We start from the raw sequence: 72089 nt of genomic DNA, 5'->3' as shown, positions 1-72089 counted from the left end.
TCTTGGCAAGTGTTACTCACCCTAAAAAGGGCAGCTCCACACAGGAACCTCTCCCTATTTCCACCTGAAAACACTGCCATTTCCCAGGGTTTTTAGGGGGTAATAGGAAGAGGTTCCTGTGTGGGGCCTCCCTTTTTAAGACCTCTAAAAGGTGGAAGGGAACAAAGTATGGTTCATCGCATTATTAATTCCATTCTTGGCAAGTGTTCCTCGCCCTAAAAAGGGCGGCCTCACACAGAAAACTCTCCCTATTTCCACCTAAAAACCCTGTGAAATGGCAGTGTTTGCAGGTGGAAATAGGGTGAGGTTCCTGTGTGGGGCTACCCTTTTTAGGGAAAGTAACACTTGCCAAGAAGGAAATTAATAATGCAAGAGTATGGCCTTACAGGGGAAGTTTTTATCCCCACCGGATACGATGGACCATACGTTGTTCCCTTCCACCTTTTAGAGGTCTTTGCATCACAGGTCTTGCATTTAGGTACATATATTTTATCCAAAGAAAAGTTACATTTTAGCTAATGCATATCCTGAATACTTACTTGTGGTCTGATGCCGAAGAACTTCTGTAACTGCGGAGCAGCACATTAAATATGTTTTGCACTATCCATATTTGTGAAGTGTTGGTGTATCACCATAGTCAATTTACTGATGTAATAGGAATTGGTGGGTTGAAACCTGGCTGATCCATGCCTAATTCATCTTCACAAAGGTCAGTCTCTCCACATTTTTCAAGGACAGATGAGTTCTTCTTGGAGTTATTATGGCCCCCACCGCACTAAACACCCGCTCTGATGGCACACTACTGGCCGGGCCGGACAGCTTTTCCAAAGCAAACTATGCTAGTTGCGGCTACAAATGTCTCTTGGACATGGCTACGCCGATGGATTGCTGGCAGAATGACTGACTCAAAGTAGGAGGAGCAGGAGCATCTGGAGCAACAGAAGATGGTATGACATACAGCTCCCTTCAGCTGACGTGGTGGAGCCTTGGCTGGCTGAAACAGGGAGCGGCATGCCACTGGCTGATGCAGCAGGCTGGACCACCACTTCAGAGCCACGGATTTCCCAGGCCGCTTTATGGTGATGCGGCATGTGTTGACGCAGGGCCATGGTGCAAACATTGGGACTCTCTTCACCTTCTGCCGACACATCTTTCATGTGTCCAGGTTAACACCGTTGAGTAGTTGATTTTCCCACCAACGGTCCGCACTGATTGACTGCTACTGCCGCCGACTCCAGGAACCACTGTTCCACTACTTCCCAGGAAGGTAGGCTGCTGTGAAGCAGGTGGTCTACCCCGGGCATGTTTATCAGGTCACTTTTCACTTCTGCCACCATGCTGACTGCCAACCATGCTACCACGTTGCTGGCTCAGCTGCTGCCTCACGGGCAACCTGCAACTCTCTTCTCCTGATGACGATCATTTTTAAAAAAATATTTTTTGCATGTCATAATATATACATTATATTAGTTTATAATTTGCATACATTATTATTATTATTATTCCTGTGTTGTAATGTCACTAAGTTAAGTTATCAGAAATCATCAGAAATAAGCAGACATTAGCAGATTAATCATGGCATTACCATTTACCCCCTTTTACCAGACATAGAACATCTCTGGTGATTGTATAGGAGCATGGTCTCTTGTCTTTGCTTGGGAGCCATTGAAACTATGCACTAAGCAGAAGGCATACACTGTATGCCTCGTTGTTCAGTGAACACTAGCTAGGCCAGGTGCAGGGTGCCTGATCCAGTAAATGTAGAGCATAAGTGAATACAGCACTATTGCTAACCTCTGGGCAGCAAACATTCACTTGCTAGGTGCTCAGTGAATGTGAACTGAGCAGGGAGGCATACACATGCCTTGTTGCTCAGTAAGTACAGGAGCAGGGATTCCTGTCTTACTCATCCTTGACTCCTTCACTGATTTGCCCAAAACTAATCACGAAAAATTGCATTCAGAATTTTTTTGTACAATTTTTCTAATTTGATTCGATACATTCTGAATAATTCTATAATTTTGAATTGATTCTTTTATCTCTAAAAGTTACATTTTAACTCATATTGGGGATGTTCCAAATCTTTGGTCCTTGAAATTGAAAGCATATTTTTTTAATTCCTTACCATTATTTTTTTTATAATTGGCAAGTGATTTGTTTTCAATTTGTTGGCAATATGAAGAAAGAATAAACAACTGCTGCAGGCATACCATTTTCTCTTCTATGTGTTCTTTATTAGGAGGCTTGTTTTGATGTGTACGCTGCTCCCCTCAAAGGTCAATAAATTTGTGCAGGGACCTGGTGCTGGCATTACATATGGCCCTGGTCTTCTTTTGTGGGTTATGTTTTCTGGGGCTACTTAAAATTTAAAAAATTTAATTAAATTAAATAGAACCAAATCATCATGAAGTCATCAAGTATTTCTTTTTATGTTTAATTGCTAAATATTTCACTAAAAATATTTGAAAATAAATTAATAAAATTTACATGACTGACCTCAGCAATATACCTTAAATGCAACCACTTATTTCTAGGAGTCATTTTTATTTGCCTTAAATGTGTCAATCAGTAAAAAAAATATTCTTATAGGATAGGGTCACACAGAGCACACAGTGTGTTGCAAGCCTTGAGAAATCTGGCATGCAGTGGGATATACGCTGCATGTGCACTATTGGGGAGATTTATCAAATCCTGTCCAGAGGAAAAGTTGCTGAGTTGCAAATAGCAACCAATCAGATTGCTTCTTTCATTTTTGAAGAGGCCTCTGAGAAGTGAAAGAAGTGATCTGATTGGTTGCTATGGGCAACTCAGCAACTTTTCCTTTGAACAGGTTTTGATAAATCTCCCCCTATGAGTAGACACATAGGGCTTTCCCTGCTGCAGCCCTGTGTGTGCAGTATGGTTTGGAGGTGGGATGTGTGTCTCAGTTATGTCGGTGCGCTCGGCCCATCTCCAAACCTTACTGCACACACAAGTCCTGTGTGTCTGTTGATTGTTCAGTGGTAATATACTATGTTGCTGTGTTTTCCAACCTTTAGCTCTCTAGCTGTTATAAAACTACAACTCCCATCATCATCTGACAGGTTTCAGCTGTTAGGTCACTAAAGGTTTTATAGTTTTGCAATAGCTAGAATGGCACAGGTTGGGATACATTGTGTGTACAGTCTATCCAGTAACTGGACTTAACTGAAGAAAAGGGTTAAGATGTAGCCTAAGATAAAACGAAATTGCATGAGTCTGTTAACAAGCTTTTATGGTTGGCTTTCCAGTTATCGGACTTAAAATATGATTTGTGTTATGTAAGGCTATCAGATGTTTGCCAGCACACAACTGCTGAGTTGCTAGTCTCTGTGAAATAATGCTAAATTACTATTATAAAAATATTCCTAAAAATGTAATCAAATTTGAAATGTATTTAAAATGAAACAGGCACAATAATGGGAGATGGTTTACTTGGCAGTAAAAACAGAGCAGTGATATTGCCACCTAGTGTGCAAACTGCAAACTGCTAGTGTGCAGAACAAGGGAAATACCTTTTTCTATTTTCTGAGACATGAAGCAAGTTTCTAGTTTATGCTATATAATTGTAAAAATATGTAAATATTTATGTTTTATTGTTTTCTCAAAGATGATGCTTAGAATTATAAATAAAAAAACAAGAACATAAAATTATATTTTTAATTTTTTTCTCAAATTTGCTTAAAATGATAAATAAAAAACAAGAATATATAAATATTTATGTTTCATTTTTTAATCAACTATTACGCTTAAAAGATAAATATAAACAAGTTACTTGCATGATTTAATGTGCTATATAATATAAAATACTTTTGAATGTTATTGAAGTAGCAGACAACACGCTAATCATATCTATAGGCTTTTCTAGCACAGTCTTGTGAGACATTGGCCAGTTACTTCTTAGCACTGTGCACAGGGTCATGATCAGGCGCATCACAGACAATGACCAATGCTCATTTCTATTCTGGACGTCCTGCCTTCAACATGAATGCATACAGTAATGTATGCTTCACTGCTCACTTTATATTCACCTAGTCCCATACAGAAGAGTTCCTGCTTCTGTAGGTACATTCTGTGGTACATTGCCGACAATATTCCTGGTAGTGTTGAGCGGCATAGGCCATATTCGAATTCGCGAATATTCGCGAATATATGGACGGATATTCGTCATATTCGCGAATATTCGCATATTCGTAATATTCTCGTTTTATTTTCGCATATGCGAATATTCGCGTGTGCGAAAATTAACATATGCGAAAATTTGCATATACAAAAATTTGCATAAGCGAAAATAACAGTGATCACTGTGATGTGTACTGTGAAAAAAAAATAAAAAAAACGAATATTCGTAATTACGAATATATAGCGCTATATTCGCGAATATGCGATATTCGCGAATAAAATTCGAATTGCAAATATTCGCGAGCAACACTAATTCCTGGCTGATTCATCTAATACCTTTCTAAAACATTTGTATACATTTCTGATACTTCTATGTGCAATGTGTATGTGTGTTACATAACTTGGAGGAAGTGACGCTTGTATCATGTGATCATTATTCTAGTGTTTTTTAAGACCAGTACAGGGTAATATTAACCAGATCTATGATAAAGGTCTGAGAGCCCGAAACGAGTCAGTTCCGCAGTGTTTTTGTACCCATGTGTTGGTGGACTACTGTTTTTGTGGATTTCTAAACAAATGTCAAGTTTTACCAAGACCTTCGAGCTGGATATCTCTTTTTCCTTTGCTATCTCTGTACAATGCTGCAGAAAATGTTGGTGCTATATAAACTGTACATACCTCAAAAAAGAATTGGAAGACTCTTGGCTGGCTACAAAATGCATTTACAAGCTGTGATACTTGCCAAAGGGGACAGTACAAGATAGTAACTCTGCAGGGTGCCCAAACTTTTGCAGATGCCATTTTTTTGTTTTCTGTTATTTTGAAATAGTGTTGAGCGGCATAGGCCATATTCGAATTCGCGAATATTCGCGAATATATGGACGAATATTCGTCATATATTCGCGAATATTTGCGTTTTATTTTCGCATACACAAATATTCGCATATACGAAAATTAACATATACGAAATTTTGGTTATGTAACATTCGCATATGCGAATATTAGCATGCGCAAATATTCGCATATGCGAAATTTGGCACACCAGTCTCACACAGTAGTATTAGAGCCTTCTTTACACTACACAAGCTGGAAGCAGAGAGGGATGATCACTGTGATGTGTATTGTGGAAAAAATTTTTTATAAAAATAAAAATAAAAAAAATATTCGTAATTACGAATATATAGTGCTATATTCGCGAATATTCGCGAATTCGCGAATATGCGATATTCGCGAATAAAATTCGTATTGCGAATATTCGCGAGCAACACTACTTTGAAAGTGTAAATGATGGAAATAAAATCTAACTTTTGTTGACATAATATAAGAATGTCTAATCTGTAATTTGAGGCCTTTTGGAGATTTTTCCATCTTTCCTTGGCTTCTTTATGCACATTAATACAATTTTTTTTTACCTGGGCTGCCCAAACTTTTGATCCCCACTGTACGCTGCAGTTGCCACAGGTTCTATATTGACTGTACCACTCGCCCTTTAAATGTTAGATTTCGAGAGCACATTAACTCCCTTAAAATGGGAAAAGGCTCTCCAAGGCTAATACAACATATAAGGGATGCACACCGAAGTGATCCAAAAACTATGCATTTTTTTGGTATCGAACGGGTGACTGCAACGTATGGCATGGACGTCCGGAACAGTCTCCTGAACAAAGAAGGGACCTGGATAAGAAGGACTAATGCTTTAGGTAATCAAGGCCTTAACGATAGATTGGAGATGAATGTATTTGTCTAATTTGTTTATTCAGGCTTGTGATATTGGTTTTGCTTTATTACGCTTTTAATTCACTGTTGTTTCATTGAAGTGTAATGCCCCCTTCCATGACGTGAGTGAGGAAGGTGTATTTACCTGCGCTCAGGTGGCGGAAGGGGTTCGTCAGAAGAAGCACTGTTTGATTAGTGCGAAAGCAGCTGTTCACCATCTCTGCTTGTGGGTTACTGGCGTCCTGCTCGATGATGTACACGCACCGGACCGACGTTAAAGAATAAAACACCACTTGATATCATCCCTGCGCAGTGAGTGCTCCCTCTATTCTTCTTTCTATCATATACTATACATAATAGGTACTGCCATGTCTGTAATGACATGTACTATAAAACTATAATGTAAATTATCCCGTACGGTGATGTCGTATAAAAAACAACAAAAAAGTGCAAAATTCGCCAATTTTGGCACAAATAGCGGAATAAAAAAGATCAAAAGGTAGCACGTATCGCAAAAATGATACCAATGAAATGTCCAGCTCATCCGACAAAAAATTATTCCTTACTCAATGGTGTCAGACGAAAAATTTAAAAGTTACGGCTGTTGGAAATGAATGGCATAAAAATAACTTTGCTCAGAAAAGGAAAAAATATAAAATGGGAATCACCATAATCGTACTGACCCACAGAATAAATTTAACATATTTTACCGCACAGTATACACCATAAAAAATAAAAATAAAATGCCAGAAATTTTCCAGTTTTTCACAATATTTTGGAGTTTTTCACAAAAAAATGCTGCATGTGTCAACAAAAATGCACCACTTATATAAAGTACAATATGTCACAAAAAAAACAATATCAGAATCACTCCACTCAGAAAAAGCGTTCTAAAGTTATTACCATTTAAAGAGAAACTTGTCAAATAATAAAAAAAAGAGCCTGGTCATTAAGGTAAAAAATGGGTCCGTCCTTAAGGGGTTAAGGCAAAAAACTCTGTAAGGTCTGATGCTACACATGTTTTATGTTCTGGATGGGATTGGATAACGTGGCTGCTTCTTTAGAGATGGATAGGAGGAGAACATGAGCTTTCATTAATGGATATAGTAATGGTCGGGTAGTCAGACAACTTAATCGTCTCTACAGAGGAAGGACCCACCTCAGAAAGGAGGGTTCTATCTATTAAGAATAAGTCAATGCGAGAGTACACATTATGCCCTCCTGATTTAAAAGTGTAATCACGGCCTTCGCCGTGTTGTATCCGCCACACATCATATAGATCCTCCCTCCAGAGAGACTCCGCCAAAGAGGACACATGTCGAGACTGCGGAGTGGTGGTGTCATTCATAGGGTCCACTGTGAGGTTATGGTCCCCGCATATTACTAATTTACCCTGTCAGACCTTATTGGCTTTACACATTAGCTTATAAAAAAAAAGATAGTTGGGCTGTGTTCGGTGCATATAATGATACCAATGTATACATCACATTATCACATTATTAAGTGTATAGACCAACATAAGATACAGTGCTACAGTGTTTTTCATCATTATCGCTACACCACATGCCTTTTTATGAAAATGAGATTGAAAAATATATGAAAATGCTCTGTGGGACAGTCTATGTGCTTCCTGTTGTAATAGATGTGTCTCTTGAATACAAAAGACATCACAACGTAACAGCCTAGCTTTCTTCTATATATGGGACCTATGCATTGGGCTATTTATGCTGTTGACATTAAGGCTGGCAAACGTAATTACCATTATACAGTAGTAAAAATATTATAAAATGTAACGCAAATACACATTTTGGGTATGGAGATCGGATGCCTCCCAGCGAGGGGATCTCTCTTCTAAATGTATGTGAACTGAATGGTATGTGAACTTCTCAGAGATATAGCCATGTTAAAACAAAAGTTTAACCAGAAAAACAAACAAACAAAAAATGGCTGCATGTAAAAGACCGAAAAGGATACAAGGATGAAGCAGAGTAACAATAGACCAGTGTCTGTCAAAGAACTAGGGGCAATAGTTCATGCCGTAGCTTAGAACCGCATGCAGCGGAGACCAAGGACATTGGAAAGCTCTGCACCGCAGAATGGGCAGTCAGTAGGTGTTTCCAGCTAACATCAAGCGGTGGACCAGTCCTCTCTCAGCTTCGATGAACAATCAGCGGGTGGAGAAGTAATAGGGATTTTCATTGGCGAAGCAGTCTCTGGCCTTCTTCAAGGGATCTGATGACATGCATTTCATTGTTACGCCGGATCAAGAGGCGCATCGGGAAGACCCACCGGTAGGACACTTTTGCTTGGCGGAGGGCAGTAGTTACAGGGGCTAGATTCCTGCGTAATTGCAAAGTCACCGCCGACAAGTCTGCGCATAGTTAAATGTTATGATATGGCGCAGACAAATCTCCATTGGGCCTGGACATCATCATCAGAGCCTCTTTCACTCTAAAAAAGTGGACTCTAACCAGCACATCTCGAAGCACAGATTCTGTTAAGTGCTTTGGGCACCAACTCTGTGTGCCCGGTCAATCTCGAGATCTCTAACCAGGAAGTCGGGTATAGTGATTTTAAGTAAGTCAATAACATAGGATGGTATATATCGTTAGGTGGTGCTGTCTCTGGGATCCCCCGTAATTTAATGTTATTTCACCGGCCTCTATCCTTGATGTCAGCCATTTTTGCTTTAAGGGACACCACCTCATCTTCCAGAGTGTCATGAGTGTCCATAAGGTCGTTATGGGAAGAGGCAAACTCCCCGAATTTCACTTCCACATGAGAGACCCTTTCTCCCAGGCCTTCCACCTCTGCTTTTAATGGGTTAATTAGCGCTTGCATATCCATGAGCAGGGATTTGCGCTGTAGTAATATCATGTCTTTCATGACAGAGTCTGTGAGAGTAAGTCCCGAAACAGGTATAGTGAGGAGAGCAGCTTCCCCCTCAGTAACTGTAGCCTCCGATGTGGTAGCTGGAGATGAGGGCCCAGCAAGATCGTGCACGTCTAGGCGCTGCCTCTGCTTTAATGGGCTGTAGGATGAGGAAGAAGGGGTTGAGGACAGGGCTGCACGCATGCTGGAAGCAGAGGCCGCAGTCACCTGGTGCTTCTCCGTCACATAGGAAAGAGAATAACCTGAGTCCCTGGGTCGTGAAGGTAAGTCTGCCCTCTGTGGTTCAGCCAGAGATGAGGGATCGGAGGTAGAACGCCGCAGTGGTGGAGGCGAGTGCTTAGGCACCATGTTGCAGAGAGAGCCACCGTCTCCCTGCTCGCCGCCTTCTTAGAATTCCTCGCCGGGTCAGGAAAAGTAAAATGTTGTGAGTTTTGCTTGCTGAGTAGCTTTCCTTCTTCCTCCATGCATGGTGGAGATGTTTTGCCACCGGAACCTGTTGCAAAAAGCTGCAGATAAATGCTGGAATCAGTCGCTTTAGCAGTGCTGGAGCTGAAGTCCAAGCTCACACGTCCATGCAGCTAGGCAGCCAAGCCATGCCCCATAAATAAGAAGTTATAAGGAAACCTACATAGGTTCCTCTAAAACTTGCAGTCACAAGGATGTAGAAAACTTAATAATAGTTCTGTTTTGTTTTTTATTTCCATTAAAACTCTCTGTATACAGAATAAAGAACAAAATTGATGAGGGATTTTATTATAAATCCTTCCTAGTAGGTATAATATACTGACTTAATATCAACTATAAGTCCATACTTGAAAAAAATGAAAATAATAGCGTCACTTACCCGTTCGTGGAATATTTATAGTTTATTGCAAACATACACGAACATGTGTAGTGGGGCAGAGTACATCTGAAATGTGAAAGCGATACCTTACGGAAATTATTGTTTCCTGCATCAAGGCGCATTTCCTCAGGCCGCCGACAACTGCCTTCCTGAGGAAATGCCCCTTGACACAGGAAATGGTCATTGCCATAAGATATTACTCCCATATTTTGGATATCAGCGGCCATAAGAAATGCGTCTTGACGCAGTAAATGGCCGTTGCCATAAGGTATCGCTCCAACAGTTCAGATACTGGCGGCCCGAGGAAGTGCGCCTTGATGCAGCAAATGTGCGTGTTTTGCTCTGTCCCGCAGCACATGTTCATGTACGTTTGCAATACAATTCCATGTACGGGTGAGTGACACTTTTTCATTTCTCCTTTGTATGGACTTATGGATATTCATTAAGTGTAATAGGGGGCACCCCTATGGTAAAACGGAGAGGTTTCCAAGACTATCCAAATGTGTATGAGCGCTGATGTAATATTTTGTACTGGCAGTGCTAGATTCCCATCTCTCTTGTGGACCTAATATCACCTATTCTGGTTTGTTTTTATGAATGTGCATTGAAATCAACAAATAAAATCATAGCAATAATAATCAGAGTTGATGAAAGATATAAGCTGTCAATGAAAATAGTCGCTGTGTTCACTTGTAATGAGGGCTGTGTGCATAGTCTATGAATTATGGCGTTTTTACATGACGCTGCCCGAACTAGCAAAATAGTGTCCTAGTTAATCAGTATCACCTGGGAGTTGATTATCTTATCAAGATATCTGGAATACTCTCCTCCTCCTCCACAATGGAAAACATAGTGAACCGTGCGACTAGATGATTTACTTTCATTTAATCTGCTGATTTCTCATTGTACACTAGGCTTCAAGTGTCATAGCCAAACTTTACATTCATCATGGTTTGTTAACTTCTATATTATGATGGGCTTATCAGGATAATTGTGTACAAAACCAAGATATTAAAGACTGTGAAGATTCGGCATTAGTGTTTTGTATTTGCATTCCTGATATAATTTGCATGGAGAGAGGAACTGTTTGCATACAGTAGTTCATGTTCTTTCTTTTTGGAATAAAATTTAAAAATCAGTTTATTAATTATTGTTATATTGGTAAAAAATAAAATATAAAAAATAACACTAACTATGAAATTCAGTAAAATGTAAATGTCTTCAATTCGTTATTAAAAGACAGCCCAAAGGGTCAAAAGCTCCAGGTGCATTTTTTGGCTGGAAAAAATGGATCATACTGGCCCAGATTAACCACTGAAAATGTTCCAGAATTCTGGCACAATTTCCGTAAAAATGGCTTACATGTTGTGCATCACTGTAACTTTTGACATCCTGACATTTTAGTCTTGGACCCAGGTAGCACCATGTTTTGGGCTGGCCCTGCTTCTAGGTCTTCCCCTTTTATCCCACTTCAGGATGCAGAAGCTGGTCTTTTGCTGTTAGAGGGTACCTGGTTGCTCCACATTTGCGGACCAGATAGTACCAGGGCATGGTACCAGTGCTTCAGGAATTTAAGCATAGTCATCAGGCCGGGTTGTATATAGAAGAATTTGGAGGGTACACAGGGATATAGGCAGATGGTCAAGGCAGGTGGCACAAGGTCAGGTCAACAATTTGGTTTAGTAACAGAAAAAGTCAGTACAGTATAGGTGAGGTCATGCAGAATCGGAGAAAAAAGGAAACGTGCACAGGTCAAAAGATATGAGCGGGGACACAGGTTTCATGATGTGGCACAGTGTATATGATGGCACAGTATATAATACATGGTGGCACTCACTGACACAGTATATATGTTAGCACACAGTATATAATATATGGTGACTCAGGATATATGGGAAGAGGAAAAAGACTTATTGGGTTTTTGGCAAAGCACATTCTGTATATTCGGTTTAGGTTTCGGCCCAGAATGTTTCATTTCAGTGCACCCCTAGACTATATTTATGATACCTACCATGCACAGGAAGTTACTACAGTTCTGTGTCTATGTTTGTGGCTATGTATATTTCTATACCAAATAAATCTATTAGATCATTTGTTGGCATTTGTTCACATTTGCTCCAGCATTCATGCTCTACATCTCAGCACAACCTGGGCTATATGTATCTCTTTTTAGCCATTACAATCCAGTATGTAATTGATTTATAATCCACTTTTGGTTTTCAATCAATTTTTTCTGTGTAATACCATAGACTTTGATGGAGAATGCAAATGGCATAGTAGAAAAAAATGTTTCCAATAAAAAATGTGTCCTGCATTGTCTTGATGAGATTTTTCTTTGTTTCCTGTATGGGTCACAAATGTCCTTATTTTAGTCTCAGGATCCTAATAATTGTAATCTCTATTTAGATCTCTAGTTCTATTGTGATCAATAGGCTACTAATGTTTTTGGATTCCAGATTAGGTTTTTTTTTCTCCAATTTTACAGTTATATATTTTAATTATTAGTGCAGTTTTATGAAAAGGATTAAATTACACACAAACAAAGCATATGGGGTCACATTATTTATGTATTTGTTTACTAATAAAAGGTTTATCCCATAACTAAAGACTAGAGATGAGCAGAATTTCAGAAACTGTCAATGAAAGAGTCAAGTTGTGCTGCTGTGTATAGATCGCTGCTTTACTGTAACCTCTTGCTGGGCTGAGCGCTATGTGGGGGCCCAGCAAGAAAATAATTAATTAGGGTTAGTTAACTCCTTATGGGTGGGGGGGGGGGGGTGGCAGCTTAAAGCCATCTTGGCTGCATACTGAAGAAGATTCGCTTACCCACCTCGTTCCTGCTGCAGTATAGCCCAGCCTCTAGGGATGACGTCACTAGAGTGAAAGCTACACTAGAAGATCACAGTCTGGAACAAGGTTTTTGTGTTTTTCTTCTTCGCGTTTTAGATACTTGAACACAGGGGACTACGTCAGATTTCCTGGAATACTAGGATGACCAGCATTTTTTTAATTTGAATTAAATGGTTAAAGAGGGCTCTGGGGGAGTGTTCTTTTTTAATTGGCTTTACAGGCTTAGAATTAGCCCCCAAAACAGCCAGAGCTAACCCCCAAACGTTACTCCTTAAGGACAATGGACATACATTTACGTCCATTGCGCGCTCCAGTTATATGATGCGCTCCGGAGCTGGGTGCATTTTATATCCTTGTCATCCAATTGGCGCAGCAAGGCTCCAGTCGTCATGGCAGGCCCGAGCAATGGAGCACTCATAACACTGATCAGTGCTATGCAATAGCATAGCATTAAACAGTGTATGCAATCTAATAATTGCATGGAATTGTCCCCTTTAGGAACAAAAAAATAGTAAAAAAAATCTGGAAAAGGTTATTAAATGTGAATTGACTTAATAAGTTTGAATTGCCCCATTTTTCCTATTTGTTATTTTAAAAAAATTTACAGAAAAATAAACATATGGGATGTTGCCGCATGCGTAAATGTCCAAAATATTAAAATATAACATTCATTAACCTCTTAAGGACTCAGGGCGTACCTGTACGCCCTGAGCCCGGTCCCGGTGTGAAAAACGGGGTCACGCCGTGACCCCGCATCACACCGGGTCGGTCCTGGCTGCTAACGATAGCTAACAGCATCCGGCACCGATCGTTGTGCCACGCGCTGTTAACCCTTCAGACGCGGCGATCAAAGTTGATCGCCGTGACTGAAAACGAAAATAAACGCTTTCCGGCAGCTAAGTCGGGCTGATCGGGGCATCGATGTTCCGATCAGCTGGGGCATAGGCGGAGGTCTCCTTACCTCTCTCCGCGGCGTCTGATCTGGATTTGATTGCTCCAAGCCTGAGCTACTGGATTGTGCAATCGAGCTCCTATCTCGCTGATCCGTGTAAAGCTATGGCTTTGCATGGATCAGCATAAGAGATCAGTGTGTGCAGTGCTATAGGTCCCTATGGGAGCTATAGCACTGCAAAAAAAAGTGAAAAAAAGTTAACAAAGGTCATTTAACCCCTTCCCTAATAAAAGTTTGAATCACCACCCTTTTCCCATAAAAAAAAAAACTCTGTAAATAAAAACAAAAATTAACATATGTGGTATCGCCGCGTGCGTAAATGTCCGAACTATAAAATTATATCATTAATCAAACCGCAAGGTCAATGGCGTACTCGCAAAAAAATTCCAAAGTCCAAAATAGCGTATTTTTGGTCACTTTTGGTCCAAATAGCGTATTTTTGGTCATAAAAAAAATGAATAAAAAGCGATCAAAAAGTCTGATCAACACAAAAATGGTACCTATAAAAATTCCGCGAGGAATCGCTGCTAATTCTGAGCGGAAAAAAAACTGTATTTTGGGGTGGAAATCTTCAGCGTGATTTCCGCCCCAATTCCTCAGTGGTTATTTCCACCCTTAAACTTTAAACGATTCCAAAGTCCAGAATTGTGTATTTTTGGTCACTTCAAATGTCATAACAACATTAATAAAAAGGGAACAAAAAGTCCCATCACAACAAAATGGTACCAATGAAATCTAAAGATGAGACATAAAAAATGAGCCCTCACACATCCCTGTTTACAAAGAAAAAAAAAAAAGTTACAGGGGTCAGGAGAGGATAATTTTAAGCATACTCAGTTTTGTGCAAAAAGTTATATTTTTTTTAAAGTAGTAAAATAAAACAAAACCTATACAAATGGTTTGCTGTCTGGGCATGCTGGGATTTGTAGTTTTGCCACATCTGGAGGGCCACAGTTGGGAGATCACTGTGCAGTGGTCTCTAAACGGTAGCCCTCCATATCTTGCATAACTACAGCTCCAAGCATGCCCACACAGCAAACGGCGGTCTGGGCATGCTGGGAGTTGTAGTTGTTGCATAACTTCTAGCATGCCCTTCAGCTATCAGTACATGCTGGGAGTTTTAGTTTTGCAACAGCTGGAGGCACACTGGTTGGAAAACACTGAGTTAGGTTCTGTTAACTAACTCAGTGTTTCCCAACTCGTGTGCCTCCAGTTGTTGCAAAACTACAGCTCCCAGCATGCATTGACAGATCATAGTTTTGCAACAGCTGGAGGAACACTGGTGGGGACCACTGAGTTAGTCTGTTACCTAGCTCAGTGTTTTTTCCCACCATGTGCCTCCAACTGTGGCAAAACTACAACTCACAGTCTGTCAGCATGCTGAGAGTTGTAGTTTTGCAACAGCTTGAAGTTTGCCCCCCCCCCCCCCTCCATCCTTGTAAATGTACAGTGTACAGTATATTCACATGGGCGGGGGTTTACAGTGAGTTTCCAGCTGCAAGTTTGAGCCACGGCAAATTTTCTGCTGCTGCTCAAACTCCTAGTGGGAAAGTTGCTGTGAGCCCCTGCCCGTGTGAATGTACCCTAAAAACACTACACTATACTACACTACAAAAAATAAAGAACAAAACGCTACATATACTCAAACCCTTGCACAATTCCCCCCCCCCCCCCCATAAAAATTAAAAACCTCTCGTACGGCACCGTTTCCAAAACGGAGCCTCCAGCTGTTGCAAAACAACAACTCCCAGCATTGCTGGACAGCCACTGACTGTCCAGGCATGCTTGGAGTTTTGCAACAGCTGGAGGCTTCCTGCGTGGGAAACAATGGCATAGGATATTTTTGGTGGCGGAGGCAAACACCATATTTGTATCCGGTCCACCCTTATGCAAATCACTAATTTAGGCCTCAGATGCACATGGCGCTCTCTCACTCCTGAGCCCTGTCATATTTCAAGGCAACAGTTTAGTGCCACATATGGGGTATTTCCATAATTTGGGTCTACCCCAGCATGTTAATGTAAAAAAAAAAAAATGTCTTACATGCTGGTGTTGCTCAATACTTTTTTATTTTCAGAAGAGGCAAAAGGAAAAATAGACCCCCAAAATTTGTGACCATTTTATATTATACCCCATATGTGGACATAAAGTGCTCTGTGGGCGAACAACAGAGCTTAGGAGTGAGAATGCACCATGTACATTTGAGGCCTAAATTGGTGATTTGCACAGGGGTGGCCCAAATGTGACCCCATTTTGGAAACTACACCCCTCAATGAATGTAATAAGGGGTGCAATAAGCCTTAACACTCCACATGTGTTTGACCAATTTTCATTAAAGTTGGGTATGAAAATGAAAATTTTTTTCATTTTCACAAGGGGTATTAGGAAAAAAAAAGAAAAGTTGTAACACCATTTCTTCTGAGTAGGGAAATACCTCATATGTGGATTGAAAGTGCTCTGTGGGCGCACTACAGGGCTTAAAAGAGAAAGAGCGCCATTGGGCTTCGGGAGTGAGAATTTAAGGCCATGTGCATTTACCCATCCTGCCAGAACAGTGAACCTCCTGCCACATGTGACCCCATTTTGGAAACTACACCCCTCAGGGAATGGAATAAGGGATGCAGTGAGTATTTACACCCCACAGGTGCCTGACAGGTTTTTTGAACAGTGAAAAATGCCAGTGTGTAAATGCTCACTGCACCCCTAATTACATTCCATGAGGGGTGTAGTTTCCGAAATGGGGTCACATGTGGGGGAGTCCACTGTTCTGGCAGCATGGGGGCTTTGTAAATGCACATGGCTTCCAACTTCAATTCCAACCAAATTCTCTTTCCAAAAAGCGAATGGCACTCCTCTTCTGAGACCTGTAGTGCACCCGCAGAGGCCTTTACATCCCCATATGAGGTATTTCCATACTCAGAAGAAATAGTGCTATAAATATTAACCCTTCTGAAAATTTGTGGTATCACCAGAATTAGAGATGAGTACAATTTTTAAAATTTGATTCGGCTGATTCGCCGAATAAAAAAAAAACATTTGATTAGATCATAATAAATTTGCGGCGAATCGTGTGTGTGTGTGTTTCACTTTTTCTCTCTATTTTTGTAAATTTTTTAGGTAGTACTACTACTCTTAGATTGGAACAGACAGATCGCCCTGGGTGTCACTCCTGACACTCACTGCGATCGTCCTGTATAATGTATAGATGCGGGCGGCTTTATCCTGCGCTCGCATCTCTGCTATATACTCCAGTCGACCACATCACTCATTCATATTTACCGCTGAGAGCGGTGATTGGCTGCCACCATCCGGCCAATCACCTTTCTGGGCGGAAAATATGAATGAGTGATGTGAATTCTATTCACATCACTGGCCGGCTGGGTATACTGCAGAAATGCGAGCACAGGAGAAAGCCGCTCTGCATCTCTGCAATAGATAGGACTATCGCATTGGGTGTCAGGAGTGACACACGCTGGTATCTGTCCTTAACTGCAGGTACTACTGCTCCCAACATGGAACACACTCTGCTCCATGCTTGGAACTGTAGTACCTGCATTAATAGACAGATCGCACCAGGTGTCACTTCTGACGCCTGTTGTGATCTATCTATTAATGCAGGTACTACAGCTCCCAGCATAGAGCAGAGTGTTCTCCATTTAGGGAGCAGTAATACCTGAAGGTAAGGAAAGATCACAGTGGGTGTCAATCCTGACACCCACTGCGATCGTCCTGTATAATGAATAGATGCGGATGGGCAGCTGCTCTTCTCTGGTCCCACTGTAGTTAATGCCGTATATATACAGTTATGTCAGTAAATGTTGTCACCCCTGAAATTTTCCAAGAAAATTAACTATTTCTCACAGAAAAGGATTGCAGTAACACATGTTTTGCTATACACATGTTTATTCTCTTTGTGTGTATTGGAACTAAACCAAAAAAGGGAGGAAAAAAAGCAAATTAGACATAATGTCATACCAAACTCCAAAAATGGGATGGACAAAATTATTGAAATTCAAAATTGTGGAAAAATAAGATTGTTTCAAGCATGTGGTACTCCTTTAAACTCACCTGGGGCAAGTAACAGGTGCGGGCAATGTAAAAATCACACTTTAGCGCAGATAAAAAGGAGATAAGTTAACTTAGTCTTTGAATTGTGTGTCTGCGTGTGACACACTAAGCATGAACAACAGACAGAAGAGAAGAGAACTGTCTGAGGACTTGAGAACCAAAATTGTGGAAAAATATCAACAATCTCAAGGTTGCAAGTCCATCTCCAGAGATCTAGATTTGCCTTTGTCCACAGTGTGCAACATTATCAAGAAGTTTGCAACCCATGGCACTGTAGCTAATCTCCTTGGGCGTGGACGGAAGAGAAAAAATTATGAAAGGTGCAAACGCAAGATAGTCCAGATGGTGGATAAGCAGCCCCAAACAGGTTCCAAAGATATATAAGCTGTCCTGCAGGCTAAGGGAGCATCAGTGTCAGCGCAAACTATCCGTCAACATTTAAATGAAATGAAACGCTAAGGCAGGAAACCCAGGAGGACCCCACTGGTGACACAGAGACATAAAAAAGAAAGACTACATTTTACCAAAATAAACCTGAGTAAGCCAAAATCCTTCTGGGAAAATGTCTTGTGGACCGATGAGACCAAGGTAGAGCTTTTTGATAAAGCACATCATTCTACTGTTTACCGAAAACGAAATGAGGCCTACAAAGAAAGGAACACAGTACCTACTGTGAAAAATGGTGGAGATTCACTGATGTTTTGGGGGTGTTTTGCTGCCTCTGGCACTGGGTGCCTTGAATGTGTGCAAGGCATCATGAAATCTGAGGATTACCAATGTATTTTGGGTCGCACTGTACAGCCCAGTATCAGAAAGCTGGGTTTGCGCCCGAGATCTTGGGTCTTTCAGCAGGACAATGACCCCAAACATACATCAAAAAGCACCCAGAAATGTATGGCAACAAAGTGCAGGAGAGTTCTGAAGTGGCCAGGAATGGGTCCAGATCTAAATCCCATTATACAAATGTGTATAGATCTTAAAATTGCCGTCGGGAAAAGGCGCGCTTCCAATAAGAGAGACCTGGAGCAGTTTGCATTTTTTCCTCACTTTTTTGGTTTAGCTCCAATACACACAAAGGGAATAAACATGTGTATAGCAAAACATGTGTTACTGCAATCCATTTCTGTGAGAAATACTTGACATGACTGTATACCTATTTTTCATATTTCCCTCAAAGAGTTGTGATTGGCAAGATGGTTCCAGTCAATCACAACTGTCTGCAGGAAATAATTTCCCCTCAACATTTGTAACACCCATATGTGGATGTAAAGGGCTCTGCGGGTGCACTACTAGGCTCAGATGAGAAGGAGTGCCGTTGGGCTTTTGGAGAGAGAATTTGGCTGGAATTAAAGGCCATATGCCTTTACAAAGCCACATCCTGCCAGAACAGTGGACCCCCCCCCACATTTGACCCCATTTTGGAAGCTGCACCTCTCATGCAGTGAGCATGTGCCTGACAGATTTTTTGAACATTGGTCCATGAAAATGAAAAATTACATTTTACATTTGCACAGCCCACTGTTCCAAAGATCTGTCAAACACCAGTGGGGTGTAAATGCTCACTTGAAATTCACTTCAAATCTGAACTGGTCCCCGAAAAATTCCAATTTTAAAATATTCGTAAAAAGTAGCAAAATTGCTGCTATTTTTCAAGTCCTCTAACGTCTTCAAAAAGTAAAAACATGTCAACTTTATGATGCAAACATAAAGTAGACATATTGTTTATGTGAATCAATATATAAAATGTATTTGGCATGAACATTTTCCTTACAAGCAAAGAGTTTCTAAGTTAGAAAGATGCAAAATTTTCATATTTTTTCATGAAATTCAAGTATTTTTCACCAAGAAATGATGCAAGTGTTGACGAAAATTTACCACTAAGATAAAGTAGAATATGTTACAAAAAAAAAACTATCTCAGAATCACATTCATAAGTTAAAGCATTCTAGAGTTATTAATGCATAAAATGATAGTAGTCAGATTTGCAAAAAATGCTCTGGCCCTTAGGCTAGGTTCAGACTACGGAATCTCCGGGCAGAAAAGTTCCGCCCGAAGATTCCAAGTTCCGCCTGCGCGGACTGAATTAGTCGGCGCTAGGACCGAGCGGACACTGCAGTCTCCTATAGACTGCTATGTGTTCCGCTAGGATTTCCGCCTGAAGAAAGAGCTACCCCTTTCTTCAGGCGGAAATTTTCTAGCTGATTTTTCTTCCGGATTTTCCGCTTCACATATTCCAAAGTGTGAATTTGTGGACGGAAAACCATTCACTACACTATGCATAATAGTAAGCGGAATTTCTGCCGGAAATTTCAAAGCGAAAATTCCGGCGGAAATTCCGTACTCTGAACCTAGCCTTAAGGTCAAAATGGACTTCATCCTTTTTTACCTTAAGGGGTTAATATCACTGATTGCTTGTTAATACTGTGAAGCTTTACATAGAATGAATAGAATTATTGGCTGTGCATACACACTGCCACTCCATTTATTCAAAGGACATTTGTCTCATGATCAGGGGATAGAGGATAACTATTGATTGTAATTTCAATTTTTTTTGAAAGTCAATACAATGATACATGTTATCAAAATATTCATCTGGCTGCAATACACATCACAATCACTGGGTGTCCATAGACACACACAACATAAAGATCTACTAACTAAGTATAACAAAACCATGTTTTGTTTTGTTTTTATTTTGGTTCATTAAAGGGGTATGGTAAACATCATATCCCCTATCCAAAGGAGAGGGATTAAAATGTCTGATTGCGGGGGTCTAATTAAAAAGTCTGATCGTGGGGGTCCCGTCAGATCACACACCTCGTGTTTTGATGCCATTTCCCCTCCATTCATATCTATGGGAGTGGCAGATGCGTGGCAAGATGTCACATGGGGCTGGGTGTGATGTCACTACCACAACCGCCCAAACCCAGCTGCATGAAGATTGCGGAGGTCCCAGCGGCGGGACCCCTGACATCAGACATCTTATCCCATACCCCTTTAACTAAATTAACTCTTGACATGTAATTTGATCATGTTGAGCCACGAAAAAAGATAAGGAATTCAGAAAAAATACATCTGTGTATGTACTGAATGGGAATTGTCAGGTCATAGTAGCTCCCATATTAAAGGGGATGCCTATGATAGTATAAACCAATTGATCCATTTTTGAATGTAGAATAATTAATCAAATATAAAATTTACTTAATTTATTTACATAATTTTATAAAAACTAAATAAAAACCATTCATATTACACCCAAACTGGCTTGTAAAGGAGAAGTTAATACAGTGTATTATCCTGTAGACACTGGGTGTCGTGATCTAGGCTATTTGAGACTTTCATATCTATAATTTTTGGCCTACTTATAGGAGATAAGATAAGTAAGTATTAACTGGAACACATCAGAAGATAAAGATAAAACCATCGGTGAACGCGATGCATATCTCGAGTTCCATAAAGAATGATAGTTTTATACGATTCAGAGACACACAAAACAATATTTTCTTCATTTAGGAGATTCACCTTTTGGAGATGCAGGGTGTACCTGTATGCCCTGCGCCCGCGATATATTAGGTCGGTCCCGGCAGCTAACAGTAGCTGGGACCCGGAGCTAAAAGCTATTAACCCTTTAGATGCGGCGATCAAAGTTGATTGCCGAGTCTAAAATGTAAAAAAAGCATTCCCGGAAGATCAGTCGGACTGATCGGACCAACGCAGTGAAACCGCGGTGTCCCGATCAGCTAGGACCCAGCAGGAGGGTCCAAACTATAAAAATTATCATTAATTAAACCGCACAGTCAATGGCGTGCACAAAAATTCCTAACTCCAAAATAGCATATTTTTGGTCACTTTTTAAACCATAAAAAAACTGAATAAAAGCAATCAAAAAGTCTGATCAAAACAAAAATGATACCGATTAAAACCTTCAGATCATGGTGCAAAAAAAATTAGCCCTCATACCGCCCCGTACGCAGAAAAACAAATAAGGTATAGGGGTGAGAAGATGAGAATTTTAAACATATTGTTAGGAGTTGTGCCGCGGTCAGACATGCTGGCTGTGGACGCACTTCTCCTCCACTGCCCAGCATGGTCCGTACTGCGATTTTGCATCCCGCGATACAATAGCATTCAGCCCTCGGCTTCTTACCTCCCTGGTTGTCCCCATGTGCTTCCTGCTTGCCAGCACGCAACCCCGCCTCCTAGGGCAAGCGAGGCCGGCTTTGTGAAATTTAAAGGAACAGTACTCATTTAATTGTTTTTTGCTGCTCCATGACCCTATAAGTACAAGCACTTCCTTTTGACCCTTGCCAGATCTTTGTGCCTTATAAGCCTTAGAGAAAGCGTTCAGTTTGTGTCTTGCCTTGCCGTGTATCTGACCCTATTACTATGTATCCTGACTTTGCTCCTGTGCCACCTGCCCTCTGACCTATTGCTACGTGACCTGACCTTGCTACTGTGCCACCAGCCCTGACCTCCTGCCTGTCCTGACTAAGAGCTGACTTACCCTTCCAGTACCACTTTACACCTCGGCTGCCTGTGTGAAGTCGTATCAGGGGTTGCAAGTCCATCCCACTTTGTGATGGGCTCTGGTGAAATCCAGCAGCACCTTAGACTCCGCTTCCTGGTATGGACGGCCCACATCATCATCCTCACAGGTTAGTGGATCCACTACACCTCAGTCATCATTTTTTTTTTCAGAAATAATACAAAATCAAGCCTATATAAGCATGGTATCATTTTAAACATATGGAAGCCCCCAACATTTTCTAAATTGCATTTTTCTTCAATTTAGTCACACAATGATTTTTTATTTATTTTTGTTTCATAGTAGATTTTTGGGCAAAAGTAGAATTGGTGGCGCAAAAAATAAACCATCATATGAGTCTGTAGGTGCAAAATTGAAAGGGTTATGATTTTTAAAAGGTGAGGAGGAAAAAACGAAAGTGCTAAAACGGAAAAACCCTGAGGCCCCAAGGGGTTAATTTGAATATCTACACCTAACTAAATAAATCTCTTATAAACACACAGAACACACATGTACTTATCAATTGCTGATATTCTATAACAGTACCATGCATAACTAAAATCAGCCATATTCATTATTTTTGTGTTAGTCAAATGCTCATTTAGCTGACACTTGTTTCTCCAAATTACCCAATTAGTGGAAGAGGACTCCAGTGGACTCCTGTGAAGCTCTGGAGAACTCCATGCCCCAGAGGCTTAAGGCAGTTCTAAAAAATAATGGTTGCCACACAAACTCTTTAAAGGGTTACACTGATGGAAACATCTTATCCCCGCAGCGGCAGCATCCGGAACACAGAAGCTTGCAGCTTCCACGATTGTGATGTCACGCCACCTCTGTTCATGTCTATGGGAGAGGGTGTGATGGCTAGTACATAGCCGTCATGTCTCCTCCCATAGAAATGAATGTAGGGGGAGTAGCGGCTTTCATCCCCAATCATCAGGCACGGAGTGGAGTTCACTCCATGCACCGAAAGACAAAGGTACCACAAGGGACCCCAGCAATCTAAGGGGATAAGATGTTTCCAGTGGAGTAACCCTTTAAAGAGCATCTGTCATTAAACCAGTTTATATTCCCTAACTACTCCAAGTAGCCATTTTGTCTATCACATTAAAAACATATAAAGGCTGAGAATTTTAGCAGCAAGTAAAAAAAAAAAAGTGTCTTATAGTTACATAAGGAACAATATATTAAAAGTTTATTTTGGTGGCAAGTACTCTTTAAGGACATGAAAAACCTGTGTGTACTACTAGCTCTGGTACAACCCAATAAAATGAAGAAAATAAGAAATAGCTCGGCACAATGAAAGGAGTTTTCAGGGGCACAATAACAGAAATCATAGAAATCAAAGCACCTTGTCACAACAGATACATCAGGTTTGATACCATAGAAGCACAAATTACTGAAAAACAAAGGTCTTAGCAAGTCAGATCAATACTACTACTACTATGACCATACTACTACTACTACTACTAATAATAATAATAATAATAATAATAATAATAATGATAATAATAATAATACAGCTGTTTAGTGTATATTGGCTTCAAAATGGTAAGAAGCTAAATTATAAACCCTTTTTAACACAAAAAAGAACAAAAATGTGTTTCTTTAGATAAAACCTGGGCAACTAAACCTTAAAAATGTTGTCAAATTATTTTGTCTTTTAAAGATTTTAAACAATGAGTCCAAGGGGCCAAAAATAAAAGATGTGTCATAAAATACAGTTGGAGTCCAAAGCCAACCACATTGTTTAGCGTTCCTGGATTCAACAAAGAACTGAGAATCTCAGAAGTCATTTATTGCCCTCCTTGGCTTTGCGTGTGGTACAGCAGGACATAGCAATCTTTTTTCTTCATTTCTTTGGCATATATTTTAGAGTGAAAGTAGGAAATTAACACCGAGCTGGTAGTGTTCTACGGTAACACTTGGGGTTCCTGCCACAGGAATTTATGGTCTCTGAAAACACTGTGAATATCGTTTTGTTTTCTCTCCATGGGAAACACGAATAAAAGCTTCCTTAAAGATATCATTACGGCTCTTACAGCTGGGTCTTACATTTTAAAGTAATTTTTAACTGGCCATCTTTACTTTCAAGATAATGATCCTAACACAGTACATCTGTAGCATCCATAAAAGACTGTGGAATTAATTGCATGCGAACACCTCCTGAGTAAATGTTGAACTTAACATCTACTTGCTTATTGATGCCTCAGTGCCGCAGTGTTAAAATGCAACAGTTATTTGGCTCTGATAATGGAAATGGCACAAATTATGGTTATTAGGTTAGACTGCCCACTATGGAGACACAACAAAAAATATTTTCTCTCTGTAATTTAAGCCTTCTAGGTTTTTGCTTGCAGCTTTCAAGGCACCTCCTACAGTGTGAAGGCTTGGAAATAATGATAACTTTAGAAGAAAAAAAAAAACAACAACAAAAGTTAAGACTAGAAATTGCTGAAGCAACTGTACTGATTCCAGTGTATGAGCCTTAAACTAAGTACACAAAAACCCTTGAAGAGATAAAAATTTTTTTTTACTATTGATATTCGACAATACAATTTAGTTAAAAGGGAAAGCTAAACAATATCAAACTAAAATACAAGTTTAGAAAAGGCCATTTTGAAAGGTTTGAAAGTTACAGGGTTTATGTATTGCCCACATATTTTAATATCCACAATTTTAATATCGCCCCCTTTTTGGGGATTCTACATAGTCAGTAGTTTTAAGAAGATGCTCAGTCATTTGCCCATATAGAAACTATGTGAAATCCAGCAGCCTTCTGATTAACCCCATGAGGACACATGGGCCTGTTTGGACCTTGAAGACACAGCCAATTTTCATTTTTGTCTTTTGTTTTTTTTCCTTCTTACTCTCTAAGAGCTATAGGTCTTTTGTTTTTCCAACCACAGAGCCATATAAGGACTTATTTTTGAAGGATCAATTTTACTTATCATGACTTATTAATTTTTAGATATTTTTTAATTTATTGCACTACCTAAAAAAAGTGTAAAACAATGTCTAACTTTCAAAATCAAAATAAGAATGCTTAAAATTGCCCTATTCTGCTGCCTGTTATTTTTAATTTTTCTCTGGCTCCTTGAGTGCTAATTTTTGGTCCCATGATCTGTAGATTTTATTGATACCATTATGGTTCAGATGGGATTTTCTGATAACTTTTTATTCCATTTTCGTCTGGCATGAAATGTGAGCAAAACCAGTGATTTTAAATATTTGTAAGAAAAACACAAAAAACACCACAGAGCTCTTCATTTGGTAGTACGCTAGAACTCAATGGGGCAGATATACTCACCTGAGTAGGTTGTGGGATAGTTCTGTCGGATCCTTCTTCAGGTTCCAGGTGTAATGTCTGTTTATTTGTTTTTGTATTTTTCTGTTTAGGTGTGTATTCACACACTAGTTTGTTCAGAGCAGTTTGATATTCCACCTGGATAAGGAAATAGTTAATGCTCTGAGCAAATGAGAACTCGGGTGGAGTTATTTAGCCAGAGTTCTCCTGCATTCTGGTGCTGGTTATTGAGTGCAATACTACTATGTCTGTTTGTGCTATATTCTAACTATGTCTGCTTGAGCATTTACCTTGTATTTATCTTGTCATTTTATCTGGGTTTTTAGCAATGGTTATTTAGCATGCTCCTTGTATTTTAGTCTGTGTTACATTAGTCGTTTTTAGGAGTATGTTTGTTCATTCTGCTCTGTCTGTGTTTACACTGTCTCTGAGTCTAGTTTGTACCCTATGCTCTGTATGTTATATTCTTGTTCGGTATTCTGGAGTCTATTCAGACTTATCCGGTTCTAGTCTAGTGTTTCATGTATTATATTTCTGTTTCCTACTGGGCAAGCATTTTGTCCACACGGTGGAGTGTGTCTGCTGGCCAGTAGCCTATATGGCTTTAGTATTTATGGCTACTCCTATAGTGAAGTGGGGAGTCCAGTTTGTATGTTCTTTGTCCCAGTGTGAACAGTGTCCTATATTTATATCCTGTTTTGTTGATCTGATCTTTGTCCTTTGTACTTGTACCTGTTTGTGAACAGTGTTCTATGTAACCTGTTCAGTTTAGTGTTTTGGCTCTCAGTTCTTCTGTTTATCCCCTTCATCTTCTGGATTCTGCTGCATACTTATATTTTGCCTAGTCTTGTTCATTTGATCATGTCTGCCGTTTATCTGATATCCGGTTTATGAATTGTTTGTTAATTCACTATATTGTGCTCTGTTTTTGAGTTTATATTCTGCCCTGTTAGTATTTGTGTTCTGTCTGGTATATCTGGTTGTCTGGTAGTTTTCCATTTCTGGCCTGTTACTGACTATGTATCGCCACTGCACTTTAGCACAGGAAGGAACCAATGCCCAGTTTTCGATCCACCGTTTAGGGTGGATGGGCAAATAGGCAGGGAAAGCGGTTTTAGGGTCAGTTTAGGGCTCACTCTCCCGGTCCACCCAGTCAGTCATGACAACAGTACTTGAATAACACACACCACAACAGCTACTCTTTCTCTCTCTCTCTCTCTCTCTCTCTCTCTCTCTCTCTATATATATATATATATATATAGAGAGAGAGAGAGATAAACGGAAGTTTCCATTAAGCTGTCATAGCCAATTAATAGTGCTAATATGCTAATAGCCATACGAGATACATCCAGCTATATGAGATACATCAATAAATCATATCATAACCTTAATATACTTACAACCATAACTTCATGTCTTAAGTTCTTTTTGGCATGTCCCGCCGCCAGGCGCAAACACACTGAACGCCACTACCGGATGTGATGCAGTGCGTGTGCACACAAGCGCTGGCTCTGCGTGTCACTGAACTCGAAACATTCCACTGTAGAGTTGCATGACAGGATATGGTGCAAAGAGCATGTGCATAAATGCTGGCTCTGCGTATCACTGGGCTCAGAGCGCTCCACAGCGGGAATACATGACCAAAACCACGCAACCCAACAGAGAGTAACGTGATAAGGGTCAGCCGACCTGTGGGACGCAACTAGAAGCTCCATGGAACCGACCAAGCCCAGCAGTCAATTGCTATATGCAATATAATTTTTCACAATATATGGCAAATTACTATTCATAAATTCATATACAATAATAAATACAATCATAAAATATAAAAATGATACAATCCATTCATGATAAAAAAAAAAATGCTATATTAGTATTTGTTTTATGCTTTTACACTGTTCCCCGTATTGGATCAATAATGTTATATTTTCAGACAATTCTGAATTTTTTTTTTTTTTGCAAAATGGGAAAAATGGGTGACTTTTTACACATTGAAATATTTTTTTATTATTTTATGTCATAATTCTGTTGCTTACACTGTACAATGTTATGCCATAGCACTGCATTGATCAGTCATATTTGTACAGTCTGCCTGAAGCACCTATGGCCGGCATGGAGGTAATCAGGAGACCATATTAACTCATGAGAGCCCCACAATCATAGCTGGCAAAGCAAGTGACCAGTACCTGTCACTTTAGTGTGTAGATGCTGTGATTGGCATTGATCATGGCATCTGGAAGGCTAATAAAAACTGAGGTTCATCATTAGCGGTAAGTTCACAGAGTTCACAAAGTTTTTGTTGGTTGTAGGGATTTTTTTTGTCTTTCATACATCTGTTTGTGCTATTGCAACAAAGAAAAATATAATTTAAAATCCAGGATTCCCATTCTCCTCTGACATCATAGTATGTAAGGTTGAAAAAGACAAAAATACATCAACAAGGCATTTTCATCCACATAACTGTCATTCACTAGATATTTTCTTGTTTTCAATTCTTTGTAAACCTTAGAAATGGCTGTAAGTGAAAATCCCAGTGGATCATCTGTTTCTGAAATACTCAGACCAGCCTGCATGCCACCAACAACCATGCCTTGTTTAAAGTCACTTAAATCCCCTTTCTCCCAGGTAGAAATCCGGTTTTTGGCTTCACCCAGAAAATACATTTAAAATTCAAGTGAGCCCACTAAACAATAATTTGCTCAAATTGATTTGTGTTGTAGTCTGACTCTATTTTATATCTGTAGTTCAACAGTGAGCTCTATGTAAGCTCACTGCTCACCGCTTGTCTGTTCAAGATGGCGACCACAATGCAGTGCATAGGGTTTTATCACTTCTTTTTTGCTGTCTTTTGATTGACCTAATGTTTTCACCACTTGTAATTTATGGAAATACACCATAACTTTAGTAATAACACAAACAAGTTAAAATGGAAAAAAGTTGCTTCAAAAGTAATTTATTACACATAAAATAATTAAACATTATCAAGGCATCCTAAGTGATAGGTTATTATGTAGGAATATCTCCTTAGAAAACAGAAACAGCTTTCCTAAATGTTTTATTTATGTCTGATATATATATATATATATATATATATATATATATATATATATATATATATATTTAATTATGCTGCTATTTTTTTTACAAGTCAAAAAGCTTCGAAAAAGATGTATATGTGAAAAATTAAATAGTATCACAGTGTCAAGTGTACTAGTGTACTGTAAACATTGGCATTTTCATCCAGTGTGAAAAAAAATTGCTAATTGAATTATTAACCTTTTTGTACAACAATAACAAATGGAAAAAAAAAATGAAAAATAGCTTTTACAATAAATGCATATACATAAAAAATGATCTATATCTTAAAAGTAAGTCTCACACTAATGTTAACATTCTTACTGATAGATACAAATTTGTACCCATCAACGTAGGGGTGTAGCTGGGAGGTTGGGGTATTGGGACATGTGTCTTCATGTGTTAAGAGCCAACAAGCTTATATGTCTTAAAATAAATGACTAGGGCAGTGGAATGATTCACACTAGCTATAGCAAAGGCATTGTATGTGCCAAATGACTGGCTAGTATCGTCTAGAACAGTGGTTCCCAACCTTTTCTTGCCCGACCAACCCTTGGCAGCCCATTTCCAAAAATTGTAAATCCCCCCCCCCCCCTCAATATTAGCAACAGGTATGTAATTAATATAGTTGCTGTTATTTCAAATGTATATTAATTTCTTTATGTCCAATTTCCAGGCCCCCTGTTCCTCTCCCTAGGCACCCTGACTCACAGGTGACCTCTTCTTTCATTGGGTTCATTAACTTTTCCTTTTCTTTTCTATCCAGTCTAGACTGCCATTAAGATTTCTCCCGGCCAAGACATGTCTCCACAGAACTTGCTAGATGAACATTTTAAGCTCCTTTCATCAGCACAATGGCCACCTTTTTATAAACTCCCCATGTGTATTGCCCCACACAGTGATACTGCCCTCTTTGTGCCCCCACATATTGGAAGGTCCCCATACTGCTTCCATACAGAAGTAAGCCCCATATCCTCTATACTGCCCCCACATAGCTGTAGGTCCACCTCTGTGCCCCCATATAGTTATAGGCTTCCTCTGTGCTCCTATATATTTGTAGGCCCCCATACTGCCCCCACATAGTTGTATACTGCCCCACTATAGTGCTCCACTGTGCCTCTGGTCTGGGGACCTACTTCTATGGCCCACAGCAATAGGTCCCCTGTCTTAAGAAGCAGAAGAGGACCAAAGCTAAAATGGTAGTTATAAACCATAGCAGCTTGGTGCCCACACTTCTCCCTTGTTGTCCTCCTGTTCTGCTCCCGGGAGCAGCAATGTCAACTAGTACCAGCAGCCACTGCTTTTGAAGTAGTGATCAGTGGCTGCAGCCGCTTTTACAGATTTTTTTTTTGATTAGCCTCAGGAGAGTTGCTAAGTACCCCTGGCCGTACACGCACCCCAGGTTTGGAATCGCTGATCTAAAGAAATAGGCTAGATCAGTGTTTCCCAACCAGTGGGCCTCCAGCTGTTGCACAATTACAACTCTGGAAGCTGTAGTTTTGCAACAGCTGGGGGGAAACTGGTTGGAAAACACTGGGATTGATCTAAAACAGCTTTTATAATAAAGCACAAAAAGTAACACATTTCACACATAAACATAAATTATATCTTATATACAAAGTATTTGTCTATATTTTTCTGTAGCACATATATACTAGCAATACTACAATATATCCCCAAGTATGGTAATCTATGATTTTCAGCAACCGATATTGTAGTAGAATATGCGCCGAAATTATAACATGATCTTTTATAAAGTATTTGAGATAAACTTTTCCTGAATTGCCCTCACAAGGTCACAGTAAAGGTCAGACTGGCAGTGTCCATGAATGTCCGGTTATCTTTTATCATACACAAATAAATAACATCAAGGCTTTTGTTTCAGAATAGACTGATGTGTTATCACTGTTGCATGGTTTGTAGATATCTTATACTGTTCTTGTCCCGAGCCTTGTGGTGGGGAAGGTAAGGGTGTCTCAGGAGTAGCTAAAATGGAAGCATAGAAAAATAAATTAATATGATTATGAGATAGATTTAACAAAAAAATTATAATAATAATATATAGATATATATATATATATTTTATATATATATATATATATATATATATATTTATATATATATACAAAAAAGAAGGCTGCAGCAGCACTCTTGGTAAAAAAAAAATGGAGGCTCTTAGCGCACTTTTTGATCAAAACGTGTCCCTCATCCACCACGGGGAGGTGGCCTCATTTCAGATGGGACCCCAACACTCACCTCTGCTGGGCATATGGCATCTGACTGGGTGACATGCTGGATCCACTATCAATTTAAAAACTTCCTGTGAAAAAGGGGAGGGGTGCATGGCTAGAGAGTGTGCCACTCCCCCATAATATATATATATATATATATATATATATATATATATATATATATCTTAATGGGGGACATGTATCAAAGATTTTCCCCCTGTTTTGTGTTTACATTTTTGCACCAAATTTTGCACAAGCTGCTTTTTTGCGTATTTATGCGTACATTCTGGTGGAGCATTTCCTCCAGATGTGTAGGTTTCGGTGTACCTTGAAGTGACATATTTAGTATACACAAATTTATTAACTGCGTACATTTCATTTACCTGCGCAATATTGCGCAATTACCATATTTTTTTACTCAAATATAAGCCATCTTGAACTGCACGTAGCAAGATGCTCTAAATCATCAATTCCATTTTTCAAAGAGTGGATTGAGGAGATTACTATATTTGCCCGCAATTTATTAAACTCATTGCGCTTGATTGATAAATTTAGAGCTTCTGTGCATAATTTAGAATTCGGCAAAAGGGGTAAACTGCTTCTACCATACACAAATAATGATACATGTCCCCAAATGTGTGTGTGTGTGTATGTGTGTATGTTCCAGCATCACGTCCAAAGTGGTAAAGATATTAACATGAAGCTTGGCACACATGTTACTTACATGTCAACAACAAACAAAGGATAGGTAATTTAACCCTTACTGACACCCATTTGCCAGAGTCGGGGTTTTTGTTTAAAGTCCCATACAAGTCTATGGGAAATATATGTTACTGCATAACTTCCAAACGGCTGGAGATATTTCGATTAGGGATGTCACGATATCATTTTTTTAAGACCAAGTATGAGTACCGATACTTTCATTCTAGTACTCGCCGATACCAAGTACGAGTACTTATATTTTAAAGGGAATCTGACATCAGGGTGACCCGGTTTCTGGCGCTGTTTACTGTATGATATGTAGGTTCCTTGTTGTGTACAATGGAGGCGGCTGCTGTAAATTGAAGTTAGTGCAGGTGACTCTGCTGTAAGATTACCTTTAATAGTAGGTAGTATCCCCCTGCAGACATTAGCAGCAGCTCCCTTGTAGACAGCAGCCCCCCTGTAGACATAAGTAGCAGCCCCCCTGTAGACCACAGCCCCCTTTAGACAGTGGGCCCCCATTTAAACAGCAGCAGGGCCCCCTCTTTAGACAGCAGCAGCCCCCTCACAATATCTTCATCACAAATCAATCCCTCCTGAGGACAGGATATGAGGATGGGAAATAAGGTCGGGATATGAAGACGGGATGTAAGGACGGGATATGAAGACAAGATATAAGGACAGGATATAAGGACGGTATATGAGGTTGGGATATAAGGTCAGGATATGAGGATTGGATATAAGGACGGTATATGAGGTCGGGATATGAAAACGGGATGTGAGGACGAGATATGAGGATGGGATATTAGGGTAGGATATGAGGTCAGGACATGAGGACGGGATATGAGGTCGAGATAGGAGGATGGGAAATGAGGTCGAGATAGGAGTTCGGGATATGAGGACAGGATATGAGGATGGGTTATGAGGTCGAGATATATGGACAGAATATGAGGACAGGATAGGAGGTTGGGATAGGAGGTTGAGTTATGAGGATGGGATATGAGATCTGGACATGAGGGTGGGATATGAAGATGGGATATGAGTTCGAAATAGGAGGACGGGATAGGAGATCAGGATAGGAGATCAGGATAGGAGGTCGGGATAGGAGGTCGGGATAGGTGGTCGGGATATGAGGACAGGGTAGGAGAACGAGATACAAGGTCGAGAAATGAGGACGGGATAGGAGGTCAGGATATGAGGTTGAGATGTGATGACAGGATATGGGGTTGGGATATGACAACAATATATGAGGATGGGATAAGAAGTTAAAAGCTTCCTCCTTTGTATATTTTACTCCCCAACAAGGATTAGGAAGGAAAAACTGCCGGGGACTCAGCTAATATATATATATATATATATATATATATATATATATATCTATATATATATATATATATATATATATATATATAGTAGTTCCAAGTATAAGAGCCAGCAAAGACCCCCTCTGCATGTGCACGTGGGGGTCTTTCTCAAGCAACAGTTTGCCAAAACGTTGCACCACTATCACATTTTTGGTGTGAATAAACTCTTTCACTTTATCCTGGACCTCTGACTTTTTGTGCTGAGCTTGAGATTGCATGTATATATATATATATATATAGCTCAAAAAAACAAAGGGAACACTAAGATAACACATCCTAGATCTGAATAAGTGAACTAATCGTATGACATTTTACATAGTTAAATGTGCTGACAACAAAATCACACAAAAATTATCAATGGAAATCAAATTTATTAACCCATGAAGGTCTGGATACAGAGTTACACTCAAAATCTAAATGGAAAACCACACTATTGGCTGATCCAACTTTGATGTAATGTCCTTAAAACAAATTAAAGTGAGGCTCAGTAGTGGATGTGGCCTCCATGTGCCCATATGACCTCCCTACAATGCCTGGGCATGCTCCTGATGAGGTGGCAGATGGTGTCTTGAGGGATGTCCGACCAGACCTGAACTAAAGCATCCGTCAACTCCTGGACAGTCTGTGGTGCAATGTGGCGTTGGTGGATGGAGCGAGACATAATGTCCCAGATGTGCTCAATCGGATTCAGGTCTGGGGAATGGGTGGGCCAGTCCATAGCATCAATGCCTTCCTCTTGCAGAAACTGCTGACACACTCCAGCCACATGAGGTCTAGCATTGGCTTGCATTAGGAGGAATCCTGAGCCAACCGCACCAGCACATGGTCTCACAAGGGGTCTGAGGATCTCATCTCCGTACCTAATGGCAGTCAGGCTACCTCTAGCAAGCACATGGAGGGCTGTGTGGCCCCCCAAAAGAAATGCCACCCCACACCATTACTGACTCACCACCAAATTGGTCATCCTGGAGGATGTTGCAGGCAGCAAAACCGCCAGCATTCAAAAGTGACCAAAAAATAAGCCAGAAGTGGTCTGTGGTTACCACCTGCAGGACCCCTCCTTTATTGGGGTGTCTTGCTAATTGCCTATAATTTCCACATGTTGTCTGTTTCATTTGCATGTAAAATTAATTGCCAATACAGTGTTGCTACTGCCACGCCCCCTTCCATAGACTTGCATTGAGGGGGCATGGCCAGGACATTATGAAGGGCGTGGACAACCCCGCAGTGCAAAAACAGCATTCGGAACATTTAGTTCCGAACACTGGCCAGTGTAGTACCTCTTTAAATTGTACAGGGGGACTGGGTGAGACAGTTGTCAGCCAGATAAACATGGGGCCAACAGCTATCAAAGCTAAATGTTCCCCTTATGTCCCCGCACTGCTTCTAATAAGTCAAGCAGCAGGTTAGCTCAGCCATCATCTACCTGAGGTTGAGCTGCCTGCCCCATGTTAGATATGTCAACACTACATCTTTGGCAACAGCAAAACTAATATGCAGGTTATATATTATATATTTAATAAGACACTTACCAATCTGTTCTGTGTGCAGAGAAGCAGACATGGAACTTACAAGCAAGGTCTGTCCCACTATAGGGTCCTGAGATATATGGGGATGTGTCAGATGATGCATGTGATTAGACTCAGCTGAAGAACCTTTAAGAAAACATAATAAAAGCTAAAAAGTTTATGTTTGTAATTTTTTTGTAAATTTGGTTAGATTTTTTTTGAATTTATATACTTTTATATCTCATATTAGTATTTCTCTTTTCCACTCATTAAACATGAGCCTGATATTCCGTACATGTATCCAATATCCCTTTATTATATAACTCATTCATCAGTTCTATCAATATTTCTCTGAGCTCTAAGACAGATCAGCGGTTTGATCATTTCCTAGTAATTCCATAAAGCCTGTGAAAGTTTATTTTACAGCTTGAGATAATTTTTACTATCCCAAGATTGTACTGTGATACAGGCATAAATGGTGTTTTCCCAAAAATGTACAGCCACTAAGCAATAATTTTTTAACATTTTGCTAAATTTGGAAAGCACCTGTTAATATTGCACCTTCCATGTTCATGGCATCATGCCCCGCCCCCTCCATTCATGTCTATGGGAGGGGGAGTGATGGCTAGTACGTAGTCATCACGCCTCCTCCCATAGACATGAATGGAGGGGGCGTGATGGCTGTAGTCACCAGTCATCCCGCACAGAGCGGAGTTCGCTCCGTGCACAGATAACTTGGGTGCCACTCCAGAGATGGGACTTCTTATCTCCTATCCCTTGGATAGGAGATAAGATGTTTTTCAGCAGAGTACCCCTTTAAGATACAAGTAACGTATTTTTTTTATGTTAGTTATTAGAGGTTCCAATTTCAAAGAGTTTTCCAGAAACAAAATATTTTTGGCCTATCCATCAATATCAGATTGATAAGGGGTCAACTCTCGGCATCCCCACTGATCAGCAGTTTATTCCTTTTTTGTTTGCATTGCTCCGTAGTGATGAGCGGCAGGGGCCATATTCGAATTCGGGATATTTCGCGAATATATTGACTATTATTCATCTTATGTTTGCGAAATTCACATATTTGCTATGTTCATTAAGGTTTTTTTTGCATTGAAAATTTGCATGAAAATTTGTCATGACGAATATATAGCACTATATTCTAAATATTTGCAAAATAGTGAATAGTATTTGCGATAAAAATTTGCATCACGAAAGTTTGTGCTCAACACTATTGCTCAGTACACCTGCAAGTCATACATTGAGTGGAAGCCATTTCAAATAGCTGATAAACAAAGACACTGAGCCTTACCCCCACCAATCTGATATTAAAGGGTTATTCCATGATTTTTTGTTCTTTGACTGTAAGAAAGGGACAGCAAAGTTAATCTTGTTACTAATATACTTAAAGTGTTTGGTGGCTGATATTAGATTTCTTTGTCTTTCTTTTCTCCAAAAGTTCCTTTTCTGCAACCTACAAAGAGAGTGAGGTCTCTGACCTTTTCCAGCTTGCTGTGTGGCCCGAGAGAATACATCACAAGTCAGATGCTAAAAGAGGGATTGGCTGCTTCGTCTGTTGTCTGTGAAGCCTGTCCCATGATGATGACATTAACTGTGCATATGTGCGTTCATTCATCATCACACAGATCCACAGCTTGTGTGCCAGGTTGTGCTGTACTGCAGTTGGTGGGAGACCAATATGTGGGAGGGAAATAAGTCACCTCCCACCATGAAACAAATGATCCTGGGGATTGTAGTCTGAAGGAGGTCCGCAGAAAATGGAAGCACAGACACAATAACACAAGCACAGACCCTTGGTAAGCATGTCAATTACTGTATGACACTTAATTAATAAGGTCACCTTATGTTGGATAACCCCTTTAATACAGATGCTTGAAATAGGCCATTAATATTTTAATCACGGAAAACCCCTTTAACATATGCAAAACGATTGTGCAAAGCAGTACTCTCCTTCAAGTCTTAAATGGTTTCCTCAAGTTTAAGTCTCAGCTCTTGGACTCCTTACAACCATGTACAGTAATACACGATAGTCCATTGGGTTAAGTATAGTAGACACTGTGAAATTCAACAGCTTTCCCCAGCTGTAAGTGCTTTCAGTTAATACCGAAAATTGCAAAACATGTCACAAAAACTGGTCATTAATAAGGGGGTGGGCTTTTGTAGAGGTTTCACTATATTTTTTACCTGATGACGTTTTGCCATGTCACATAGATATTAAATATATGCTATACAGTTCTCAGTTTCAGTTGTTTTACTACAATGCTATGTGAGGGTCTCAACCCTCAACCATTAATGCTCAAGCCCCAACATTACTATATGTCAGTTTGAGCAGTCCTGGTCCATACAGTTAAACCATTTTCCTAACAGAGTTTTACATGTGGTCTTTATTGTAACTGAGTGATCTAAACATCATAAGCACATATACTTAAAAAGATGTAAAATGTTATAATGCAGACTTTTGGCAAAAATATCCTATTGCTGCAAGGTAGGGAAGTTTTAAACACATTTACATCAGTACTAAAATACTTGTTATGTATGCTCTTTCCTTCCGGGTGGATGAAGGGCAAAACTAGTGACAGTCCTAAATAGTCACTGGGAAAGACCCCACATATGGCTGCCAATAGGTCCGAGAGGTGGGCTCCTCTCTAGGGATCCCTGAGGATTGAAAGCTCTAGATATTTTCTGACTGGACACTAGAGCTGTCAATCATTGGTGAGAGCATCAGGAGAAGAGCCCACCTCTCAGAACTTTTAGCAGGTTTGGCCGGGACATTAAAACACCATTTTCTCGGCCATGCAAAGTGCATAACCAATAACAAAGATATGTACACTCTGTCCCCTTCCCAGGCTATTTTGGGCTATTGGGCTATTAGTTTTATTGCCACAAAGCTGGTGACAGATTTGCTTCAGTCAGTCAGCTCACTTGATATGTCTGTAGTCACTATTTGTATTTTTTTGTGAATTAACAATGTGAGAGAATGTGGTGGAAACATACAGTATGAATAAGGTGTAGTCAGAAATTCCTAGCTGTGGGCACAGGAGATGATAAGTCAACGGGCCATACAGTGCTAGTCCGGGATAGATACAGTAGAAAGCCTCAGGCAGCTGGATGCCAAGGGATACTAGATACCTTGGTGGTGTGGCTTTAATTGGACCCTATTCAGCATGGGATACCTCAAAATCAAGTCTTAAACGGGGTACTCCGGTGAAAAACTTTTTTTTTTTAATTAGCTGGGGCCAGAAAGTTAAACAGATTTGTAAATTACTTCTTTTAAAAAAAAGTCTTAATCATTTCAGTACTTGTTTGCAACTGTTTGCTACAGAGGAAAATCTTTATTTTTTGAATTTCTTTTTTGTGTTGTCCACAGTGCTCTCTGCTGACACCTGATGCCCATATCAGGAACTGTCCAGAGCAGGAGAAAATCCCCATAGCAAACCTATGCTACTCTGGACAGTTCCTGACACGGACAGAGGTGTCAGCAGAGAGCACTGTGGACAACACAAAAAAGAAATTCAAAAAGTAAAGAATTTCCTCTGTAGCATACAGCTGCTAAAAAAATACTAAAAGGATAAAGATTTTTTAATAGAAGTAATTTACAAATATGTTTAACTTCTCGCACCAGTTCATTTAAAAAAAAAAAAAAAAAAGGTTTCCACCTGAGTACCCCTTTAAGTCCCAAGCCTTCAGTTTCTAATAACCAGTAAACTTAAGTGAGTGTAAAACACTACAAGTCTCAGCAGGACTAAAGGGCTTCCAACGGTTTCTCTGCATCTCCTCTGCTCTCATCTGTACTGTGAGGATTTTAACAACTACTTCTGCCTCAGTAAAACATAGTTGTCAGTAACCTTGCATCGGTGTCATCATTTTCCCTACGCTTAGCCAAGGAGAAGCTATCTCAACCTCGACTGTGAAGGTAAACTGTGCCCTGGTGTCACGAACTGTAAGAATTCTTTTCTACAACATTCCTCAGCACTACACGCCATTGTAGCCTAGCCTATCCCACACTAAACATACAGTATGTGTACGGATATACAGTACATTATCATATTATTTTATTATCTATGTATGTTGTATGTAACTGGTGGACAAATACTTTGGGGATTCCCCAGATCTACACCTCCACTGGATTCTACAAAAACACAGTGGGTTAAAAGCCTGCCATATACCGTGTTGCCCCGAAAATAAGACACTGTCTTATATTTATTTTTCCTCAAGAAGACACACTATGGTTTATTTTCAGGGGATATTTTATTTTTATTAACCCTTTAACGACCCAGGATGTCCTGGTACGTCCTGAGTCCTCTCCCTTTCTATAACATGAGGTCATGCCGATGCCCCGCATCATAGCGGGTCGGGCCTGGCCTCTAACAATGGCCGGGACCTGTGGCTAATAGCTCGCCACGTCTAAAGTGAAAGTAAACTACCCCGGCTAGCTCAGTGGGCTGTTTAGGACTGCCACGGCGAAATTGCGGCGTCCGGAACAGCTGGAGGACACGTGGAAGGTTCCCAACCTTCCTCCGATTACCTAATGACTGCTCCGTGCATGAGATCCAGGCATGAGCAGTCAAGCAGCAGAATCATTGATCAATGTTTTTTTGCTATACCATTGCAAAAAAAAAAGTGAAATAAAAGTTAATAAAGATCATTTAACCCCTTCCCTAATAAAAGTAAGTATCACCCCCCCTTTTCCCATATAAAAACAAAACTGTGTAAATAAAAATAAACATATGTGGTATCGCTGTGTGCGGAAATGTACGAATTATAAAAATATATCATTAATTAAACCACTCCAAATCCAAAATAGCGTATTTTCGTTCACTTTTGATATCATGAAAAAATGTATAAAAAGCAATCAAAAAGTCCACTCAATACAAAATGGCACTGCTAAAAACTTCAGATCATGGCGCAAAAAAAATTGCCCTCATACCGCCCCGTAAGCAGAAATATAAAAAAAGTTATAGGGGTCTGAATATGGCAATTTTAAACGTATACATTTTCCTGCATGTAGTTATGATTTTTTCCAGAAGTACGACAAAATCAAACCTATATAAGTAGGGAATCATTTTAATCATATGGACCTACAGAATAAAAATAATTTTTACCGAAAAATTTACTGTGTAGGAACGGAAGCCCTCAAAATTTACAAAATGGTGTTTTTTCTTCCGCTTTGTTGCACAATTATATTTTTTTTTCCGTTTCGCCATAGATTTTTGGGTACAATGACTAATGTCATTAGCAAGTAGAATTGGTGGTGCAAAGCTACATATGGATTTTTAGGTGCAAAATGTATGATTTTTTAAAGGTAAGGTGGAAAAAACTAAAGTGCAAAAACGGAAAAACCCTGGTCGTTATGGGGTTAAGTATGGTACAACAATAGAGAGACCCACAGACTGTTGCTGGTTGGTGTTGGGTGAGAGAGACCCACAGTGCTGAGTAAAACAGAAGCCCAGCTTTATTCTTACCCCTGAGGACCCACAAAGCAGAACTTTCTGTTACTCACTTCAGGAGACTTTTACTTTCACTTTCTGTCTCCCTCTATGCCGCAACTGGCAGAACAAACAGAAGGACCGGGACCTGACAGGGGGAGCCGTCCTTGTTTATGGGGCTGCCGACACTTCTCCTGTCACCTCCGAGATAGCAGCTGTTATGGCAGATTAGAAGGGCTGCCCGTCTTCTTTGCCACTCCGCGCCAGTACGCTTAGCCATGCCTACCACTATGTCTTATTTTTGGGGTATGGCTTATATTACTCCAATGCTTAGAAATTCTGCTATGGCTTATTTAATGGGTATGTCTTATTTTCAGGGAAACAGGGTAGAAGAAGCACAACAGAAAATTCTGAGAATTTTGTTCTAGAACTATGGAAACCACCCAACACTTTTACCAGTTGACATTCTCTCATATTAATATTTTTTTTGCACTGTTATCCATTAGACTAGCTAGAATTGTAAAGTTAGATGTAGCCTGTGAATTATTAACACGCTTGGGAATTGTCACAAATACACTCCTTTTTTTATCAATAAAAAAACTCAATATCTTTCTTTGAAGACATTTACTGATCCTCCTAAGGGTAATAAAACACTGAGTTTTCAATGTTATCTACACCTAGATCAAAAATATATTCTTGACATGTACATTCCACGCTATCTGAAATGACAGGTTTTTGTGATGCAAAAAGTGACATTCAGGGAAATTATATATATGCATTAGGCAACAAAAATATACTGCTATATGATCTCATAAATGTGTTTCTCTGTAGTAAAAATATCACCAAAAACACTGAACGCTGTAACTTCATATGAAATACGGAAATTATTAAATAGAAGTTATTTTTTATGATTATTTACATACACACCTGACACTTCATTGACCCCTTCCCTCCCTTGAACGTATAGATATGCCTTTGTAGCACAAACATGTCAAAATTGTTATGTTGTATCACCTTGTCTCCAAAAAAGTGGAATAAAAATGATCAAAAGGTAGCATGTATCTCGAAAATTGTACCAATAACAATTACAGCTCAACCCGCAAAATATGCAAAAATAAGTTAGTAGATATTTTTTCAGCTAGAGTATCTGGGAAACAAGATCCTCAACTCATTCTGTAAGATAAAATATTTGGAAGCAACCATATACAGAAGGCAAAATATAGTGGAAATACTGTAGCTTACTGTGACTATTTTACAGCGATTGTGCAAATTGTTGCAAAATAGCACCATTTTTGCCACAGTTTTTTCATAACAGCTACGTCATTGCTACAACTAAGTATACAAAGTCTGTCGGGGGACACCCCAATGGTGCTGCTGGAACTGGTGAATATAGCATATTTTAGGATTTTTCACGGTTTTTAGTGGTAGACAGATTTTTGACTCACTTTGAAAACCCCAATATGGGGAACAGCTGATTGGTATCAAACTTTTTTTGTTTACAAAATGATAAAATGACTCACCTCCTAATAACATCTCCTGAAGAAGATTGTCAACCTTAACCATTCCAAACAACTTTACAAATTGAATTTGTTCAATCATCTGCCAGGTTATACTCTGAAGAGTAGGCAATAGTAACAGAAGTTCCCCAAATCGTCCTCTAGAATCATATTGTCTATCATTAATGTAGTCTTCTAAACTAATCTGTACTTGATAGCGCATATTTTTAATCTTCATTGGGTCACTGAGTCCTTTGGCATCTGTAAATCAGAAATATCTTGTGATAAACTTCAGTTAACTTAGTACAGTCTAAAATATAATGTAATAATAGTCATATAGTCATAAAGTGGTATAGATCAGCCATTGGGTCCCATCTTTAAAGACAATGTTGGACTGGGGTTCTTTGAGCCCACCAGAACAGGGCCATCTATACACATCAATTCACATCCATATGTAATTGCATGTTGTTATCATTGTTCACCATATATTTTAGCAAAGATAATAATTGTTTTTTTGTCATGAATCATCCCATGAGAAATAAACTCTAGTGAAAAGTGGTTGGCTTCAAAGTAAGTTCCAAATGAGGTGATGTCTGCTTGATCCTAGTTTGGGTCAGAGCCAGGGCCCACCAGGTGATTCCCTGGTGTGCCAGTCTGGCCTTGTTTACAGGTGAATTCCACGTAGTATACATTTTTAAAGATGCCTCTGTATGGAATAGTATGAATACTGCGCTATTCCTAAAAAAACAGGATATACCAAAACAAAACAGGCCGGACAAGGTCCAGAAGAGTACTGTTTTGAATTCTGTTAGGAAAATAGAGGCCTATGGATACGTTTGAGCTAAATGGACATTCTAAATGCAGTGTTGGTTAAGCCTTAGCCTACTAAGCACAAACCCTTGAGCTGAGTAATGTTTTCTAAGCTCAACATTTACATCAAGATTATATACAATAATGTAACACAAGTGGAAAGCAATATTTTTTTTATTGTATTTAATCTCAGTAGGGCCAATATACAGTAAAATCTGTATATAAAGAGAGCTCAATGGATAGGGGATAAGATGTCTGATCGTGGGGGTCCCGCCGTGCAGGAGAAATTGCGGGGGTCTCCAGCGTCTGCTTCGCTCGGTGTCTGATGACTTACGATACTCCGGTCCCTTTATCGTGAGTCATCAGACACGGAGTGACGGATGTCATGGCTCCACCCCCTTGTGGTGTCTTGCCTCGCCCCTTCAATGTAAGTCTATGGGAGGAGGTGTGGTAGCCCAGCGGCGAGACCCCCGCAATCAGACATCTTATCCCCTATCCTTTGGATAGGGGATACAATGTCTAGGGGCGGAGTACCCCTTTAAGCCTTTGGCTATGTGTTATCTAAAGTCCCCACTGAGTCGCTATTAAGTTTACATACAAGATATATTTTTACTGACTTACGCATTGATTTTCAATCATTTACCTGGATCAAAAAATACAATAGCTTTTAAGCAGGCATATTCATTATCATCTATCTGGATGTCCTGAAATGGCTGGATAAGTTCATCCAAAATTCTGTTAGTCACTCGGCTTATCTCCATCTCACTGCAGTTTCGATGGATCACGTAGTTATTGCCTAAAATAGAGTTGTAACCTTCTTTAACATTATAAATAAACTAAAAGGTTTGACATTTTGAAAACAGAAATTGTAGTACTACCTTACCTAAGAGTAAGATATCTTTGAAAACCATTGAACGCTTTGTTATTCCAAGCAAAAGATGTTCTCCAGCATGTGCCCTCAATAAAGCAACCTTTAAAAGTAAAAAAAAAAAAAAAAAAAAAAAATATATATATATATATATATATATATATATATATAGTTATGTTTATAAAACATATGTGTAGTCTTTAAGTTTATGTTTGTAAACAGTATAGTAGTACCATTTTAATTGTATTTGAGTAAAAAAAAATTATACAGGATATCTTTACAAAAATGATGAATGTCTATGAATAGGTATTCAAAAGAAATTCATAAAATTATCCATAACATTACAATTAGATATGTCCAATAGAAGAAATAAAATGTAGCACTCCTCATCAGGTTTTTCTTATGCCGTTAGGTTTTGTTTCTGGAAAAAACAGCAAAGCTACGAGAAACAGGCTGTGGCCTCCTTTACGCCCCTAAACACTTATTATTCTTTTTCATATTATTATTATTATTATTATGCTGCTTGTTTAGTCCTACTCCGATATGTATTGTTCTGTGCTCACTGTCCCTCACAAAGATCTTCTTGCAAAAACCAGACAAACCCGGCAATAGTAGTGTTAAATGGGCACTGTCATTAAAACTAATTTTTGCTATTGCACTCCTTATGGTAAATTAAAAAAAAAAAAATGATTTAATGTACTTTGTTTAAAAAAATTAAGTTTTCTATGTTTTATTTGTGTTTACAAAAAGCTACTACTAGGTGTCTCCCTACTTGTCCAAAGCACATTTCCCCCTATCTCTTGCACATACTTTTGACTCCTGCTGGCCTGGCAGATGTCCAAAATCAGGAAATGCAGTCTGGAGTGCTGAGGGGTGTGTGTGTAGCCTTATCCAATCATAGCTCATCTCACACTGAACTGCTCTGGGCTGTGTGTAGCAGAGTAAGGGAGGAAGTCTATTTTAGCAGGTTTAATTTGCACCAAAGTGTACCGGGGTTCAAGAGGTTCAGCTCACTCATCACAACTAATGAAAAGTAAAGAGAATAATGTCAAGTGTCAAGGACTGGGATATATTATGCATTAAGGCACCAGTCAGTTCTTGGCAAATATGGACTTCAGTGACTGACAAAAGCAAGCACAGTGTGCACAGCAGCCTTACAGAGCAAGCAGTGATTACTAGCAAACACCCCTCAGGTTGGGTTCACACTACAATTTGAAGATATGGAAACCGGACCGGCCCGTATCTCATTAATTTCAATGAGCCGACCGAAGTCATATAGTGACTCCGGTCAGCTAATTTTTGCCCCGTATCCAGTTTTGTTACTGGACCTAAAACCGCGGCAAACCACGGTTTTAGGTCCAGTCAGTAAACGGGGCAAAAATGTACCGACCTGAGTCACTATACAACTCCGGTCGGCTCATTGAAATGAATGAGATACGGGCCGGGTCCTGCTGGGATATGGGAGTGTCCGGTTTTCACCCCCCCCAACCGGATCCGGTTCCCGTATCTTTAAATCGTAGGGTGAACCTGCCCTCACTCTGCTAGAGGTTGCTATGCACACTGAACTAGCAATACAATTTCCCCCAATGTATTGTAAACGAGTAGCCCTGCAGTTCCCAACACAGACAATGGTGGCAGCAGAGATCCCCATGTTGGCTCTTGCTGCTGCCACTCAATGTGTAAAATTATGTAACACAAAAATAGTACTTTTTTTTCCAAATAAAGTTATATTACAAAAGTATATAACTTCATTGAATAAAAGTATTAAAAATAAATAAATATTTGTCTGTTGAATACCCCCAGTCTGACAATAGAATTAGTTGTTTTTCCAATGTTATCATTATCTTATTGATTCACAGTTCTAGCTATATATAATCTTTTTTTTTTTCTTTTTTGTTAGTTTTTTTCTTACCTGATCATCGAGAGGAAGCTCACAGAAGGCGGGGACGTATTTTGCCCACTCCACCAAGACTAGCAGTTGCTGCTTCATGGATTCACAAATATCACTAACACTAGCAATTTTCTTTGTATTTATGTCAGTACTTGTAGCAGAACTTGAGGTAGTGATCTAACCATGTTGAAAAGAGAAAGAATATGAATAGGCTATATTAAAACACAATTCACATAAAATATTACCTTTGGCCAACACTGTTTTTAAACAAAAACCATGGAAGCAATCATCCAAATAATTGAAAAACTCTGTAGCCATTATGGATTTCTTTTCAACATGCATGCAAATGGTCAAATCCTGCTTCTTTCTGTAGTGCGCTAAGCATACAGAATGTAAAAGGATTGCTAGCTATGCATATTTTAAGAAAAATACAAAACACTAATGTAAGATAATATAATATAATATATATATATATATATATATATATATATATATATATATATGGAATGTGTGTAATTATAATGACATTCATTTTTTTAGTAGTATTATTGTTATGACTTCCATTTCATTTGGATAAACGTTGTAACTTGTAAACATTATAATAGTAAAACATGCCAGAAAGGGGATATGTTGCAGGATGCAATTTGCTTTTATATATAGTGGCCCCTCTTTCAACCAACCTTTTGCTCCCCCCCCCCCTCATTAAAGGGGTACTCCACTACTCAACGTTTGGAACAAACTGTTCTGAGCGCCGGAAGCTCGTGATGCCATGCCATCACGCCCTGCCCCCTTAATGCAAGTCTATGGGAGGGGGCGTGACAGCCGTCACGCCCCCTCCCATAAACTTGCATTAAGGGAGCGTGACATCATGAGCTCCCGGCGCCGGCTCCAGCGTTCGGAACAATTTGTTCCAAACACTGAGCAGCGGAGTATCCCTTTAAGGCTCAATTTCATCAGTGTATGTATACTTGATTTTTATCCTTTATTCCACCTATTCCACTGTGCTGGAGTTAGGATGTCTTCGTATGCCAACAGTGAGCTAACCTGCATCCAAGTAGTCATGATAGACAGACAGATAGATAGATAGATAGATAGATAGATAGATAGATAGATAAATCTAGCACACATCAAGCAGTATTTGCTGGAAACAGATACGGGGTGCTCGCATAATTGGAGCCTGGGTCCACCGGTTCCTTAATCCAAATATGCAAAATAGGATGCAGCACAACACAGATACAATCAAAGGTGATGGTTTATTCCATTACGTGCAAAGACAACGTTTCGCCAGCCTCACACTGGCTTTTTCAAAAAGCCAGTGTGAGGCTGGCGAAACATTGTATTTGCAAGTAATGGAATAAACCATCACCTTTGATTGCATCTGTGGTGTGCTGCATCCTATTTTGCATATTTAGATAGAAAGATAGATAGACGGGCGGAAGGACAGACAGACAGACAGATAGATATTGTATATACTGTATATTTTGCATTAGACATTAGTGGACAGACATTTAATACATGATGCAAGCTCTGACTGCATTTAAATTGATGTTCTGCCTTACCTGACGAGACAGAACCTCAGCTTGTGACAACGTGTTAATGGACGGGATGCTGCTTCCATCAAACACATTTTTTCTTGTACTTATCCGGTCTCGTTCATTTTGAACAGCTAGTGAGAATAAAAAAAAAATTAGAGGAAATATCTGTTAACAAATCTGTGTATACAAATTACATCTCCCCAGTAAAGAAGAAAACTATCTTATATAGCTGAACTAGAGCATCATCCAAATTATCAATGGCAAGCTGATCTTGGCCTGAACGAGTCATGTAATGTTTCTCATTCATATGCAGCTTATCACTGTCTGCATATATTACTATAATGTAGACCCTGAACTGTGACTGAATAACACTGTATTGGCCCCATTTTTAATTAATAGAATTAGGGCAGCATCATTTTGGTGTTTGTGACTTGAACCTCCCCCTATTTATACTATTATGATTGCAGTTGGTGGTAGTGACTAGTACTTCACCAGGTATGATAAGTACAGTACCTTATCAGTACATTTATTAATGCTTGCAACGTGTATTATTTATGGATGCATTTCACCAGTAACCTTCCAGGGTATCTACAATCATTGTTACTTCTTCATGCTTGTTGATACATTATATTAGCATGTGTCAGCAAACCTCTTTTTGTATTATTATCTGTTTATATTTAAGCTTTTAATTTATTTGAAAGAGGCACTCCCCTATTAGTCTTCTGAGGATGCCACTTAGTGATAAGTGAAATGCGTTGAGACTGAGGAAACCCTGAATGTACGGGTGTTATGTTAGTATATTTAAAAAAAAAAATGTTTTTTCCTCCATTTGGGGCATACATTGGTCTCCAGCAATGAGATCTTCAGTGGTATATAGTGTTGGGCAACATATTTTTAATCTCTTCAATCTTTTTCTATTGGTATTATCAATGAGCTTGGCTTTTTTGTATTCATTGTTTTATATGAACAAATAAAAGTTAAGTTTTATGCAACACTTTTTCTCTTACATTTCTAACGCCTACAATAGCTAAGGTGCCCTATGTGAACATATAGGGATTGCCGACAAAGATATAGACCCTGATTTACTATTGTAAACCCGACATGTTTTGTCAGGTTGTTTGACAGATTGTCTGCACCAGAATTTGCGCCATAATTGAAAAAAAACGACTAACTCTCCATTTTACTGAGAAAAAATGAAAAAGGGGCATGGTCACTGGGGAAAGTGGGCGGAACTACCAAAAAGGAGGCGTGTTCCCAACATTTTCACAAAAAAACTGCATATTTACTAAGGTTTCCACAGAAAATGTGGTGGATTTAAGCTGAGGAAAACCCTACAGATCAGAGCATGCGTAAAAAAAGCTAAATGTAGGGAAAAATGAAAAATGTAGGGAAACCTTAGTAAATACTGTGGAAAAAATTGTAATGAATTAAAACCCACAAAAAAAACTACACTCCACTCTTAGTAAATCAGGGCCATTGAGTTAAAACACAAGTTCTAGGCATTGTGCTAGAACTTGTCCAAAATTAGGAACAAATGTAATTAATTTAGCGTGTGGCACTCTTGTCTGTGGACTGTGTCTTGTATTACAGCTGTTCTATATTTTCTGAAGCTGCAATGCCATGGTCATGGTCAAGAGTGTCATTATCTCTTGAATTTTTTTTTTATTACCATCCAAATCTTGAACAATCTAATTGTTTGATAACCCATGACAGCCATGTTCCTCCTATTAGATGGAATATATGTAATGCTTTGCACAGTTGTTACCATATAGAAAGTTATATTTTAACCTCTATGTACTTATTGGCCTATTTACATAAATCACACACGTCTTTTATAATGTACAATATACAAATGTCTTTTATGATATACAACTTCCCTTCACGTATATTTTAAATGATTACAGTCACAAACGCTGAAGCATCAACAGTAATATACATTTTTCAGTTTATCCTTATTATGAAGATATCTATTTTGGTTTTAGGTTTTTTTAAAAAAGCAGTGTGTGAGCTTTTACTGCACTACAAAACAGCATTCCATGAAAAGAAAGTGAAGAAATGAACAGGAAAATACCTTCTTTTTTCATTCCAGCTCGAAAACACTTTTTCAGTCGGCAGTATCGGCACTGGTTTCTTTTATCCTTGTCAATGATGCATTGTCTGCTAAACCTAGAAAATGTAAGGAAATTATTTATCATGTGTCTGTTGGGGGGGGCTAGGGTCACACGTACTTGAAGGCATTGTGTATGTTTGCTTTGTGTTTTTTATTCCTTTTGTTTTTTATTTTGTTAATATTCATTCATTTTCTGCATTGAAATCAATAAAACATGTTGTAGCAGTCTGCATCCCATGTTTTCCCATGCCGTAGAAAAAAATCCTCCACAGAAATAAGTGGCATGTCATTTTTTTCAGATGTAAATGGTAAGGATTGTTCCCAGTCCCTTTGCGCAACAACATCAAATTATTTATGTAAATACCCAAGTATTAGGGTAGGACTGCGCTGTCAGCCACACCTACTGGGCTTTTGAGCATTTTCTGCATAATGACAAAAAAAACTTATATCTTACTGGAAAAGGCTATGACTATTTAGCCATGGGATTATTTATACCCCTACTTTTTTTTTTTTTTTTTTTTTTGTGCTGGCAGGTTCACATTAATGCACATGGATATGAATAATATCTATACAGTATATATAAAACTCAATGTGTGTGTGTGTATGTGTGTGTATGTGTGTGTGTGTATGTGTGTTATGTTCCAGCATCAGGTCCAAATGGCTAAAGATATTAACATGAAACTTGGCACACATGTTACTTATATGTCAACAACAAACATATGATAGGTGATTTAACCCTTACTCACCCCCATTTGCCAGGGTCGGGGTTTTTGTTTAAAGTCCCATACAAGTCTATGGAAAATATATGTTACTGCATAACTTCCAAACGGCTGGAGATATTTCGATAATACTTGGTCACATGTCCACTTAAAATATAGGATAGTTAATTTAACCCTTAACTACCCCCATTTGTGAGGGTTGGGGTTTTTGTTTAAAGTCCCATGCAAATCTATGGGAAATGTATGTTCCCACATAACTTCCATACATCTGGAGATATTTCAATAATGCCTGGTACAAATATTACTTATATGTCAAATAAAAATATATGATAGTTAAATTAACCCTTACCTACACCCTTATATAAAAGATGGGACTTCCAGTACCTTACTCCACAAGCTCCGCTCTGCATCTCCTGGTGACTGTGTCACTCCGGCTTGGTAGCCACACCCCATCTCATAAAGACAAGCCCACTGTTTAAGCCCCACCCGTTTTATTATTTTCCCTTTCTGTGAATCTGTCTGGATTGCAAATCACACCCAGTCCCACGTACCCTTTCTATTTTCTACTTACAATATCTTCATCACAAATCAGTCCCACCTGAGGACAGGATATTAAGATGGGACATAAGGACAGGCTATGAGGACAGCATATAGGATGAGAAATGAAGTCGGGATATGAGGACAGGATATGAGGACAGCATATGAGGACAGGATATGAGGTCGGGATATGAGGACAGGATATGAGGACGGGATATGAGGACAGGATATGAGGACGGGATATGAGGTCGGGATATGAGGACAGGATAAGAGGAAGGGATATGAGGATGGGATATGAGGTCAGGATATGAGGTCGGGATATAGGGACAGTATATGAGGACGGATAGGAGGACGGGATATGAGGTCGAGATGGGAGGACGGGATATGAAGACGGGATATGAGGTCGAGATAGGAGGTCAGGATATGAGGTCGGGGTAGGAGGTCTGGATATGAAGTTAGGATATGAGGTTGGGATAGGAGGACGGGCTAGGAGGACGGGATATGGGGACGGGGTATGAGGTCAGATAAGAGGACGGGATATTAAGTTCAGATATGAGGACGGGATATGGGGACGGGATATGAGGTTGGGATATGACAACAATATATAAGGATGGGATATGAAGTCAAAAGCTTCCTCCTTTGTTGATTTTCCTCCCTAACAAGTATTATGAAGGAAAAACCGGGCAATGCCGGTTACTCAGCTAGTAGTAATATAAAGATTCCAAAGAACTTTTTGATCAGGCAGAAGTGAGGGTAAAATCCCAATAATTTCATGATTGTTGCAAGACCTCAATGTTTTCCTGTAGGTGGGCAGGAAGTGAGGTGAGAAAATCCATATAGAAAACCTCTCTTACTATGGACAGTTCCTGATCTGTAGAGAGGTGGCAGCAGAGATCACTGTGGTCAGACTAAAAAGAACTACACAACATTTTCTGGAGCATACAGCAGCTGATAAGTACTAGTTGGATTAAGATTTTTAAATATTAAATTATTAAATAAGATTTGATAAGTAAGATTTGATAAGAAATTTATTTTTCTTCTAGAATAGCCCTTTAAAGAGTCTTTTGTATTTAAAATAAGTCAATGCCCTTAAAAACCGAATATGCAATGCTTCTATGCTAATAGTGATAAGTAATGAGGTTTTCACAATGTAGTGGTATCAGGAGTTTAAAGGGGTATTACTTTGGAAATTTTTTTTTAAACATATCAGTTCCTGACATAGACAGAGGTGTCAGCAGAGAGCACTGTGGTCAGACAGAAAAAAACAACTTAACTTTGTCTGTATAAAAGCAGCAGATTTTTTTTTAAATAGAAGTACAGACAAATCTGTTTAACTTTCTGGTACGAGTTGATTTGAAAAAAAAAATGTTTTCCACCAGAGTACCCCTTTAAATAGGGACTCCACTCTCCAGTATTCGGAACATTTAGTTCAGAATGCTGGTGCAGACCCCCGAAGCCCACACCAGCATTCAGAACTAAATGTTCTGAATGCTGGGGAGTGGAGTAGACCTGTCACGCCCCCTCCCATAGGCTTACATTGAGGGGCGGAGTGTGAAGTCACACGGGGGCGGAGGCGTGATGTCACACGCCGCCGGCCCTGTGGTCGCCGGTAATCAGACCCGGAGCGAACACGCTCTGGGGACTGATTTTAACTGGGGTGCTGCGTGCAAGATCACGGGGTCGCCAGCGGTGGGACCCCCACGATGAAGCATCTTATCCCCTATCCTTTGGATAGGGGATAAGACGTCTAAGCGCCGGAGTACCCCTTTAAAGCACATGTACATGGTGCCTACAGAGCTGTGCAATCTACTATGGAGCCACAAGGCCTCCATGTCCTACAGTCCAGGTTCCTCAGTTGCTATTTGCTAGATGTGCACAATTATAAGGAAAAATTTAGTTTTTTTCTAGATTAGTAAAAAAATCCAACAGGAGAGAAACTCCATATCACTCTGCAAAAAATCACAGACATGTATTGACATATAAGACACACATGGGCGCTTCATGACAACGCAGTATGCGTATGAACCTGAAACATGCATATGAACCTAATGTTTATTTTAATGTTTTGTGTACACAATAGTTTCTAGAGAATTTTTTCCATGGGGTTTTTATGATTTTAAAAATGATTCCCACAATTATTTTGCAGCTAATGTGTAAAATACCTGCAGGAATAAACATGGTTTTTCCTGATGCTTCGCCTGAAGAATCCTTTGCAACCATCACAGCTGGATGCACCATAATGCTTCCCCGTAGCTCTATCTCCACAAATGGCACACAGGCTGTTGATCCCGTTGTCAATTCCGTTCATGATGACTGATTCTCCAGGAGAACTATCTAAAGCATGAAAGAAATGCAGAAGACATAATGAATGCAATGTGATAGAAACAATAATAAAGAATGGGCGAGCAATAAAGGACCGCCACTCGAGTATAGCTGAAAAACGGACGGTGTCAGTGAACAGGTGGAATAGTTTGAATTTGATTGTAATCATTCTATGTTCATACTGTGAGGCAACATAAACATACAAAATCACAACAAATAGCAAATATAATCAAGGAAATGAGCGGATTAAAAAAAATAAAATAAATGTGTTGTGTTTTTGTATGTTTTATATGTTATATAAAAATATATAAAAAAAAACATGTATCTTATATATTTAACCAGATCATCTGATTTGCTTCATTATAGCGGTTAAAGCAAAATCTCATAATATAAAGTCACTTTAACCCCTTAAGGACTCAGCGTTTTTCCGTTTTTGCATTTTCATTTTTTCCTCATCACCTTCTAAAAATCATAACATTTTCAATTTTGCACCTACAAATCCATATTATGGCTTATTATTTGCACCACCAATTCTACTTTGCAGTGAAGTTAGTCATTTTACCAAAAAATCCACGGCGAAATGGGAAAAAAAATCATTGTGTGACAAAATTGAAGAAAAAATTTCATTTTGCAACTTTTGGGGGCTTCTGTTTCTACGCAGTGCATTTTTCGGTAAAAATAACACCTTATCTTTATTCTGTAGGTCCATACTGTTAAAATCATACCCTACTTATATAGGTTGGATATTGTCGTACTTCAGAAAAAAATCATAACTACATGCAGGAAAATGTATATGTTAAAAATTCTCATATTCTAACTCCTATAACTTTTTTTTTTTCACGTACGGGCCGGTATGAGGACTCATTTTTTGCGCCGTGTTCTGAAGTTTTTATCGGTACCATTTTTGTATTGATCGGAATTTTTTTTTTTCATGATATAAAAAGTGACCAAAAAGACACTATTTTGGACTTTGGAATTTTTTTGCGCACACGCCATTGACCGTGCGATTTAATTAACAATATATTTTTGTAGTTCGGACATTTTTGCATGTGGCGATACCACATATGTTTATTTTTATTTACACAGTTTTTTTTTATGGGAAAAGCGGGGTGATTCAAACTTTTAATAGGGAAGGGGTTAAATGACCTTTGTTAACTTATTTTTTTCACTTTTTTTTTGCAGTGTTATAGCTCCCATAGGGAGCTATAGCACTGCACACACTGATCTCCTATGCTGATCCCTGCAAAGCCATAGCTTTGCAGGGATCAGACAGATAGGTAGTCGATTGCTCAAGCCTGTAGCCCAGGCTTGGAGCAATCAATCGACGATCGGACGCCGCGGAGAGGGGTAAGGAGACCTCCACCTGCGTCCCAGCTGATCGGAACATCACGATTTTATAGCGATGTCCCGATCAGCCCGACTGGGCTGCTGGGAACGGTTTACTTTAGTTTTCAGATGCGGTGATCAACTTTGATCACCGCGTTTGAAGGGTTAATAGCGTGCCGCACTGCGATCAGTGCCGCGCGCTATTAGCCACGGGTCCCGGCTGTTGTTAGAGGCCGGGCCCGACCCGCCCGAACACCGTGGCCCCGCGTCATAGATCGGGAGCGGACTCATGACGTAGCAGTACGTCATGAGTCCTTAAGGGGTTAAAGGGGTACTCCTGTGGAAAACTTATTTTTTTAAATCAACTGGTGCCAGAAAGTTAAAAAGATTTGTAAATTACTTCTATTAAAAAATCTTAATCCTTCCAGTACTTATTAGGGGCTATATACTAAATGCTTTTCTTTTTTTATTTCTCTTCTGTCACGATCACAGTACTCTATGCTGATCTCTGCTGTCCATTTTTGGAACTGTCCAGAGCAGAAGAAAATCCCTATAGCTAACATATGCTGCTCTGGACAGTTCCTAAAATGGTCAGCAGAGGTCAGCAGAGAGCACTGTGGTCGTGACATCAGAGAAATCCAAAAAGAAAAGCATTTACTCTGTAGTATACAGACCCTAAAAAGTACTGGAAGGATTAAGATTTTTTTTAATAGAAGTAATTTACAAATCTGTTTAACTTTCTGGCACTATTTGATTTAAAAAAAAAAAGTTTTCCATGGGAGTACCCCTTTAACATGGGAGTTATTGGACAGGAAGGGGCCCATATACTAACAATGATGGATTACTTGACTCGAAAAGCAGGGCTCTGTACACTGAGGACAAGAAGGGCTCTGTACACTGAGGACAATCAGGGCTTTGTACACTGAGGACAAGTAGGGCTCTGTGCACTGAGGACAAGCAGGGCTCTGTAGACTGAGGACAAGCAGGGCTCTGTGCAGTGAGGCTCTGTGACATGCTTCCGGCTAACACAGCACGTTGATTGACAAGCCAGGAGCCTGCACAGATCCCTGCTTGTCCCCCCCTTACTTCCTGTGTTTGGACTCCTCACAGAGACACACAGCCAGCAGCTGCCGGGACAGCATTTTTTCACACAAAAATATACACATTTTTTAACCAATGTATATTACAAATATACAAATAATGGTATTATCTACATTATATTAAACATTTTTGTTAATGACAGGTACACTTTAAGCAAAAACCTTAGCTTTAAAGAGTATTAGTTCTGTACAGGTTTATAATGCATATAATATATACTGCATAATACCCATGTGTTACAGGCTATAATCAGTAAGGTTTTTAACCCCTTAAGGACTCAGGGTTTTTCAGTTTTTGCACTTTCGTTTTTTCCTCCTTACCTTTTAAAAATCATAACCCTTTAAATTTTCCACCTGAAAATCCATATTATGGCTTATTTTTTGCGTCGCCAATTCTACTTTGCAGTGACATTAGTCATTTTACCCAAAAATGCACGGCGAAACGGAAAAAAAATCATTGTGCGACAAAATGGAAAAAAAATGTAACTTTGTAACTTTTGGGGGCTTCCGTTTCTACGCAGTGCATATTTCTGTAAAAATTACACCTTATCATTATTCTGTAGGTCCATCCGGTTAAAATGATACCCTACTTATATAGGTTTGATTTTGTCGCACTTCTGGAAAAAAATCATAACTACATGCAGGAAAATTTATACGTTTAAAAATGTCATCTTCTGACCCCTATAACTTTTTAATTTTTCCACGTACAGGGCGGTATGAGGTCTCATTTTTTGCGCCGTGATCTGAAGTTTTTATCGGTATGATATTTTGTTTTGATCGGACTTTTTGATCACTTTTTATTCATTTTTTAATGGTATAAAAAATGACCAAAATACGCTTTTTTTGACTTTGGAATTTTTTTGCGCGTACGCCATTGACCGTACGGTTTAATTAATTATATATTTTTATAGTTCGGACATTTATGCACGCGGCGATACCACATATGTTTATTTATTTATTTTTTTACTTTGTTTTATTTTTTTTATGGGAAAAGGGGGGTGATTCAAACTTTTATTAGGGAAGGGGTTAAATGACCTTTATTAACACTTTAAAAAAATTTTTTTTTGCAGTGTTATAGGTCCCATAGGGACCTATAACACTGCACACACTGATCTTTTACACAGATCACAGGCGTGTATTCACACGCCTGTGATCAGTGTTATCGGCGCTTGACTGCTCCTGCCTGGATCTCAGGCACGGAGCAGTCATTCGCCGATCGGACACTGAGGAGGCAGGTAAGAGCTCTCCCGGTGTCCGGTCAGCTGTTCGGGACGCCGCGATTTCACCACGGCGGTCCCGAACAGCCCGACTGAGCAGCCGAGTCACTTTCACTCTCACTTTAGAAGCGGCGGTCAGCTTTGACCGCCGCTTCTAAAGGGTTAATACCGCACATCGCCGCAATCGGCGATGTGTGGTATTAGCTGCGGGTCCCGGCCGTTGATGAGCGCCGGGACCGATGCGATATGATGCGGGATCGCGGCGTGATCCCGCTTCATATCGCGGGAGTCGGCGCAGGACGTAAATATACGTCCTGCGTCGTTAAGGGGTTAAAGGGGTTACACAGGAAAAAACTTTTTTTATATATATTAACTGGCTCCAGAAAGTTGAACAGATTTGTAAATTACTTCTATTAAACAATTTTGATCCTTTCAGTACTTATGAGCTGCTGAAGTTGAGTTCTTCTTTTCTGTCTAAGTGCTCTCTGATGACACCTGTCTCGGGAACTGTCCAGAGTAGAAGCAAATCCGCATAGCAAACCTCTTCTACTCTGTGCAGTTCCCGAGACAAGCAGAGATGTCAGCAGTGAGCACTGTTGCCAGAAAGAAAAGAACAGCTCAACTTCAGCAGCTGATAATTATTGGAAGGATTAAGAGAGATAGAGATAGTAAATTTGAGTAGCCGTATTAGTCCAGTGATGCAGATGCAAATCAGAAAATGTTGCAGCATCTTGTAATACCTTTTTTATTGGACTAAAATAATTTTGTAGAGAAAAGCTTTCGGGATTCCTCCCTTTATCAAGTCTAAAGCAAATCTAAGCTCATAACAGGTCAATTTATGGCCCATCTAAGTGTGAATTCTCTACATCTATTGTCTTAACCCCTGCATATTTGTGAGATGTAACCTGTGTCTTTTACTTGTGAGCTTAGATTTGCTTTGGACTTGATAAAGGGAGGAATCCTGAAAGCTTGTCTCTACAAAATTCTGTTAGTCCAATAAAAAAAAGGTATTGCAAGATACAGTACTGCAACATTTTATGATTTGCATATATATATATATATATATATATATATATATATATATATATATATATATATATATATATATAAAAGTTTTTTTTCCTGGAATACCCTTTTAAGACCTCAGGCTGTCTACTTTGGCAATCTATATGCTTTATTTTCTTGTGTATTTCATGTAACACCAGAATGGTTTTCCTACTCATGAAAGGATGGTACACCCCAAGGATATGACATCACCTTATGGCCAAGATTTACTAAAACTGTCTTATTCTAAGATTAGACAGTTTAAGACTCTTTTTCATTCTTATGGCTCATTTACACTTCCAGATGGCAAAACAAGCCTAGCAAGTGCCAGGACTGATCAGAAATGCGCTGTCTTAATAGACGGGAATGCATTTCAGAGCTGATTCACATAAGTTAATTAACATGTTCATTACTTTGGCAGAACTTGTGATCTGGAATTTCCTTAAAGGGGTATTCCAGGAAAAAACATTTTTAGATATATCAACTGGCTCCAGAAAGTTAAACAGATTTGTAAATTACTTCTATAAAAAAAAATCTTAATCCTTTCAGTACTTATGAGCTTCTGAAGTTAAGTTTGTTCTTCTCTGTCTAAATCCTCTCTAATGACACCTGTCTCGGGAAACGCCCAGTTTAGAAGAGGTTTGCTATGGGGATTTGCTTCTAAACTGGGCGTTTCCCGAGACAGGTGTCATCAGAGAGGACTTAGACAGAAAAGAACAACCTTAACTTCAGAAGCTCATAAGTATTGAAAGGATTAAGATTTTTTAATAGAAGTAATTTACAAATCTGTTTAACTTTCTGGAGCCAGCTGAAAAAACATATATATATATATATATATATATATATATATATATATATATATATATATATATATATGTTTTTTCCTGGATAACCGCTTTAAGGTAATGTCTGCCGTGGAAATTCTGCAGTGTGAATAAAACAACAGAATCCCATTGAGAACAATAAGAGGCTGCCGTACTATATTATTCAAGATGAATTCTGGAGTGGAATCCTGCTAGGAAAATCCGTAGTGCAAATGGGCCCTTAGATAAGAGTCACATCTGTGTTGGAGGATCCGTTCGGGGCCTTCGTCGCAGATTCTATTCAGCAGAAGCAATCAGAGCTAACTAGTCCAATGCATCTTAGATACTAACTGAGCCCAACTGATCCCATTGACTTTAAGAGGGTCCATCAGGTTTCCATATTTATTTTCATTCATTTGACAGAATTTTACCGGACAAAAAATATATATGCTACATGTTGCGTTTTCTTTTTTCTGGTTGGATGGATTCTACCATGAAGGCCCGAAAAGAGTCTCTGACACAGATGTGAACCTAGTCATAGACTGTTTAGTCTCAGTTTAGACAAACTATTAGTTGGATTAAACTGCGCCAGAATTTTGCGGCATTTTTGGCACACGTTGTCCCATCTTAACCACACCCCCTATTATCAAGGCCACATCCTCTTCCTACCGAGCCAATGCTCCTTTTTTGGACAAAGCCAGAAGTGTCTAAAATAAATAGTAAATGTGGAAATAGTCATGTAAGACAGTTTTTAGCTAAGCACACCTATAAAAGGTTATCAAGTAGATACAGTATTACAATAAAGCGATGCAGAGTTAATGATTTATTTTGGCCGTGGTCCAGACCAGTATAATGCGTTGTCTTTATCTCAGATTTTTTACCTATTACCAATAAAACTGCAGCACAATGCCCATTAAAATTATAAATCTCTGTTAACAATTATATTTGACTCAGCCACATTATTATTTGACTCTGACATACGGACTACTGGCATTTTAGAGGACAGCAATGCAGTGCCCAATTACTTATCTTTATAATAACTCATCACCTCATAAAGGATGGCCTATTTTCAAGGTTTGGCTGTGAGCAGCACAGGGGTTTAGGACCCATATACTAAACATGCAGCACTTGTGAATGCCCAACTGTGGTGTTGGTATCATTATATGTACAGAGCATATTATCAATACTTATTACCAATATAGGTTATTTTGGAATCAATCCATAAGAAATAGATTGTACTTTTAAGTCGTTAGCTGAAAACTCAGTGCAGATGATGAAACATTAAATGACAACTTACCACCGAAAGGAGTATAGCCATTGTGGATGAAATACCAGAAAATAGCCAGTGCATAGCTACTGTACAGTAATCTAAATGCCTAAACCTGGGGCCACTTAAAGTGTTTTTACGGTCTGGATAGACCCCCAATAGCTGATCATGACTGGCACCTAGCATCCCTACAGGTAGCTGTTTGACACAATGTAGGCATCTGGAAAATGTCATACAATGTGCAGTGGCCGTGCTGGATTATTGCAGTTCAGCTCCCAAAGAAGTGCTGGTCAACTGTGCAGAATCAGCGGGGGGTGCCAGATATCCCATCGATCAGTGTTTGATGGTGTATCCAGTAAGAAGTTTTTTTGCTTTGTTTTTGTTTTGTTTTTTGCTGCATATAAGTTGTATTATTAATTATTTATAGTAGTTTAGTGGAAAGCATTGTTGCACTGCACCATTGTTTTCCTGAAATCTATACAATCTTGTGTGTTTGTTTTCTCGGGGATCTTTGTTTTCCAAAAAATTATAAATATAATAATAGTAATAATAATTATAATTATTATTATTATTATTATTATTTTCATATGTGTTTTTGTTGGCAACTATTACATTGTCTACAGATCTGTTCTTAATGTCAAAAATATTGAATTCCTGAGAAAAACCTCATGGACACCATTAAGTCAGTGGAAACCATCAGGATTCATGAGGATGAGTTTGAACACAGATTCATTATAACTATGTTCGCTCAATGTAGAATTAAAGCTGTGGTGTTAGTTTGCATCAATCTTCATATTAGTAAATAAGTTATATTGACATCATTCTTTAGACACCTGTTTCCACATTATCTTCCTATGCTATACTAATATAATATACATTATTATATTCCTAGAGTTGTATGTCTTACTACTGTCTAACATAGATTTATATTCAATTTAATTTTACTACACATTACAATAAAAAAAATCAATCCCAAGAATCCAACCTGGGCTATGTATAAAACTTATAAAAAATCAAATCAAATAACCTGATATAGAACTATAAAACATCATAAATCAGTAAATATTTAACAAACATACAGAGTACATTATATGAACTAAGTCATCTTACCACCTCCACTGTAAAGGAGTTGCATATTTTCAAATTCCAGAGACGTATAGGTTGGGTCTAATACATCACTATAGTTGGCCATTTCCATGTCCATTACCGAATTGGTCATCTTCATTCTGGCTCAAGGAACCAGAAGACTGGCAAACTTCAAGTAATAAGATCTATTCTGTATTCCTAATGAGTAGTCCTAGACGAATCTTAGAAATGAAATCTCGGCAGAAGGAGGAGCCGTAGAAATGCTTCTGCGTGATATTTTCTATCTTCACCTCCTTTTTATGGTGCCTTGAGGTAATACTTGTGATAGTCTTGGAATGCTCAGTGGAATATCCTTATCAGGACTGTGTTTGTCATGTTTTTCTCTCTTTTTTTCTATGTAGGCAAGCTTGAAGGATACTTTGCAAGGGACATGTCTATATTAAGTCTTAAGAAACTTATCTAGGTTTATCTTGAATTTATACCTCACACTGTAAAGAATAACCTGAGTAAACAAAAGCTGGAGGATCTTATATCTCAATCATTGTGCGAATCTCAATTATGTGTACTAGGCCAAAAAGACTTCTTAAATGAAAACAATGGGTCACTTGAAAATAGAAATAGTATGTATAAATATTGTAACAAAATACTACCCACTACTGGATGAAGTGTGGTTGTCACTTTTAAAAATGTTAAACTTGTCAAAGGTTTTAGATCGAATGGGGTCTTAGTGTTCAGAATAACACATATTTAGCAAATATAAAAAAAAAAAAAAAAATTGCGGCAATGGCTGAGATTTACTGATCAGGAATCGAGCAGACCAGAAAAGCACCAATATCCCTGGTGTAGGAAAATGTACATTAGAAATAGTGTCTTTCTTGATTCCCTTTGGACGTGGCTCAAATGCTTAAAGGAGTAGTCTGGTAAAAGACAACTTATCCCCATCCAAAGGATAGGGGATAAGTTATAGATCACGGGTGGTTCGAGCACTGAGACCCCTGCAATCTCCTGAACGGGCCGTGGCAGAATGCTGGGAGGGGGCGTGCTGACCCCGCACACGGAGAGTTTACTGACACACCCCCTCCATGTACCCCATAGAGACACATGAAGGGGATTTGCTGCGGCAGAATGCTGGGAGGGGGCATGCCGACCCCCCACATGGAGAGTTTACTGACACACCCCTGCCATGTACCCCATAGAGATACATGAAGGGGGTTTTCTGGCTGTGGCTTCTTGCTTCAGGCAAACTGCCGGGGACCGTGCAGGTGATTGCGGGGGGTCCCAGCGCTCGGACACCGTGCGATCTATAACTTATCCCCTATACTTATATTTATACTCCTTTAATATAGAGGAATAAAGAAAAATAGGGTACAATCTTAAGAATTATATATTTAATAAATTGATAATATTAAATAAAAGCAATGTGGAACTTGTATGTATAGTATATAGATAAAACTTGTATGTATAGTATTTAGTGCTCTCACCCACATGACCCTGGTGGATGAGCTTAACACATAAATAAATTTAACACATACAATCAGAAGAAACAATATTATAAAAGCTTTATTAGCTTTAATAGTTTAATTTTTTTTTCTAAATGTTATTATAGGTTTATAAACCTATAATAACATTTAGAAAAAATTAAACTATTCATGATTATATAAAAAGTAAAAAATCGTAAAAAATGTTTTCCAATTCAGACTGATTTTACAAAAATGTTATGTATTTCTATTGCTGAAGGGTCACTCCTCCCCTTTCCCCATATATACCTGGTTAGTAATCCAAAGGATCAGGAACTGGAAGATGCGTCGCTCACGTGAAACCGCGCAGTTGTTCCACTGATATGCTCCGGCTCCCAGCTGGGAGCTGCCTTCCCTCCCTGCACTGCTGTGATTTTTATGCATTTGTATATGGACATTGCTGCAATAAAGTCCGGATTTTACACTTTACACATGGTGAGTGCAGACATGCTTTCTTTTTCTTCTGCATATTATCTGTGGAATTGCTGCTTCTACTAGTGTCTGGCACCCCATGTATTTTTTCACTGGGTTTCCTATTATCTGTGCTGGATCAAGGCTGCATAACACAGTATTGTAGATCCCATGCCCCCACTCTTCTCATTTGTACTCTATTATCAATCCATGTTACATGAATCGGTTAATAGTGCCTATAGAGTGCCTATTCTGTTGTAATCTGTTCTTCCACTTCTGTAAATGTGACAGCATTTGCTGATGCTGTTCCTGGGGAACCTTTAAACAGGTCCCAATGCACTCTAGTGTTAAGGAACACTGCTTTAACCTCTAAGATGAAGTGTAACCATTTCTACTTGCTAAGAAGCTGAACAACCTCAACTATACAGATCAAAGTAGTACAAAATGAGACATCTGAACACTTGTATTACCCTACTAGTACATTAAAATAGTTTGTGTTATGGCAATGTGGTGGGGTGTTCATCACATTTCTGACACCAACCTACAGAGGAGGAAGGAATCTAGTACTTTTCCCCTTCAAATATGTAAAACCGGTTCAGCTTCCGCATCCTAGAGCACGATAAAGTGTCAAGACTGACCAGGTACTTCACAAAGCCAGTCTGGTTGCATAGCGGGTCCACACACGTTTCCCATTACAAAATACATATCACCTCAACACAAACAATAACTTGATCTTCTAGGCAACCCATTTAAGATAGGTAAAACAACTAAGGGGAGAACTTATCAATGATTTTTGTTAGCAATTTTTTGAGAAATCGTTTATTTGCACAAAAATGTATGACTTTTCCTGTGTTTTGTGCAAAACATTGTAACATGAGAGCATTGTAACATGTGTACCTTTTTTTATACTAGTTTTCTGGTTTAAGCATTGATAAATTCCCACCTTTATACTAGCTTAGTGAACATGCAATGATTTCTTTGATATTAGTTTTAACATAGAGGAATTTTCCAAAGGGGCTATTCTTTCCTTAATAGATTTCACATGGGTACTATCTGTCTCCAGGACTAAGTAACCAGGTCAGCAACAGGCTCTTGGCCAGATGTAGGCCCAGTTAGATTGTTGTCCCCCATACACATTATGCTTTTTTTTCAGGGATAAAATTGCCTTTGAAAGAATTCACCAGACACCCACAAAACTAAGTTGTGGCTCATATAGCACCTGTGGCCAGCAATCTGAGTACACTTGAAGGGAGGCCTCTCTCACTGTGTCTGGGCTCTTGGAAACAGGCCTCCTTAGGGATCTTGCAAGAGAAAAAAAAATTACTTTAAGATTTAGATTGGTTCCACGTATCTGCTGAGGTGACAAAGACCTTTTTTGGGGCCCTTCTCTCTCTTCAGGTTCAGCCTCTTCATGCTTCCCCTGACCCTTTCATTCTGGGAAAGATAAGCCGGCACCAGAGCTGTCTGGCAGTGGCTTACCCCTCCACTCTTGATAGAGAACACATATTCGGTCACGTTGAAAGAACATGTATATGAGCAGGTTGTAATAGATAAATGTTCAGCCAACAGTTATTAATGGTGAATGGCCACCTTAATATAGAGTGCTTTGAGTTGACAATGGTTCTGGTCCAGTGATAATTGTACTTTCTTTATTTTTTCAACTCTGCAAAAGTAGTATAAATAACTTTGTACTTATACAAATAGTTCATACAATAAAGATAGTTATTTTTTCAAACATGCCTACTTATACTTAATAAAATGTACTCTTATCAGTCTTTACAGATAACACACTGGGTTTGTCTATCTTATCTGTAGGACTATTAAACTTGTACTATTCTTTATTAGATCTAATCATGCCCAGAAATCAAGTAGAAAACAAGCCAATGCCATACTAATAAAACCAAGGTTGCTTTTCTGAAGCACTTTTCACAGAATTCACACTTTTTTCAACTTCAAGTGGTTTCTAAATAGTTTTTATTTAGAAAATGGGAAAAAACTGAATTTCCCATTGTGATTCTTCATTTATAATCCTAAAGCTGTGTTTCCTAACTGGTAGCTTTTCAGCTGTCAGGAAACTACTGTATAATAACCAGAAAAACCTTGAACGATATGCAAGTTGCAGTTTTCCAAAAGCTGTTGAACAAATGGTTGGAGTCCATTGATCTAAAGAACAAAACTGTTCCTGTCATTTGAAATAACTTTTTGATTGATTGGCTCGATCTGAGACCCCACCTATCAGGAGAGTGAGGAAAAGTGCACCATTGCTCCAACTCTCAGCTTACAGCGATCTCTATCCTGTGGCCCCATAGCCTTAAAAGAGGGCCATAGGACATAAGTGGCTGAAAGCTGGGGAGTTAAGAGTACTACTGTATATTTCCGCTTGTTCTCCTAATCGGCGGGGTCAGCACTGAGACCCTGACCGATCAAAATTTTAGACATGTCTCTATGACTGTCAAAAGTTTATTAAAATGGCAAGAACACTTTAAGCTTTAATAGAGTTCTTTAGAGCAATCTTAAAGCATTCTGGGAAGGAAGTAGTATCTTGCTTTGTAGATAGAAGTTTATGTGCCTTCAATGTTTTGTACTGTTTGACCTGTTTTATGCTACCACATAATGTGAATTGTTTAACCCCTTAAGGACACTTAAAGGGATACTCCCCCCCTAGACATCCTATTCCCTATCCAAAGAATAGGGGGTAAGATGTCTGATCACTGGGGTCCCGCCACTGGGGACCCCCGCAATATAGCATGCAGCACCCACCTGTATCTGCTTCCGGCAGCGCTGGAGGTTCTGGCTGGAGGTTCCCCCTCAATGCAAGTCTATGGGAGGGGGCGTGACGATCTTCCGTTCCCGTGGTCGGGAGCCAGAACCTCCAACGCTGCCGGAAGCAGATACAGGTGGGTGCTGCATGCTATATTGCGGGAGTCCCCAGCGGCCGGACCCCCGCAATCAGACATCTTATCCCCTATCCTTTGGCTAGGGGATAAGATGTCTAGGGGTGGAATACCCCTTTAAGGGCCCATTTTGGCCAACACAGACAATTTCATTTTCATTTTTGTTACATTTACACTGTTTACTATGCAGGATAATTAAGATTAGATTTTAATAGATCGGACATTTATCCATGTGATAATGCCAGCTATTTATTTATTTATTTTTATTGCATGTGTTATGTATTTTAATTGGGAAAAGGGAATAATTAATATTTTTATTGGGAGGGTTATATATTTTTTAAAACATTTTTTACACTGTTTAAGCAGATCACCATCTAGAAGCTAAAAGGGCAACAATAAAAACTTTAGATCACATTGCAAAAAATGAGGTATATAAATAACAATCCTTGTCTCCTCCAACATCATCTATTGGGGGAGAGTCAGGAGGCCACCTTTCATACATGATGGTCAGACGATTTGTCCAATGTGTTAAGCATAAGAGGGAGGGTTCCCTTCTGCATAAACACTTGGTATACTGAGACCACTTGGTACAGGTGACATAAGGGGTAGGAACCACAGACTGTTTTGTTTGTAATGGATTATGTGTTAAAGGAGTTTTCTGTCTTACTGCCTCCCTGTGTGTTAAAACAATAAAAGTAAAACAATAAAAAGCAAATAGCTTCCTCCCTTTGCCCCTGCTGTTATACATATTATATTCATGTGCTAAAATATAGCATGTAAGATCTGTCTTCAGAATCTCTTAACCTCCGGACAGTCCCAACAAACATAGATTGGAGTCAATATTGCACCACAGTTGAGAAAGCATAGAAAAAATGAGGAAGGGAAGATTTTAGTTAAGCAGATGGTACGAGATGCCATCTTAATAAAACCACTAGTTGGCATAAAGTTGTGCCATTTTTGAAGAGATTGGCCCTGATTTATCAAAAATGTAGGGTTGGGTTTGTTTTCTTGGTTTCAATCCGACCATATTTTTCCCCATTAATTTATTATTGTGTCACACGTTTTGTCGCAGTCAGGTTTTTTTTGTCGCAGGCAGGTTTTTTTTTGTCTCAGCTTTCTAATTCTCGTGTTATTAGCAAATTTCCTGTCGGAAGAAATAACTAATATTTTTTTTTTTTTAGTTTAGAAAACAATGCATAATGACTATTGACATAAGAGAATGTATCGGAGAGTTTAGAAGCCTAAAAAGGGGCGTTTCCCGACCAAAACCAAGGTTTCCAACTGATTTATTAAGAAACTGACCAGACTTTTAGGCTTTCAGTGTACTTTTTTTTCCCACTGCTTGAAGCAGTGGGGAAAAAAAGGACACTGAAACCTTAAAAGTCTGGTTGGGTCTCTTAATGAATCAGTTGGAAACCTTGGTTTTGGTCGGGAAACGCCCCTTTTTCGGCTTGAAAAATCCCTGAGTCTGGTTCGTAGGAAAGGCTTGTCGCAGCTTGTCGCACGATGTCTGCGCTTTTCGCAGACATCTTGCGCCAAAAAAAAAAAAAAAACGACAAAAACTGTTGGGTTTCCAATGATAAATGAGGGCCATTTTGTCTGTTCTAGTGGTTAATTCCTGCTTTCCTGCCATTCCCTTGTAGTGTAGGTTTTGGAAAGAGGCTTTTCCCAGTTCACCTGTAAGATAATTTAATCAATGGTAACATTTATTTTGCACAAACTGGAGAAATCATACAAGACCCCAATATCATAAAAAATTGGAGTCCTTAACTAAGTTCAAGGGGAGGTTGGGGTATATATATATATATATATATATATATATATATATATATATAGATAGATATCTATATATATATATATATATATATATATATATATATATATATATATATATATATATATATATATACTAGCTGAGTACCCGGCATTGCCCAGTTTTTCCTTCCTAATCCTTGTTGTGGAGGAAAATTAACAAAGAAGGAAGCTTTTGACTTCATATCCCATCCTCATAGATTGTTCTCATATCTCAACCTCATATCCCATCCTCATATCCTGACCTCATATCCCGTCCTCATACCCCATCATCATATCTCAATCTCATATTTTGACCTCCTATCCCGTCTTCATATCCCGACCTCCTATCCCGACCTCAAATCCCGTCCTCATATCCCGACCTCCTATCCCGACCACATATCCTGTCCTCATATCCCAATCTCCTATCCCAACCTCATATCCTGTCCTCATATCCTGACCTCCTATCCCGCCCTCTTATCTCAACCTCATATATCGTCCTCATATCCCATCCTCATATCCCATCCTCATATCTCAATCTCCTATCCCCACCTCCTATCCTGACCTCTTATTCCATCCTCATATCCCCTCCTCATATCCAGTCCTCATATCCCGACCTTCTATCTCGATCTCATGTCCCATCCTGCTATCTCAACCTCCTATCCTGTCCTCATATCCCAACCTCATATCCTGACCTCATATCCCGTCCTCATATCCCGACCTGTATGTACCAGATGTATTGATTATTTAATCAGTAGAACTACAGTAACAATGCAATGTTAAAATATAACCAGCCTACAAACTATTGCTAAATTCCAACCCTTAAATATCAGCATTAGGCTTAATTCACACAAAATAGGATTATCATAGGAGGCAAGTGGATTATTATTATTATTATTTTATTTTTTTTGCCGAGTTTACAATATTAATTCAATTATTGATTTAAATCCATGCTACTTGTGGGCTAAGGAGTCCAGTGGACAATCCTACAGAATGATTGATATCCTTCTCTGTATAAATGTGTATACAAACAGCTGGCGGTCACTGAGGTGGATTGTCTATCAGACTTCTACACCCGGATTAAGCAGAAATGTATGTGAACAACATACAAGTTATACTGAATATATTGCTACCACCTATTTATTAATCTGCTCAGAAAATACTGCTCTGTAACATGATACTGGAAGAACAGACTGCCGGCACAATGTAACAGGTTCCCTTCAACAATCTAGATCTCAAACTGTATCAAGAATTTTCTCACAAAGAGATCTCAAAATAATTGACAAGGAAACTTCCTTAACTTTCTTTTATTACCTCTATCTACCAGGTGGAAATATACAAGGTGAATTACAATGAGTAATGAGTGATTCAGAAGTTATCAGATTCTTTGTGAATTGAAATTTTTTTTGGATGAGGTTGAATCCAAAGTTTTTGTGAATAGCTTTGGGATTTACTGTATGCCTGGCCACTCAGACCCATAGACAATACACAATGATAAATATATATATATATATATATATATATATATATATATATATATATATATAGTGGCGTACCTACATTTTGAACACAGAACCCACCGGAGGAGCACCCTGGGGGAGTACAGACCGCCAAAGCATAGGTCCGCCACTGCCAGAGGGCCAAGGGCAGAAAAAGCGCCTGTAAACAACAGACATTTGCTCATGAAGATCAACGACCCTGGTCTCGGATGCCCATGCAAGCGAGTGCCGCTTTTAACTGTATGCGCTTCCTCTCAGTGTAAGCCGCAGGACCTGTGGTCAAGACTGAGAGGTAACGTGGCTGAGTGACAGACAACAGAGGGTTGTAGTCAATGGGGTATATTAAGAGCAAGGTCTTGTTACTAGTGGGGAACCTCAGGGATCTGTACTGGGACCAATATTGTTTAATATCTTCATTAGTGATATCACAAAAGGTCTCGATGGTAAGGTATGTCTTTTTGCTGATGACACAAAGATATGTAACAGGGTTGATGTTCCTGGAGGGATCAGCCAAATGGAAAAGGATTTAGGAAAACTAGAAGAATGGTCAGAACTCTGGCAACTGAAATTTAATGTGGATAAGTGCAAGATAATGCACCTGGGGCGCAAAAACCCTCAGGCAGAATATAGAATATTTGACACAGTCCTGACCTCAGTATCTGAGGAAATGGATTTAGTGGTCATTATTTCAGAAGACTTAAAGGTAGGCAGATAATGTAATAGAGCAGCAGGAAATGCTAGCAGAATGCTTGGATGTATAGGGAGAGGTATAAGCAGTAAAAAGATAGAAGTGCTCATGCTCCTGTACAAAGCACTGGGGAGACCTCACTTGGAGTATTGTGCGCAGTACTGGAGGCCGTATCTTCAAAAGGATATAGATACTCGAGAGAGAGTTCAAAGAAGAGCTACTAAACTAGTACATGGATTGCAGGATAAAACTTACCAGGAAAGGTTAAAGGACCTTAACATGTATAGCTTGGAAGAGAGAAGAGATAGAGGGGATATGATAGAGACTTTAAAATTCATAAAGGGAATCAACACGGTTAAGGAGGAGAGAATATTTAAAAAGAAGAAAAACTACCACAAGAGGACATAGTTTTAAATTAGAGGGGCAAAGGTTTAAAAGTAATATCAGGAAGTATTACTTTACTGAGAGAGTAGTGGATGCATGGAATAGCCTTCCTGCAGAAGTGGTTGCTGCAAATACAGTGAAGGAGTTTAAACATGCATGGGATAAGCATAAGGCTATCCTTCATATAAGATAGGGCCATGGACTATTCATAGTATTCAGATTATTGGGCAGACTAGATGGGCCAAATGGTTCTTATCTGCCAACACATTCTATGTTTCAATGTAACATGTGGCCTTTGTTTTGATGCAGTGCAGACGTAATGATGTAACTCATCATCACCTTCACTGTGGAGGGAAAAAGATGCGGGCAGCCTATGCTGCGGAGGAAATTGCTGTGCGGGACATGAAGTGAGTATATTTTTTTTTTCAGGGAGGGGGTGTGAATACCTACTTGGCTAGCTTCCTTGCTACCTACTTAGTTAACTAGCGACCTATTTACTAACTCCTGATTGGCTGGGAGAGCAGTTTGAAAGGCATTATGGGCTATTCTAATGTCATTTGATCCTTCCTCCTTCTCCTTTCTAGCATGCTGCTGATGTTATTTTAACAGGTCCTACTGAGCCACCTGGAGTTCAAGTTTTGTGTCCAACCAAACTTCTGACCAAACCTAAGTTCTGCTGGTCTATTTCAATCATCTCTTGTGGAGATCAATTCCATATCTACTTCCTATCCAGCAAGAATAATGCCAGATATGTCTATATTTGCTGACATGCATCTCTTTGGTAGTATAAATCCACACAGGATTCGTGACAAAGTATAACAGAGTGCTTTTAAGATGCAATAAGGGACCTTTTTAATTTTCTTTTTATAATGTAGATCATCTTAAAGGAAGACATACTTTCAGTATTATAGAATATAAACAATATAATCATATAGAAAGTAAACTTTTGGAAGCCAAGCCAATTTTTTCTTTGAACAATTCAAGAAGTTCTTAGTTAAGGGATAGCTGAGAGTTTAGTAAATAAAAACCCTGTGATGATCTGATATCGCCTGGGAGGGCCATGACCCTTAACACATTTCTTGTGCTGTGTTGGCTACCGAGAAAGACAGTGGGGGAGAGTTATCAAAACATGTCCAGAGGAAAAGTTGCCCAGTTGCCCATAGCAACCAATAAGCTAGCTTATGAAATGAAAGAAGCAATCTGATTTTTACTCTGCACAGGTTTTGATAAATCTTCCCCAGTGTTCTCTGGTGTCTTTTCAAATGAATGGCTAACTTGACTCTTGACTTCTTGATAGAATCTTTATAATTGTACTAGCTGAGTAGCCGGCGTTGCCCGGTTTTTCCTTCCTCATCCTTGTTGGGGAGGAAAATCAACAAAGGAGGAAGCTTTTGACTTCATATCCCATCCCCATATATTGTTGTCAAATCCCAACCCCATATCCCGTCCTCATACCCTGACCTCCTATCCCGACCTCCTATCCAGTCATCCTATCCCGTCCTCCTATCCCATCCTCCTATCTTGACCTCCTGTCCCGACCTCCTGTCCCGTCCTCCTATCTCGACCTCCTATCCTGTCCTCAAATCCCGACCTCCGATCCCGACCTCTTATCCCGTCCTCCTATCTCCACCTCCTATCCTGACCTCCTATGCCACCATCCTAACCCACCCTCCTATCCCAACCTCCTATCCCATCCTCCTATTCCATCCTCCTATCCCATCCTCCTATCTCGACCTCCTGTCCCATCCTCCTATCTCGACCTCCTATCCCGTCCTCAAATCCCGACCTCCGATCCCGACCTCCTATCCCGTCCTCCTATCTCCACCTCCTATCTCCACCTCATATCCTGACCTCTTATCCCGTCCTCATATCCCAAGCTCCTAACTCGACCTCCTATCTCGACCTCCTATCCCGACCTCCAATTCCGTCCTCCTATCCCGTCCTCCTATCTCGACCTCCTATCCTGTCCTCATATCCCGACCGCCTATCTCGACCTCCTATCCCGACCTTCCATCTCGACCTCCTATCCCGACCTTCTATCCTGCCCTCATATCCCGACCCGTAATATGTGTACCAGATATTGAAATATCTCCAGCCGTACAGAAGTTATGTGGGAACATACAATTCCCATTGATTTGCATGAGACTTTAAACACAAACCCCAACACTCACAAATGGGGGTAGTTAAGGGTTAAATTAATTATCCTATATTTGAAGTGGACATATAAGTAACATGTGACCAAGTATTATCAAAATATCTCCAGCCATTTGGAAGTTATGCAGTAACATCTTTCCCATTGACTTGTATGGGACTTTAACCCCTTAAGGACCGGGGTTTTTTCCGTTTTTGCATTTTCGTTTTTTGCTTCTTGCCTTTAAAAAATCATAACTCTTTAAATTTTGCACCTAAAAATCAATATGATGGCTTATTTTTTGCGCCACCAATTCTACTTTGTAATGACGTCAGTCATTTTGCCCAAAAATCTACGGTGAAACGGAAAAAAAAATCATTGTGACACAAAATTGAAAAAACCCCGCCATTTTGTAATTTTGGGGGCTTCCGTTTCTTCGTAGTAAATTTTTCGGTAAAAATGACACCTTATCTTTATTCTGTAGGTCCATATGATTAAAATGATACCCTACTTATATAGGTTTGATTTTGTCGGACTTCTGGAAAAATCATATCTACATGCAGGAAAATTAATACGTTTAAAATTGTCATCTTCTGACCCCTATTATTTTTTATTTTTCTGTGTATGGGGCGGTATGAGGGCTCATTTTTTGCGCCGTGATCTGAAGTTTTTAACGGTACCATTTTTGCATTGATAGGACTTATTGATCGCTTTTTATTCATTTTTTAAATGACATAAAAAGTGACCAAAAATTCACTATTTTGGACTTTTGGACCATTGACCGAGCGGTTTAATTAATGGTATATTTTTATAATTCGGACATTTCCGCACGCGGTGATACCATATATGTTTATTTTTATTTTTATTTACACTGTGTTTTTTTTTTTTTTATTGGAAAAGGGGGGTGATTCAAACTTTTAATAGGGGAGGAGTTAAATGATCTTTATTCACTTTTTTTTTCACTTTTTTTTTGCAGTGTTATAGCTCCCATAGGGACCTATAACACTGCACACACTGATCTTCATCAT

At 39.2% G+C, this 72089-nt stretch overlaps 1 protein-coding gene across 1 annotated transcript; it reads right to left on the bottom strand.

Annotated features, from left to right (window-relative positions):
- Nucleotides 1–30177: 30177 nt before the first annotated feature.
- On the bottom strand, nt 30178–52289 carry HNF4G (hepatocyte nuclear factor 4 gamma). Its single transcript, XM_056518592.1, has 9 exons — nt 51747–52289; nt 48290–48384; nt 46243–46349; nt 44705–44860; nt 42808–42895; nt 42568–42720; nt 41139–41375; nt 34199–34321; nt 30178–30355 (listed from the first exon to the last, which is right to left on the bottom strand). Exons 1-9 carry the CDS (start codon nt 52073–52075, stop codon nt 30237–30239), a joined length of 1407 nt encoding a protein of 468 aa, XP_056374567.1. The 5' UTR covers nt 52076–52289; the 3' UTR covers nt 30178–30236.
- Nucleotides 52290–72089: the final 19800 nt, after the last annotated feature.

This window comes from Hyla sarda, chromosome 5 (assembly GCF_029499605.1).
Source record: "Hyla sarda isolate aHylSar1 chromosome 5, aHylSar1.hap1, whole genome shotgun sequence".
Lineage (NCBI taxonomy): Eukaryota > Metazoa > Chordata > Amphibia > Anura > Hylidae > Hyla > Hyla sarda.
The sequence above is the reverse complement of the archived record's forward strand: the minus strand, read 5'-3'. Positions and strand labels throughout refer to the sequence as shown.

Coding starts and splice junctions, on each gene's coding strand:
- HNF4G (XM_056518592.1), bottom strand. CDS start 52,075: ATGATTACAATCAAATTCAAACTATTCCACCTGTTCACTGACACCGTC. Junction 48,385..51,746: donor AACCATGTTTATTCCTGCAG/GTATTTTACACA, acceptor TACATTTTCTAG/GTTTAGCAGACAATGCATCA. Junction 30,356..34,198: donor TCTGCACACAGAACAGATTG/GTAAGTGTCTTA, acceptor CTTCCATTTTAG/CTACTCCTGAGACACCCTTA.